General features: G+C 34.4%; 1 protein-coding gene across 1 annotated transcript; it reads right to left on the bottom strand.

The window, feature by feature from the left end:
* Positions 1–6,729: 6,729 nt before the first annotated feature.
* On the bottom strand, positions 6,730–35,773 carry LOC142337286 (uncharacterized). The gene is made up of 2 exons (XM_075386472.1): positions 35,259–35,773; positions 6,730–7,296 (listed from the first exon to the last, which is right to left on the bottom strand). The coding sequence occupies exons 1-2, from the start codon at positions 35,261–35,263 to the stop codon at positions 6,897–6,899; spliced, it is 405 nt and encodes a 134-aa protein (XP_075242587.1). The 5' UTR covers positions 35,264–35,773; the 3' UTR covers positions 6,730–6,896.
* Between the last annotated feature and the right edge of the window lie 36,316 nt (positions 35,774–72,089).

Consider the following 72,089-nt stretch of genomic DNA (forward strand, 5'->3'; position numbering starts at 1 on the left):
TCTTTTTCCTTGAATTTCATAACAAGAGTGCCATAGCAGCTCACTCAAAGCTGACTAGGCTATAAATGAGAAATGAAATGCAAAATCACCATTAATTTAGACTGAAGCCTCTACTTATCACCAATTTCGTGAGACACATCCCTAAATGGTTAAATTTTTACGGCCGGTAATAAATTGCAGTTCAAATACAAGCAATTGAATTTTTACGAGCCCAATTCCCTTGAGAACATTTTTGTTAATTTGGGTAATAAAAAACTTTTAACTTGGCCAATTTTTAAATTATAGTTGGAGCCTGTAAGCTGTCTCTTCTACATTTCCGGCTTTTCCTGGAGTAAAATTCAATTCGTTGTCGGTTTATACATGTCGGACAGGAACATAAAATATGAAGAAAATGGAGCGACACTGAAGCCCGCATACTGATAGCTACACAACTTAGTAAAGGAACGGGAACCTCAAAACAAAATGAGTTGATGCGCGTTAAGATTGCAGAAAATTCTCTCATACATGTTAGTAGATAGCATGAATTAACGAAACAACAAAAACAGCAATAAAAATGTCAAAACTCAAAAATTCATTCTTTTGAAAAAAGTTTCAATCAACAAAAGCATTGCATAGTTATCTCACGATTGGCTGACTTTTATTTTAAGATTGAAATGACAAAAGAAATCAAAACACAAAAAAAGACGATTTGAAAAAAAGAGGCAGGAAATTTAAGAAATCATCTTGTTTGAAGACAACGAACATACCTACATACTTTGTTTGAATACCGACAAACTTAGGAGCGTCAGTTAAGCTCAAGAAAAAAATACTTTAATCCAACGCTCCCTGAAATAAACAGTTTATTTTATTTCAAAAGTGAGATTGCTCTCGATTATTTAGAAAGACGGAGGACCAATTACAATCTTTTTCCTTGAATTTCATAACAAGAGTGCCATAGCAGCTCACTCAAAGCTGACTAGGCTATAAATGAGAAATGAAATGCAAAATCACCATTAATTTAGACTGAAGCCTCTACTTATCACCAATTTCGTGAGACACATCCCTAAAAAATTCACAGCACAAAAAAGGGCATCATAGTTTTAGTTTCCATGTTAAATAGGGTGCAAAAAAATCAGTTGCAAAAACTTAGCTGAAAAAAACTTTAAAATATTTACAGAATTGTTCCCGATACATGATAGTATACGTATTAATGAAAGCTGAGAAACTGGAAAAAAGCAAGAGCCAAAAGTTTGAGAATATGTCCTTCTGCTAAGAAAGTCCTTCTGCCAGTTCCGTAGATTATACAGGGAAAAATTTCCCCTTTTCGGGGATAATTCGTTAGTTAAATTTCTAATTTTTGTCTACGCATCGTTGAGAAAAAAAACAAACATCATTTTGTAGCCCTTAGAGACTAGTTTTGATTTTTCTTAAAAAAAGCTAATAATTTCATTGCTGGTTGGGAAAAGGCAGCTGTTTAAAATTGTAAGGAAAACAAGAAAAGGAAAAATTTTTGAGGGCCTAGAGGAGGAAACTAAATTACTTTGGAACAGTTGCTAGAAAAATTGTCATGAAAATATGAAAAACAATTATATTAGATTATACAAATTCGTTTAATAACGGAACAAAGACACGTTATCCATATAATGCTTTACGTGTGTGCGCCCAGCACGTATTGCAACCCCAGTTACATAGCACCCGCCATTACACCGGAAATCACAATGTGAAAATATGACATTTGCGTCTGTGGGGTGCAAATAATAAACACCCGCTAAGCTGGGGTGGGTTCCCAAACGGAAAACATCCAAATTAAGTATTCGAAAAATAATAAAGTAAAAAAACAACAGCGTTTTTTACTTTTCTCGAGCAATTTCGAATCTTCTTAGTACCCAATTCAGACCTTAACTTTCTTTTCTTTAAACAGACATTTGAGTTAACCAAAACAGAAAACGTTACAGGAATTGTGAATCCAAAAGATACAGACGATAAATTTTAATCACTAAAAAGAAAAAGATCAACTACTTTCCTTTTTCTTCGAAGCCATAAACGACTCTTACTAACTTTTTATTGCTTTATGAAAAAAAATTTGTTTTATTTGCTCTAAGCCGTGCCTAAAGGAACACAGGTGATACTACTTATATACAAAAAAAAACAGAAATCTGATTTTCAAGAGAAAAAAGAAAATTTTTGTTTTTCTCGATGTTGGTTTCTCTGGCCACTCGAACAAAATAATTTGTATCAAAATATTGTCTTCTATATCAAAGACTATTGATTTCAACGGTAAAAGTATGGTAAAATTATTAACTCTTTTTAGTTAAGAGAAAGTTAAAGTTTTTATCACTTTAGAGAAATTAACTTATTTTACTAAATTCTTTGGGCCCCTAACCTAAACCTCAAAACTAACTTCCTTGTTTCACTTGAACATTGATTTGTTGAAATTGTTAGCGAATTAGGCAAACATGCGATATTTGAGACGACAACATCAAAGACTGCGGTGCGAAAGAAAGAAAAATTGTCTGTTTATTTTAGTTTCTAATGAGTGCCCGTGATGCTTCATAACACTTAAGCATTTTAGCACTCCATTGAATTACAATTGATCAGCCATGTAAGCCAACATAAAATGTGGAAAAACGTAAAAGATTACCACTCTATTTTCGCTTTAAAGAAAAAAATTGGGAAACTTAAGCCAAAATAATTTTTGGAAACGTAAAAATCATATTCTTCTAGTAAACTTTTGCACAAATATACGCTATGCAACGTAAACCTTTTTCATTGTAACACTTTATCAATTTATTTGTTAATACAAAAAATCACACAACTAGTTCTCACATAATGTTCAAAAACATCACAACGGGAAAGGCAACTAGTTGTGGAAATGGCAATAAAAATGTTATTTCAACCTCCTGACTTCAGACTTAAATCGACTCCGAAGTTTGTGCTGCTCATTTCAATTAGGAGACCTATTTAATGGGATTTCAACAAGAAGCATTTATTTTTTCAATTCATATAAAAGAAACAAGTAAAGTTTTTATTGGGGTAGAAAATGTTTTTTTTTCTAAATAGCGGCAACAATCAAATCAACCAAATAAATAAGGGTTCCATGCAACTATGTTCAACCGAATCGATCATATATGGAAAAATTGTTGCGAAAAACTGAACAAGTAGCCATTTGAGACAAAAACAAAACAAAGAACTTTATTTTTGCCAACATCGCAAACGTCCTCTCATCTTTTGCTTGGTTGACTTTAGAACTTCTTCTCTTCATTTAACTGACAGTTTAATGAATTATGAAACAAAAAGAGACCACATGCGCAAGGTCAACATACAATAACACTTCAGCATTTCAGTAAGAAAGTTTTTTAATTTTATCTTCATACTAACTCTTCGATTTGTCACATAACAATTGAACGTTTTGTTGTCTTTGATCTAAACTTTTCACGAACAGAAATTGTACGTATATATGAGAAATCATCGATATATGACAAAAACAACTTTCAATAGAGTTCTAACAAAAAAAAAACAGAACTTGACACGATCAACAACCCGAACTTTTGATGATTGCTTGATATTCGGTGATAATTTTTGCGAGCGGTTTTTTAGAAGATCACAAGTCCAACTATCCGGTGAATATTTTGTCAGTAGAAAACATTCTCAATGAAATAAATTAGATGATACAAATTAGTTGTTTGTTACTTCTAGCCTGGAAAATGATTGCTTCACCTTTATTTTGCAAATTACTGTCTGTGTTTGTTAAAGCTAATTTTTCTTTGCGACTGACTGCTCTTGCTAAAATTCATTTTCATTTAACTGCATTATGCTGTAAAGTAATTAAAAATGGGTGTCATTTGATATTGGTTAAAATCATATCGTAATAGGGGTTGAGATTTTTTTAGTTTTCATACTAAGGTAGGATGTAATCATGGTTGCTTCAAAGAATTGCTTCCATTTGAGTTCTGCAAAACTGATAGTCAGAAGAGCTCTTCCAAAGAAAAAATTTTCAAAAACATGGGACGTATGTTGGAACATTCTGTGCAACGCACGGTCTCACATGAGCCGTCTTGTTTTTGAATTTATCGCAGATTTTAACTACAAGGAACAGAGCTTGAATACCTTCATTATTAAAACTAAAGTTTGTGGTCTGTGAGTACATAATCCTGAAATAACATAAATTCAGCTAAAATAAAGTTTACCAAAACATTCATACTTTTATGAGAGAACATTTTCTGATACTTACTTGATTCAAATCGATGTCTATGACCAGGAAACTCTTTTTAGCATATAATAATATTATCTGTAAAGTGTTTCCTCTTACAAAGCCCAAAAAATAAATTTTTCATGCTCACAAACCCCAGTTTTGATATCTGTTTGCTCAGGAGTGCATTAATTATTGGAAAATAACTCTACACTAAGTCCGAAAATAACAGAAAATAAAACCGGAAAGAAATCAGAAAATACCCAACGTATTGTCTTTATCAAAGCTTTTCAAACCCCCTATATGCTACTACGAAATCAAAAACATCGATTATATAATATTGCAAAATACGCCTGCACAAACTTTTTGAACAGAAGACAAAAGTACTCCTCTTGAGCTCTCCTGAAAAAATTCTGGGATACAATTTTTTATCATACGAGACTGAATAAACCTGTCCGAAATAGTACAAAGATTTGAAACGCTTTCATCAATAGTAGACACAAAAATCAAATGAAAGCAAATTAAACTGATTGAAATAGTGGAATTCGAAAAGATTTTTGTTACACAAGAGGTCAAAAAAATGACTGATAGGCGAAAGCTGCGCAAAGTAAAAACGCAAGTAACAAATTTCCTCTTGATATTAGAAGGGAAATTATATCTCAGCAGTTTGCTTTTGTACAACTGCTTCAGTTCGCACTTCTACGGCGAAATCGACAGACCTGCTTCCGGAATATGAAAACCCAAGAAAAATGTCAAATATAAACACTGAGTCCATTTCATTAGCCATAAGAAATGTGGCGGCACAAAAAAGACAATTCTAGAAATACATGAACTACCAAACATGCACTTCGGCATCAATCAGAACAAATTAACGTGATATGTAATCCATCAGAAAATTGCATGAGATTGAACAATGAACAAAGATAATCAAATTCAGTTCAGGAAAAACTCATCGCGAAAAACATTAGCAAACCAGAATCAAGGTAGAGATGGAAAATAAAGTTATTATTTTGCGATAATTACTTTTAACATCAAATTTGTCTAAATTCAATTAATTCAGAGGAAATCTTGCTGTTTTCGTACTTTGGCTACCTGAGAGACATTATCAATGACTCTGATACTCTTTGAAAATTGTTTTTTTTTTCAAAAATTTTTGATGAATTTTTGTGTTTTACACGCATTTGCGATCTTTCCTGTTGTCTCGTCATTTAAGTGTCATTAATGACAGGTCCCATTGGGCTTATAATAAAGCAAAAGTGAAACTATTTGAGGTATTTTGCTGATAGCTAATTGTTTCTACGATAGTGACACTGTTTTGATAAAATATTAATGTTCTTTTAGTCTTGCCCGCATTTGTTGTTGTTTTTGTTGTCTTAACAATTAATCTCAAAAATAACAGATTTCTTCAGCTTTCTATTGCAACAAAACTTTAACCACTCAAATTTTTTAGTTTGCAGCTAATAGTTTCAATGCGTGGACGCTTTTTTCCGAAGTTGCCGAAAAGTTTTTTTTATAATTGATTCGTTAAATCGAATTTTTGTCTCTATCCCTTAGCTTTATTAATATGTTTTTTATTGTGACATAGTATAGTGTGAAATAGCATCGTGAGATAGTGAGGATTTCAGCACAAAACGACGTGTTTCAATGATTTCGACTTAATGAAAAATGGAAAAAAGTTATTCTTAAAATGTTCTTTTTTCTGTTTTTGTTTCATGTGTTTTGTTGACTATCAAAGGCTGTTTACCGTACAAATTTTAATAGTCAAGTTATTAGGTTTATCTCTAACTTGATAACTGTTGTTCTCATTTGGAAGGCGTATGTTCAAGAATAGAGCCTCACACAAATAAAGCCGCAATTAAAACTTTTACACAAACAGCTAAGGAAAATGCAACATGAATTGTTTTTCAATGAAAAAAAATACTCCAAGAAAATCAAATTTACCAAAACACATTGGGCCGTTTTTATTTCTTAATTTTCATTTTCTTCGTTCGCTAAAATTAAATTGTGTGGTTTATTTCTTCATTCAAATGCTAAAAACTATAATAAATGACATATTTTGTTTGAAATGTAGTAACGTTTGCTGATTTTATTGTTAACCCACAATCAGGGCGTGAAAACAGCTTAACAAATTAATAATGATCGGCTATCAGATAAGAGAACCACTGAAATTTTGATGTCAAAACAAGATTAGTCATAATAAAAGAAAAGCATTTATTTCAAAAGAATTAAACGGTCACAATTTGACGTGAGTTAAGGTTATTTTTCACGCTAAGACGGTCTAGCGTCCGATTCTATTTAACGTTACAATCAACTTTCCCCTCAAAGGTTCTAACCACCTATAGAAAATGAGGAAAAGAAAAGCAGACTTAAAACCACGACAACCGGAAATGTCATTTGAGTACAGGAAGTAATCTGAGAATAGAGACATTCGAATTTCTGGCGTGAAACAAGCCTTGACCATGTTTCGGTTATCTTCACTGTGACACTAAATTAAGTATGGCAAATGTCGAGAAAAGGAACGCTTCACAAAACTGTCTCGGAGTTTCTTACGGACACGCAAGCAAGTAAGAATTGGATTAAATTACTTCAAAATTATACGTCATTATGATTGTCAGAAACATGAAAGAAAGGCGAAACTATTAATTGGCACGTAATTTAATGTTTCCAAGAAAAATGTGTAAAGTCTAAGGTCGTTATCTGAAATCTGAACAAGTTTTAAGCTTTCTAATCAAGCAAGAGCAGCTTTTGCCATAGCTTCAGGTAGTTTATGCTTCCCTATGTAATGTTTCTTCATGTTTTCCTTCAGCCTGGTTGTATGATCACAAATTGTACACGCAATTGCTTCTGTATTCGAGGAAATATGTTTCAAGTTTATATGTCGCACCAAATTCGACCTCGACAATACTTCAAACCCACACAATTTGCATGAGAAAGATTTCTTGCCCGTGTCTAGGGATTGGGAAGTTGCTATGAAGTCGTTTGGATCTTGTTGAAAATTGTTAGTGACTTGAATTGGCGATGGTGGTTGACTGTTCATTTTCTTGATTTTTGGAACCACTGTTGGTTTAACTTCACGATTAAATTCTCGTTTCACATCACTTTTTCCCAATCCACTCTGCGTATGCTTCCTAGATGAAATAGATGGAAAAATTTCGCATGAACTTGATTCTGCTTGAAAAAAAGTTATTTCACCAAGACTTTCGTCCTTTTTCGACAAGAAGAAAGTAGATGATGAACTTTGCATTAAACCAGTGCACATTGTTTGGGGTATTTGAATGTATATACTGACCGCCATCAAAATTGACAACTGAAATTCTCATACTTATTAAAGAAGAAGGCCCGTTTAAGTTTTCATTTTCGACTGAGCTGCCGAGCTTAACTCTATGATCACTTCACCGCTTCCAAGAAAGTTAATTTGCAATTGTAATTTTTTTTTGAAAAAAAATGCAAAACACTAAGTAAAATGGGATTGGTGTACAACATGACATTGTATGTAAAAATGCATAATTTTATAACCGCTAACAAGAAGATAAATATCTATTTAATAACAACTTAAACATCAATTGTTTCAAATTATAGATCAAATGTAATTTCCCTGCGCAAAACGTTATCGCACGGCATCTGATTTGTTTTGGAACAATCATCAATTTCATCAATTTTAAGAGTTTTCCTTTAGCAAATTTAGCAAAAGGGAATATTCTATAAAATTGTGTACATGATTGAGAAATAGAAAAATCTTCAGACTAATTCTTGCTTAATTTTGTATTCCTTTTAATAGCAAAAATAGTTTCTATTCCACTAGCCACTTTTGTAAGAAAACTTATGGTATCCTCTTTGTAATTATGATGATTACTATTTTGGCCTAATAATAATTCCAGATATTTCAGCCTGAATTTCAACTGCAAAAACAATTAATTCACCAATATTTTAACCAGATGTTCACGACAACAAATTATGAAGTGAACTGCTAGGAATTTAGGACTAAAAAATGCCAACTTTAAAAGCTTTGCCACTTTAACAAATGCAATTTTTAACATTCTGGAGCCTATTTGAGATTTTGATCGCATCGAAGAAATATTGCATCATCTACACCTTCTTTAAGGTCATAATTTGTTTTTTTTGCCTATATTAAAAAGCAAATAAAAGATACCAGTTTCTTGAGATACAATTTACGGCTAAATAAAATCTAAACCAACATCGTGTTTAATATGTTTCTGCATTCAGTTAATAAAATGTTTTTACCTGCGTTGTGTTTGAAAACAAAACTTTTCAGTTTGGAACATGAAAGTTAGTAGCTGATAGCATGGAATGCGATGTAAGGTCTACAACAGCGGTTGAAACAGTTTAATATTACAAAAATCAGCTAAACATCGTAAATTCACTATACAAGTTTACTTTTAGCACATTCTAGCCTCTATTTGGTTATAAAATTTGATCTTAAATTCTCTTCATTTACACTTTTTATAAAGTGGTGGTACAATTTGTTCTTAAAAGATGAACCTATATAACAAAAAGTTAAAAAGATTATGAAGTCTAAAAAACCATCGTGCAGTGCCCAGGGAAGTATGTTATTCGCTCTCAAACGTTTCATAACTGGCGTTAGCTCCAATAATGACTCCAATATGAAGTAAACTGCTCCGAATTTAGGACTAAAAAATGTTGATTTTACAAGCTTTGCCACTTTAACAAATTCAATTTTTAACATTCTGGAGCCTATTTGAGATTTTGATCGCATTGAAGAAATATTGCTTCATCTACACCTTCTTTAAGTTCATAATAGTTTGTTTTTTTTGCCTATATTACAAAGCAAATAAAAGAAATCAGTTGCTTGAGATACAATTTACGGCTAAATAAAATCTAAATCAACATCGTGTTTTATATTTTTCTGCATTGAGTTAATAAAATGTTTTTACCTGCGTTGTCTTTGAAAACAAAACTTTTCAGTTTGGAACATGAAAGTTAGTAGCTGATAGCATGGAATGCGATGTAAGGTCTACAAAAGCGGTTGAAACAGTTTAATATTACAAAAATCAGTTTAACATGGTAAAATCACTATAGAAGTTTACTTTTAGCACATTCTAGCCTCTATTTGGTTCTAAAAATTGATCTTTAATTATCTTCATTTACACTTTTTAAAAAGTGGGGGTACAATTTGATCTAAAAAGATGAACCTATATAACAAAAAGTTAAAAAGATTATGTAGTCCATAAAAAAACCATCGTGTACTGCCCATGGAGGTATGTTATTCGCTCTCAAACGTTTCATAACTGGCGTTAGCTCCAATAATGACTCCAATATGAAGTAAACTGCTCCGAATTTAGGACTAAAAATGTTGATTTTAAAAGCTTTGCCACTTTAACAAATTCAGTTTTTAACATTCTGGAGCCCATTTCAGATTTTGATCGCATTGAAGAAATATTGCTTCATCTACACCTTCTTTAAGGTCGTAATATATTGTTTTTTTTGCCTATATTACAAAGCAAATAAAAGAAACCAGTTGCTTGAGACACAATTTAAGGCTAAATAAAATCCAAAATCAACATCGTGTTTTATATTTTTCTGCATTCAGTTAATAAAATGTTTTTACCTGCGTTGTGTTTGAAAACAAAACTTTTCAGTATGGAACATGAAAGTTAGTAGCTGATAGCATGGAATGCGATGTAAGGTCTACAAAAGCGGTTGAAACAGTTTAATATTACAAAAATCAGTTTAACATCATAAAATCACTATACAAGTTTACTTTTAGCACATTCTAGCCTCTATTTGGTTCTAAAATTTGACCTTTAATTATCTTCATTTACAATTTTTATAAAGTGGGGGTACAATTTGCTTTAAAAAGATGAACCTATCTAACAAAAAGTTAAAAAGATTATGAAGTCTATAAAAAACCATCGTGTAGTGCCCAGGGAGGTATGTTATTCGCTCTCACACCTTTCATAACTGGCGTTAGCTCCAATAATGACTCCAATATTAAGTAAACTACTCCGAATTAAGGACTAAAAATGTTATTTTAAAAGCTTTGCCACTTTAACAAATTCAATTTTTAACATTCTGGAGCCTATTTGAGATTTTGATCACATTGAAGAAATATTGCTTCATATACACCTTCTTTAAGGTCATAATATTTTGTTTTTTTTTGCCTATATTTTAAAGCAAATAAAAGAAATCAGTTGCTTGAGATACAATTTACGGCTAAATAAAATCTAAATCAACATCGTGTTTTATATTTTTCTGCATTCAGTTAATAAAATGTTTTTACCTGCGTTGTCTTTGAAAACAAAACTTTTCAGTTTGGAACATGAAAGTTAGTAGCTGATAGCATGGAATGCGATGTAAGGTCTACAAAAGCGGTTGAAACAGTTTAATATTACAAAAATCAGTTTAACATCGTAAAATCACTATACAAGTTTACTTTTAGCACATTCTAGCCTCTATTTGGTTCTAAAATTTGATCTTTAATTATCTTCATTTACAATTTTTATAAAGTGGGGGTACAATTTGCTTTAAAAAGATGAACCTATCTAACAAAAAGTTAAAAAGATTATGAAGTCTATAAAAAACCATCGTGTAGTGCCCAGGGAGGTATGTTATTCGCTCTCACGCCCTTCATAATTGGCGTTAGCTCCAATAATGACTCCAATATTAAGTAAACTACTCCGAATTAAGGACTAAAATTGTTATTTTAAAAGCTTTACCACTTTAACAAATTCAATTTTTAATATTCTGGAGCCTATTTGAGATTTTGGTCGCATTGAAGAAATATTGCTTCATATACACCTTCTTTAAGGTCATAATATTTTGTTTTTTTTTGCCAATATTTTAAAGCAAATAAAAGAAACCAGTTGCTTGAGATACAATTTACGGCTAAATAAAATCTAAATCAACATCGTGTTTAATATGTTTCTGCATTCAGTTAATAAAATGTTTTTACCTGCGTTGTCTTTGAAAACAAAACTTTTCAGTTTGGAACATGAAAGTTAGTAGCTGATAGCATGGAATGCGATGTAAGGTCTACAAAAGCGGTTGAAACAGTTTAATATTTCAAAAATCAGTTTAACATCGTAAATTCACTATACAAGTTTACTTTTAGCACATTCTAGCCTCTATTTGGTTATAAAAATTGATCTTAAATTCTCTTCATTTACACTTTTTATAAAGTGGTGGTACAATTTGTTCTTATAAGATGAACCTATATAACAAAAAGTTAAAAAGATTATGAAGTCTAAAAAAAACCATCGTGTAGTGCCCAGGGAGGTAAGTTATTCGCTCTCAAAAGTTTCATAACTGGCGTTAGCTCCAATAATGACTCCAATATAAAGTAAACTGCTCCGAATTTAGGACTAAAAAATGTTGATTTTAAAAGCTTTGCCACTTTAACAAATTCAATTTTTAACATTCTGGAGCCTATTTGAGATTTTGATCGCATTGAAGAAATATTGCTTCATATACACCTTCTTTAAGGTCATAATATTTTGTTTTTTTTTTGCCTATATTTTAAAGCAAATAAAAGAAACCAGTTGCTTGAGATACAATTTACGGCTAAATAAAATCTAAATCAACATCGTGTTTTATATTTTTCTGCATTCAGTTAATAAAATGTTTTTACCTGCGTTGTCTTTGAAAACAAAACTTTTCAGTTTGGAACATGAAAGTTAGTAGCTGATAGCATGGAATGCGATGTAAGGTCTACAAAAGCGGTTGAAACAGTTTAATATTACAAAAATCAGTTTAACATCGTAAAATCACTATACAAGTTTACTTTTAGCACATTCTAGCCTCTATTTGGTTCTAAAATTTGATCTTTAATTATCTTCATTTACAATTTTTATAAAGTGGGGGTACAATTTGCTTTAAAAAGATGAACCTATCTAACAAAAAGTTAAAAAGATTATGAAGTCTATAAAAAACCATCGTGTAGTGCCCAGGGAGGTATGTTATTCGCTCTCACACCCTTCATAATTGGCGTTAGCTCCAATAATGACTCCAATATTAAGTAAACTGCTCCCAATTTAAGGACTAAAAAATGTTATTTTAAAAGCTTTACCACTTTAACAAATTCAATTTTTAATATTCTGGAGCCTATGTGAGATTTTGGTCGCATTGAAGAAATATTGCTTCATATACACCTTCTTTAAGGTCATAATATTTTGTTTTTTTTTGCCAATATTTTAAAGCAAATAAAAGAAACCAGTTGCTTGAGATACAATTTACGGCTAAATAAAATCTAAATCAACATCGTGTTTAATATGTTTCTGCATTCAGTTAATAAAATGTTTTTACCTGCGTTGTCTTTGAAAACAAAACTTTTCAGTTTGGAACATGAAAGTTAGTAGCTGATAGCATGGAATGCGATGTAAGGTCTACAAAAGCGGTTGAAACAGTTTAATATTTCAAAAATCAGTTTAACATCGTAAATTCACTATACAAGTTTACTTTTAGCACATTCTAGCCTCTATTTGGTTATAAAAATTGATCTTAAATTCTCTTCATTTACACTTTTTATAAAGTGGTGGTACAATTTGTTCTTATAAGATGAACCTATATAACAAAAAGTTAAAAAGATTATGAAGTCTAAAAAAAACCATCGTGTAGTGCCCAGGGAGGTAAGTTATTCGCTCTCAAAAGTTTCATAACTGGCGTTAGCTCCAATAATGACTCCAATATAAAGTAAACTGCTCCGAATTTAGGACTAAAAAATGTTGATTTTAAAAGCTTTGCCACTTTAACAAATTCAATTTTTAACATTCTGGAGCCTATTTGAGATTTTGATCGCATTGAAGAAATATTGCTTCATATACACCTTCTTTAAGGTCATAATATTTTGTTTTTTTTTTGCCTATATTTTAAAGCAAATAAAAGAAACCAGTTGCTTGAGATACAATTTACGGCTAAATAAAATCTAAATCAACATCGTGTTTTATATTTTTCTGCATTCAGTTAATAAAATGTTTTTACCTGCGTTGTCTTTGAAAACAAAACTTTTCAGTTTGGAACATGAAAGTTAGTAGCTGATAGCATGGAATGCGATGTAAGGTCTACAAAAGCGGTTGAAACAGTTTAATATTACAAAAATCAGTTTAACATCGTAAAATCACTATACAAGTTTACTTTTAGCACATTCTAGCCTCTATTTGGTTCTAAAATTTGATCTTTAATTATCTTCATTTACAATTTTTATAAAGTGGGGGTACAATTTGCTTTAAAAAGATGAACCTATCTAACAAAAAGTTAAAAAGATTATGAAGTCTATAAAAAACCATCGTGTAGTGCCCAGGGAGGTATGTTATTCGCTCTCACACCCTTCATAATTGGCGTTAGCTCCAATAATGACTCCAATATTAAGTAAACTGCTCCCAATTTAAGGACTAAAAAATGTTATTTTAAAAGCTTTACCACTTTAACAAATTCAATTTTTAATATTCTGGAGCCTATTTGAGATTTTGGTCGCATTGAAGAAATATTGCTTCATATACACCTTCTTTAAGGTCATAATATTTTGTTTTTTTTTGCCAATATTTTAAAGCAAATAAAAGAAACCAGTTGCTTGAGATACAATTTACGGCTAAATAAAATCTAAATCAACATCGTGTTTAATATGTTTCTGCATTCAGTTAAAAAAATGTTTTTACCTGCGTTGTCTTTGAAAACAAAACTTTTCAGTTTGGAACATGAAAGTTAGTAGCTGATAGCATGGAATGCGATGTAAGGTCTACAAAAGCGGTTGAAACAGTTTAATATTTCAAAAATCAGTTTAACATCGTAAATTCACTATACAAGTTTACTTTTAGCACATTCTAGCCTCTATTTGGTTATAAAAATTGATCTTAAATTCTCTTCATTTACACTTTTTATAAAGTGGTGGTACAATTTGTTCTTATAAGATGAACCTATATAACAAAAAGTTAAAAAGATTATGAAGTCTAAAAAAAACCATCGTGTAGTGCCCAGGGAGGTATGTTATTCGCTCTCAAACGTTTCATAACTGGCGTTAGCTCCAATAATGACTCCAATATGAAGTAAACTGCTCCGAATTTAGGACTAAAAAATGTTGATTTTAAAAGCTTTGCCACTTTAACAAATTCAATTTTTAACATTCTGGAGCCTATTTGAGTTTTTGATCGCATTGAAGAAATATTGCTTCTTCTACACCTTCTTTAAGGTCATAATAGTTTGTTTTTTTTTCCTATATTACAAAGCAAATAAAAGAAACCAGTTGCTTGAGATACAATTTACGGCTAAATAAAATCTAAATCAACATCGTGTTTTATATTTTTCTGCATTGAGTTAATAAAATGTTTTTACCTGCGTTGTCTTTGAAAACAAAACTTTTCAGTTTGGAACATGAAAGTTAGTAGCTGATAGCATGGAATGCGATGTAAGGTCTACAAAAGCGGTTGAAACAGTTTAATATTACAAAAATCAGTTTAACATCGTAAATTCACTATACAAGTTTACTTTTAGCACATTCTAGCCTCTATTTGGTTATAAAATTTGATCTTAAATTCTCTTCATTTACACTTTTTATAAAGTGGTGGTACAATTTGTTCTTATAAGATGAACCTATATAACAAAAAGTTAAAAAGATTATGAAGTCTAAAAAAACCATCGTGTAGTGCCCAGGGAGGTATGTTATTCGCTCTCAAACGTTTCATAACTGGCGTTAGCTCCAATAATGACTCCAATATGAAGTAAACTGCTCCGAATTTAGGACTAAAAAATGTTGATTTTAAAAGCTTTGCCACTTTAACAAATTCAATTTTTAACATTCTGGAGCCTATTTGAGTTTTTGATCGCATTGAAGAAATATTGCTTCATCTACACCTTCTTTAAGGTCATAATAGTTTGTTTTTTTTCCTATATTACAAAGCAAATAAAAGAAACCAGTTGCTTGAGATACAATTTACGGCTAAATAAAATCTAAATCAACATCGTGTTTTATATTTTTCTGCATTGAGTTAATAAAATGTTTTTACCTGCGTTGTCTTTGAAAACAAAACTTTTCAGTTTGGAACAAGAAAGTTAGTAGCTGATAGCATGGAATGCAATGTAAGGTCTACAAAAGCGGTTGAAACAGTTTAATATTACAAAAATCAGTTTAACATCGTAAATTCACTATACAAGTTTACTTTTAGCACATTCTAGCCTCTATTTGGTTCTAAAAATGGATCTTTAATTATATTCATTTACACTTTTTAAAAAGTGGGGGTACAATTTGTTCTAATAAGATGAACCTATATAACAAAAAGTTAAAAAGATTATGTAGTCCATAAAAAAATCATCGTGTACTGCCCATGGAGGTATGTTATTCGGTCTCAAACGTTTCATAACTGGCGTTAGCTCCAATAATGACTCCAATATGAAGTAAACTGCTCCGAATTTAGGACTAAAAAATGTTGATTTGAAAAGCTTTGCCACTTTAACAAATTCAATTTTTAACATTCTGGAGCCCATTTGAGATTTTGATCGCATTGAAGAAATATTGCTTCATCTACACCTTCTTTAAGGTCATAATATTTTGTTTTTTTTGCCTATATTACAAAGCAAATAAAAGAAACCAGTTGCTTGAGATACAATTTAAGGCTAAATAAAATCCAAAATCAACATCTTGTTTTATATTTTTCTGCATTCAGTTAATAAAATGTTTTTACCTGCGTTGTGTTTGAAAACAAAACTTTTCAGTATGGAACATGAAAGTTAGTAGCTGATAGCATGGAATGCGATGTAAGGTCTACAAAAGCGGTTGAAACAGTTTAATATTACAAAAATCAGTTTAACATCGTAAAATCACTATACAAGTTTACTTTTAGCACATTCTAGCCTCTATTTGGTTCTAAAATTTGATCTTTAATTATCTTCATTTACAATTTTTATAAAGTGGGGGTACAATTTGCTTTAAAAAGATGAACCTATCTAACAAAAAGTTAAAAAGATTATGAAGTCTATAAAAAACCATCGTGTAGTGCCCAGGGAGGTATGTTATTCGGTCTCAAACGTTTCATAACTGGCGTTAGCTCCAATAATGACTCCAATATGAAGTAAACTGCTCCCAATTTAAGGACTAAAAAATGTTATTTTAAAAGCTTTACCACTTTAACAAATTCAATTTTTAATATTCTGGAGCCTATTTGAGATTTTGGTCGCATTGAAGAAATATTGCTTCATATACACCTTCTTTAAGGTCATAATATTTTGTTTTTTTTTTGCCAATATTTTAAAGCAAATAAAAGAAACCAGTTGCTTGAGATACAATTTACGGCTAAATAAAATCTAAATCAACATCGTGTTTAATATGTTTCTGCATTCAGTTAATAAAATGTTTTTACCTGCGTTGTCTTTGAAAACAAAACTTTTCAGTTTGGAACATGAAAGTTAGTAGCTGATAGCATGGAATGCGATGTAAGGTCTACAAAAGCGGTTGAAACAGTTTAATATTTCAAAAATCAGTTTAACATCGTAAATTCACTATACAAGTTTACTTTTAGCACATTCTAGCCTCTATTTGGTTATAAAAATTGATCTTAAATTCTCTTCATTTACACTTTTTATAAAGTGGTGGTACAATTTGTTCTTATAAGATGAACCTATATAACAAAAAGTTAAAAAGATTATGAAGTCTAAAAAAAAACCATCGTGTAGTGCCCAGGGAGGTATGTTATTCGCTCTCATACGTTTCATAACTGGCGTTAGCTCCAATAATGACTCCTCGTTTTTGTGCGTTTTTAGGCTGTTTGAACTCTCAAGTTACATTTAACAAATCCTTAAAAATTAAAGGAAAGCGTTATCTTGAAAGTTAACAAAATCTAGTTTTGTAGTATCCCATAGTACTTCTTTCTAGATGAAAGCGTCCTCATATTCATTTAGCTCTTCTCTTTTAGATAGAAAAATATCTCACAGAGCTCTGCCGCTGATACTAGTTCAATATTTGAGAATGATAATTTGTTCCTAACCTACTACGAAAGGATTTAAAGCAATAGACGAAAATTTCAAAGTTGTGTTTTATCTTTTAAAGGTCACTCAAAGTTAAAAAGACTTTAAAATCAGCATTTTTTAATATGCTGTGTTTAACTGATCCAGAAAAGATCAAAGGCAGTTGATTTCATGAATGATATCACGTGTCGTCTATAACTCAAAGATATGTTAACTCAGTAATGCAAAATGCAGACAAAGGCAACAAAAAACACAAAATTTTGTCTATGGGCACAAAAAACAGAGTAGGGATGGCTTCGAACCCAGAAATCCGGCGTTCTGCATATATAGATCTTTACAGAGCATCAGCAATGTAGGCAGAGTGTAACAATGTAGGGACTTCAGCAATGTAACGAATTATTTCAAAAATTTCATATGAAAAATTTATTTCATAGGAAAAGTTGCCGTTTCTTCGAATAATTTTTTTTGTTTAGTATTTTCATCGGGTCAGGGATTTGTTTGAAGTAAACCAAATGGCATGGAGTATCAAGTCTATGTGCAGTGAGGAAGCTAGAGTTTTCATGCCGGCTTGCCAACGAAAAATGTTGTTTTTAATACGAATAGTTCAGAATTCACTATATCATTTTTTTATTAAAATTGAATTTTATCGGGAAAAGGAGTTATTTAACTCCCATATATGTTTGAGTCAAAACTCCTCTGCGCATAATGATCATAGATTTGACACTAAGGTATTGGTAATTGCTAAAGATTTAGTTGAGCTTCCGAATGGCATCTGCCAGAGTGAAGTCAGATAATCGGCAGTTGACGGTTGTTCAGGAAAAGATAGGCCAAACCTGGGGCTTTCTTTTTTATTAAATGTTGAACCAATTTGAACAAGCGGTGTTCCGTTTTTTGTTTTATTAAATCATTTGTTTAACTGGCTTTTCTTGTTATTAGCCTAAATCGTCGTTCACTTCAAGTTAACCCAACATTTTCCCTTACATACAATGTTTTATCTATTTCAGGCTTTGACAATGTCCCATTATAAATCGTTGCCCAGTAGTCACGAGAAAAACGACGCTCAAATTATTGACAACGACTCTCTAAAATGCCGGAAGACTTGAGCTATTAGAAAAAGATTAAAGGAACAAGAGGCAACCAAACAATGCTTATATAATATGGGAGATTGCGTTGATACATGGTTTTGAAGCAGGCGTTAAGAGTCCTCCAAATATCCTCAGGAGCAGAAAAATCAAATTAAGTGGCCTGAAAATGGTGCCACTGATCTCAGAAAAGAATGTGACCAAGCGGTCCCAATTGCATCAAAAGTAAGTTGTTTTGATATGCAATCCTCTTCCAAAAGTTGCTAAGGGAACCATGTTCTTGGTGTATTCAGATCTACGAAAAAAAGATTTGTAAATTATATAGAAATCTTAAATCCTTTAGTGTAAAATTTCCGCAAGCTTTATTATGGTTTAAGGCTGTGAAGAACATAAAGGAATAGCGAAGATGCTGCTAGAGAACTAAAATTACGGTTGACAGTCACACTTCTGCAAGGCTCTATTAGTCAGTCTGCAGACAAATTGAACAGCGTCAAAATCCAAACTCATTTTTTTTGTTCCTTTTTTATTTATTTGGTTTTGTTTTGTATCTAAAACAGTAAAGAAGGAAAACAGTCTCCAGAAGAAGACGGGGATGCCGCTGATGTACAGCAAGACCAAGATCCATAAGAACATTATATACCGGCCTGATGAGAAAAAGCCTCCGATCCAATTTCCTCTAACAAGAAATAATGAGATCTAGTATTCAGTGGACACAAACCTACCGACTAGGGTAGAGCGCTACCAAACAGATTTAGTGCAATGACCTTCTTGCGTATGTAATAATTTTGCCATCGAAGATTTTGACAGATGGGCGAAGATGTGCCACGAGGGAAAGACTGCTAAAGCATTTCCGTGAATTTTAGCGTTAGTTTTTAATATGACTTTAAACTTGTTTAAATATGATTTTCTACAGGGTTTAATTCTGTGGGAAAAGTTCTGATTAAACATGAATAAATTTAGGTTGTTGAAAGGAAAATTCCCTGTTTATCCTTCCCCAGATGCCAAGCAAAGAAAGCAAAAAAAGGCTGGATAGCACGCCAAGCAACTGACAGAAAGCGATGGAAAACACACAGCGCAAGCAACGGAATTGAAGCAATATTAACATTAGAAACGTAGCCAGAAAATTGAAAGAAAATAGCCGCGTCAACTTTGCAGATCTCTAGTCTTGAAAAACAGATAAAAAGCTTCTTTCTGTTAAATGCTGATACGCTATATTTTGATAAAGATTCTATATGACTCATTACTGCTTCTATTAGCTGCTCGTAAATATACTTGGGTTAGTTAGAGTGGAACACGCTAAATTCACCTCATCTTTTGGCACCAAGTTAACAAAAAGTCAATTTTGAGTGAAGTCACACTTGACCAAAAACTAGAGTCTCGACAAAGAATGAAAAATTCCGTCACGCACGGAATTCATTTGAGTTCGCAAGAACCAATAACCAAAAAGCGCATTTAAGGCAATGGTGACGTCATATGGTCGTAACAGAAATCGTGACGACTAAATAAAAAAACAAAGAAGGGCCAATAATAGCCACAACAATCACTTCGCGGCTATAAACAAGAACCTCGCAAGAAAAATGCAACAAAGGAAATTGCATTTACTCAGATCCAAATGTGCTTAATGTACTCTACTCCTTTCATGCAGTGTGTTAATTTTTGCGGTGCTTAGCTAAATATCAGTCCCCAAGTGTTGAAAATTTATTTAAATCTTTTGGACTGTAGCGTATAAAAGTTTTATGAAAATTGTCACCATTTTGTTTGCAACAATTGTCTGTTTTCCCCTAACTTTGAGCAGCTAACAACACTCTTAAAATGAAATGAGTAGACTAACAGCAAAAGCAAAACCCACGAAAAAAATACGTGTCTGACCTTGAGGAATTTTTTGCATTGTAGTACCTTCCAGATTAAGGGCGAAACAAGAGAAACGATCCTAAAGTTGATACAAAACTAAAAGTTTCGAGAAAAACTGAGGAACTCACAAAATATCCGTTGAGAACACAGGAATAAAGTTTTTTCTTACATCAATGAAAAAAGCTCGTGTTTCGACAAACTGAAACAATTGTTTTTGCCCTCGATGATAGTCTTGATGCAAAGTTAGAGCTCAAAACAGAACAGCAAAATTTTAACACTAACAACGTACTCCATAGAATAATGTACGTGGGAAGAGCGTCAGTTGAGAAGGCGAGAGAGCACAACAAGCTGGCGTCCGAATTTTATGAAAAAAGACAACATCATTATACCTGGCACGGACCAAAACGCTATTTTTGTCTTTAGCAAACCCACACCTATGCAACGCAACTAGCCAAAGTTGTCCCGGATTCAACCCATTTGATTTTTGAGTTCCGTGAACCGGTAAACAAGAAAAAAAGGTGCAAAAGCTTCCACAATTAATACAACAATACAACCATTTCTGCTAAACAATTTCAGCAACATTAGCAGCAATGGAGGATTTTTATTAGGTTTGAATTTTTTAAAGGACTTCATTGCTTTTCTGTCGGAGTTTTTTTTAATATGTATGCTGTCTCTTCTATGTGTAGCGCTTTCAAAGCGTTTCCAGGAAAAAATGCGTCTAGCTGGTGAAGTTGGAGTTAAAATCACAGCGAAGCATGAGAAAAATCGAAGGAAGCTATTAGGGGAAGTGAAGATGACGGTATGCTTTCTCTATTTTCCAGTAGATCTTATATGAAATCTTCTATTTCATTTTTTTGTGAATTTATATAGGAGATATTGGTTTTAACTATGTAAAGTAATTGAGGTAGTTTCACGGCGTTGATTAGGATAAGAGTCTTTTGCAGGCATATCCGATTCATTCAGCTGAGTTCGCGGTTGATGATTTGATGAAAAGGCATTTGTGACAATGTCCGGATATAAATGGTTGACAATGAGTCTAGAGAAAAATGACGCTCAATTTATTGATAACGATTCTAAGTTGCGGAACAACTTGAGCTATTAGAAAATGATAACAACAACAGGCACCCAAATAAGGCTTATAAAGTGCCGGAGCTGGTGTTGATACATGGTGGAGATTTGACGAAAAGGCAGCAAGCCAATTCTTATCAATATCAACTTGGCCGTACTTTGAACACAACACTTGATCGAGTTTGATTGACAGAGGCTAGGAAGTGAAGGCTTGCTCATCCGGAGTGAGCCACATGGATAAAAAACTTTATATCAATTTATGTTCTGTGAAACTCGGTAAGAATTCGGTTTTGATTTTTGTAGATGAATTTAATGACGTGTCGTTCTTCCATTGCTCCAAGGGTCCCAAATTCAAACTGTGGATGAGGATAGGAGCTGTCTGAGGCATAACTTTTTTGTTCACAGGTAACAGTTTTCGAAAACTACACAAAATCAGCTTCATATTAAACCTAAATTTAAATAAAAAAGTAAATAACATTTAACAAAAGTGCTTTTCTTTGAGAGCAGATTTACCGGGTTCAAATTTAAAAAAATAGTTCGTAATTTCGTTAGTGCTTAGTTGTTGTAAAACGGAAATGACCACTCACACCTCGCCTGGCATCAAAAAAGGCAACGGACTCAGCCGACCGAGCTGGGAGAGAAAATCAAAATTAGCTGAGAACTCCAGAGAACATAGAGCAGAGTGTCAAACAACAACCTCTACCCCTCCTACTACTACTAATCGGCTTGATTAAATGTTTTTCAGTCCCTATTTTCGCGTTATTGAGCAAATTTGAAAAACAAACAGTTGAATTGCAGAGATTAATACAGAACTTGTTACATAATGTTACATTTGATATTAAACTTTTAATACTTCATTCAAAACTATCTGAACAAATTATCAAATTATGATCTTTTCTGTTGGTACCAGTTCGTTCCATATTGATCTAGCAGTTTTGATTGGATTGGATTAACTTGAGACATTGTGTTTGTATTTGATGCAGTTCCTCTAGTAATCAATGTTAGTTTTAAAACTCTTGCAATTTAAAAAAAAACTGAAGTTTTGTCATAGCTTTTTGATTTCTTGTCTATCAGCATATCGTTTTAAAGATCCAACGTGGCTCAAGCACTTAATTTAAATCAGCTTTTCAGTCAATTCATTGTTTCAAGGTAAAATGGAGGTGTGAGAAGATTGCTCAACTTGAAGGCTTTTTGGTAGAGCATTTTGCTAAAAGATCATGAATTACACCAGCTTGTTAAACAGAATTTGACAGACTACTACATGGAACTGATTAACTAACTTTTCAAAAATTTCGTCAAGCTTTAGAGGAAAGTTATGAGAGGTCAGTTAATGCGGGATTTCGGGTTGAATCTGACAGCATTAGCGGTTTTTAATTGAACAATCTTAGCTGGAAAAACAAAAAATGTGGTAAAACTAAGGATCGCAAAAGAAATGAAAGATCGTTAGACAGACCAGGGAAGGAGAAAAGTCAAAAATGGGAGGAGACAAGTTAGTCGGTGTCACAAGATGGTCGAATCAATCATGTACACCGAACTGCGACTACATGTGTTGAGGAGGCAAAAGGGGAAAGTGCACACGACTTCGATTATCACAGGAAATCAAGGATGGCGAACATGGATCCAAACACGAATCAGAAGAAAAATAGCCAGGGAGACCGATGTACTTGTTTAGCCCTCAAAAATGAAATGCTATCCCACCAAAAATGAAAACAGCTAGTGACGTGCGGTGTTCGTTACTGTCGGCCCTTATCAAGTTCTACAGCGAGGACTCAAATGTCGTTTAACTTCAGAAACAAGATACATTCCCTTTACAATTAGAAGTTTCAGAGATGATCAAATCACTGATGCAGAACAAAAGAAAAAGGGGAGTAATTGCTCTGATTTTTCGAATGTATTTATTACTACACGGCGAGGCTATCCTTTCGACCAACAACAAAGTAATTTTGGACTTGATTTGTTTGACAACCAATTTCCACTCGAGAGCAATTCCGAAAATGACGAAAAAGATGATAATCATAATTACCCCCACCCCCCTGATTTTACCTGTAAGTACCAGTTGCCTCAAACGGCAATCTTCTTTTTTAGCCATACGATTCTGATCGATGCGCTTTTTAACGATCTTCTAATTCGTGATCACTTGCTGTCCGGTAGTAAACTGTTTCGTGTCCCGAAAAGTTTAAACAATTGTGATTGCTCCCGATGATAGTGCTGAAGCAAAGGTATCGCACAGAACAGAAAGAAAATTATTACACTTGAACATACTCAAAAGAACACTGTACGTTTGAGCAGCGTCAGTTGTAAAACGGAAATGACCACTCGCACCTCGCCTGGCATCAAAAAAGGCAACGGATTCAGCCTACCGAGCTGGGAGAAAATCAAAATTAGCTGAGAACTCCAGAGAACATAGAGCAGAGTGTCAAACAACAACCTTTACCCCTCCTACTACTACTAATCGGCTTGATTAAATGAAAGTTTTTCAGTCCCTATTTTTCGCGTTATTGAGCAAATTTGAAAAACAAACAGTTGAATTGCAGAGATTAATACCGAACTTGTTACATAATGTTACATTTGATATTAAACTTTTAATACTTCATTCAAACCTATCTGAATAAATTATCAAATTATGATCTTTTCTGATGGTACCAGTTCGTTCCATATTGATATAGCAGTTTTGATTGGATTGGATTAACTTGAGACATTGTGTTTGTATTTGATGCAGTTCCTCTAGTAATCAATGTTAGTTTTAAAACTCTTGCAATTTCAAAAAACTGAAGTTTTGTCATAGCTTTTTGATTTCTTGTCTATCAGCATATCTTTTTAAGGATCCAACGTGGCTCAAGCACTTAATTTAAATCAGCTTTTCAGTCAATTCATTGTTTCAAGGTAAAATGGAGGTGTGAGAAGATTGCTCAACTTGAAGGCTTTTTGGTAGAGCATTTTGCTAAAAGATCATGAATTACACCAGATTGTTAAACAGAATTCGACAGACTACTACATGGAACTGATTAACTAACTTTTCAAAAATTTTGTCAAGCTTTAGAGGAAAGTTACGAGAGGTCAGTTAATGCGGGATTTCGGGTTGAATCTGACAGCATTAGCGGTTTTTTATTGAACAATCTTAGCTGGAAAAACAAAAAATGTGGTAAAACTAAGGATCGCAAAAGAAGCGAAAGATCGTTAGACAGACGAGGGAAGGAGAAAAGTCAAAAATGGGAGGAGACAAGTTAGTCGGCGTCACAAGATGGTCAAATCAATCATGTATACCGAACTGCGGCTACTACATGTGTTGAGGAGACAATAGGAGAAAGTGCACACGACTTAGATCATCACAGGAAATCAAGGATGGCGAACATGGATCCAAACACGAATCAGAAGAAAAATAGCAAGGGAGACCGATGTACTTGTTTAGCCCTCAAAAATGAAATGCTATCCCACCAAAAATGAAAACAGCTAGTGATGTGCGGTGTTCATTACTGTCGGCCCTTATCAAGTTCTACAGCGAGGACTCAAATGTCGTTTAACTTCAGAAACAAGTTACATTCCCTTTACCATTAGAAGTTTCAGAGATGATCAAATCACTGATGCAGAACAAAAGAAAAAGGGGAGTATTTGCTCTGATTTTTCTAATGTATTTATTACTACACGGAGAGGCTATCCTTTCGACCAACATGAAAGTCATTTTGGACTTGATTTTTTTGACAACCACTTTCCACTCGAGAGCAATTCCGAAAATTACGAAAAAGATGATAATCATAATTACCCCCCCCCCACCCCCCTGATTTTACATGAAAGTACCAGTTGCCTCAATCGGCAATCTTCTTTTTTAGCCATACGATTCTGATCGATGCGCTTTTTAACAATCTTCTAATTCGTGATCAGTTGCTGTCCGGTAGTAAACTGTTTCGTGTCCCGATAAGTTTAAACAATTGTGATTGCTCCCGATGATAGTGCTGAAGCAAAGGTATCGCACAGAACATAAAGAAAATTATTACACTTGAACGTACTCAAAAGAACACTGTACGTTTGAGCAGCGTCAGTTGAGAAGGCGATAGAGCCCCTATTTTGGCCGTTATTGAGTAATTGAGTCGTTGTAAAACGGAAATGACCACTCACGCCTCGCCTGGCATCAAAAAAGGGCAACGGACTCAGCCGATCGAGCTGGGAGAGAAAATCAAAATTAGCTGAGAAATCCAGAGAACATACAGCAGAGTGTCAAACAACAATCTCTACCCCTCCTAGTACTACTAATCGGTTTGATTAAATGTTTTTCAGTCCCTATTTTGCACGTTATTGAGCAAATTTGAAAAACAAACAGTTTAAATGCAGAGATTAATACAGAACTTGCTACATAATGTTACATTTGAAATTAAACTTTCAATTATTCATTCAAACCTATCTGAACAAATTATGATCTTTTCTGTTGGTACCAGTTCGTACCATATTGATATAGCAGTTTTGATTGGATTGGGTTAACTTGTGACATTGTGTTTGTTTGATGCAGTTCTTCTAGTAATCAATGTTTGTTTTAAAACTCTTGCAATTTCAAAAAACTGAAGTTTTGTTATAGTTTTTTAATTTCGTGTTTGTCAGCATATCCCTTTAAAAATCCAACGTGGCTCAAGCACTTAATTTTTATCAGCTTTTCAGTCAATTCATTGTTTCAAGGTAAAATGGAGGTGCGAGAAGATTGCTCAACTTTAAGGCTGATTGGTAGAGCATTTTGCTAAAAGATTATGAATTACACCAGCTTGTTAAACAGAATTCGACAGACTACTTCATGGAACTGATTAACTAACTTTTCAAAAATTTCGTCAAGCTTTAGAGGAAAGTTACGAGAGGTCAGTTAATGCGGGATTTCGGGTTGAACCTGACAGCATTAGCGGTTTTTAATTGAACAATCTTAGCTGGAAAAACAAAAAATGTGGTAAAACTAAGGATCGCAAAAGAAATGAAAGATCGTTAGACAGACCAGGGAAGGAGAAAAGTCAAAAATGGGAGGAGACAAGTTAGTCGGTGTCACAAGATGGTCGAATCAATCATGTACACCGAACTGCGACTACATGTGTTGAGGAGGCAAAAGGGGAAAGTGCACACGACTTCGATTATCACAGGAAATCAAGGATGGCGAACATGGATCCAAACACGAATCAGAAGAAAAATAGCAAGGGAGACCGATGTACTTGTTTAGCCCTCAAAAATGAAATGCTAACCCACCAAAAATGAAAACAGCTAGTGACGTGCGGTGTTCGTTACTGTCGGCCCTTATCAAGTTCTACAGCGAGGACTCAAATGTCGTTTAACTTCAGAAACAAGTTACATTCCCTTTACCATTAGAAGTTTCAGAGATGATCAAATCACTGATGCAGAACAAAAGAAAAAGGGGAGTATTTGCTCTGATTTTTCTAATGTATTTATTACTACACGGAGAGGCTATCCTTTCGACCAACATGAAAGTCATTTTGGACTTGATTTTTTGACAACCAATTTCCACTCGAGAGCAATTCCGAAAATTACGAAAAAGATGATAATCATAATTACCCCCCCCCACCCCCCTGATTTTACATGTAAGTACCAGTTGCCTCAATCGGCAATCTTCTTTTTTAGCCATACGATTCTGATCGATGCGCTTTTTAACAATCTTCTAATTCGTGATCAGTTGCTGTCCGGTAGTAAACTGTTTCGTGTCCCGATAAGTTTAAACAATTGTGATTGCTCCCGATGATAGTGCTGAAGCAAAGGTATCGCACAGAACATAAAGAAAATTATTACACTTGAACGTACTCAAAAGAACACTGTACGTTTGAGCAGCGTCAGTTGAGAAGGCGATAGAGCCCCTATTTTGGCCGTTATTGAGTAATTGAGTCGTTGTAAAACGGAAATGACCACTCACGCCTCGCCTGGCATCAAAAAGGGCAACGGACTCAGCCGATCGAGCTGGGAGAGAAAATCAAAATTAGCTGAGAAATCCAGAGAACATACAGCAGAGTGTCAAACAACAATCTCTACCCCTCCTAGTACTACTAATCGGTTTGATTAAATGTTTTTCAGTCCCTATTTTGCGCGTTATTGAGCAAATTTGAAAAACAAACAGTTTAAATGCAGAGATTAATACAGAACTTGCTACATAATGTTACATTTGAAATTAAACTTTCAATTATTCATTCAAACCTATCTGAACAAATTATGATCTTTTCTGTTGGTACCAGTTCGTACCATATTGATACAGCAGTTTTGATTGGATTGGGTTAACTTGTGACATTGTGTTTGTTTGATGCAGTTCTTCTAGTAATCAATGTTTGTTTTAAAACACTTGCAATTTCAATAAACTGAAGTTTTGTTATAGTTTTTTGATTTCTTGTTTGTCAGCATATCCCTTTAAAAATCCAACGTGGCTCAAGCACTTAATTTTTATCAGCTTTTCAGTCAATTCATTGTTTCAAGGTAAAATGGAGGTGCGAGAAGATTGCTCAACTTTAAGGCTTATTGGTAGAGCATTTTGCTAAAAGATTATGAATTACACCAGCTTCAGCTTGTTAAACAGAATTCGACAGACTAATACATGAACTGATTAACTAACTTCTCGAAAATTTCGTCAAGCTTTAGAGGAAAGTTACCAGAGGTCAGTTATTGCGGGATTTCGGGTTGAACCTGACAGCTTTAGCGGTTTTTTATTGATCAATCTTAGCTGGAAAAACAAAAAATGTGATAAAACAAAGGTTCGCAAAAACGAAAGACCGTGAGATAGACAATGGAAGGCGATAATTCCTATATGGAAGGAGACATGTTGTTAGTCGGCGTCGAAAGATGGTCAAGTCAATTATGTATACCGAACTGCGACTACAACAGGTGTTGAGGAGACAATAGGAGAAAGTGCACACGACTTAGATTATAACAGGAAATCAGGGATAGCGAACATGGATCCAAATACGAATCCGAAGAAAAATAGCAAGGGAGACCAATGTACTTGTTTAGCCCTCAAAAATGAAATGCTATCCCACCAAAAATGAAAACAGCTAGTGACGTGCGGTGTTCGTTACTGTCGGCCCTTATCAAGTTCTACAGCGAGGACTCAAATGTCGTTTAACTTCAGAAAAAAGTTACATTCCCATTACAATTAGAAGTTTCAGAGATGATCAAATCACTGATGCAGAACAAAAGAAAAAGGGGAGTAATTGCTCTGATTTTTCTATTATATATATTACTACACGGAGAGGCTATCCCTTCGACCAACATGAAAGTCATTTTGGACTTGATTTTTTTGACAACCAATTTCCACTCGAGAGCGATTCCGAAAGTGATGAAAAAGATGATAATCATAATTACCGCCAACCCCCCTGATTTTACCTGTAAATACCAGTTGGCTCAATCACAATCTTCTTTTTTAGCCATACGATTCTGATCGATGCGCTTTTCAACGATCTGCTAATTCGTGATCAGTTGCTGTTCGGCAGCAAACTGTTTCGTAACCCGACAAGTTTAAACAATTGTGATTACTCCCGATGATGGTCTTGAAGCAAAGGCATCGCTCAGAACAGCAACAAATTTATAGCACATACACGTACACGATAGAATATTGTACCTATAAAGAGCGTTAGTTGAGAAGGCGAGAGAGCAAAAGAGGTATTTTTTATTTAAAATAACAACATCCGTATATCTAGCTTGGACCAAAACCCAACCATTGTTTACAGCAAGCCCACACCTACTAGCAACAAAACTAGCAAACTGTGTTATCCCGGAATCAACCGATATGCTTTTTGGGTAGCCTGAACCTAAGAGCAAAAAAATGACGCAAAACTTCAGCTATTAGAGAAAGATAACAACAACAGGAACCCAAATAATGCTTATAAAGTACGGGAGCTTGCGTTGATACATGGTGGTGATCAGATAAAAGGCAGCAAGCCAATTCCTATCAATATCAACTTGGCCGTACTTCGCACACATCACTTGATCGACTATTTGATTGACAAGAGGCAGGGAAGTGAAGGCGCGCTCAGTCGGAGTAGCACAGAAAAAACTGCATATCAATTTGTATTTTGTGAAACTCGGTAAGAATTTGGTTTTGATTTTAGCTAGTCGAGTTTATCGACGTCTCGTTGTCCAATGGTCCAAGGGTCTCAAAGTCAAACTGTTGATGGGGATAAAAGCCGTTTTTAGGCATAACTGTTTTCTTTACTTTTAAATGTTTTCGAAAACTACACAAAATCAACTTCATAGTAACACTCAATTTAATTAAAAAGTTAATCACAATTAACAAAAGTGCTTTGCTTTGATAGCAGATTTACTGGGTTTAGTTTTTTTAAATAGGTTTTTCGTTAGTGCTTAGATGTTGTAAAACGGAAATATCCACTTAAACCTCGCCTGGCATCGGAGAAGGCAAAGGACTCAGCCGACCGAGCTGGGAGAGAAAATCGAAGTTAAGTTAAAAATCCAGAGAATAGAGATCATAGTGTCAAACAACAATCTCTAACCCTCCTACTAGCGCTACTACCACTAATGAGCTTGATTAAATGTTTTTCAGCGCCTATGTTGCGCGTTATTACCTGATGTTACATTTGATATTTAACTTTTAATACTTCGTTCAAACCTATGTGAACAAATTATGATCTTTATTGTTGGTACAAGTTTGTTCCATACTGATATAGCAGTTGCCATTGGATTGGATTAATTTGTGACATTGTGTTTGTATTTGTTGCAGTTCTTCTAGTAATCAATGTTAGTTTTAAAACTAGTTTCTTATAAATATAAGTTATTCTTTTTCTTGCAATTTCAAAAACTGAAGTTTTGTCATAGCTTTTTGATTTCTTGTTTATCAGCATAGCCCTTCAAGAGATCCAACGTGGCTCAAGCTCTAAACTTTAATCCGCTTTTCAATGAATACCCCTCCTACTACTACTAATCGGCTTGATTAAATGTTTTTCAGTCCCTATTTTCGCGTTATTGAGCAAATTTGAAAAACAAACAGTTGAATTGCAGAGATTAATACAGAACTTGTTACATAATGTTACATTTGATATTAAACTTTTAATACTTCATTCAAAACTATCTGAACAAATTATCAAATTATGATCTTTTCTGTTGGTACCAGTTCGTTCCATATTGATCTAGCAGTTTTGATTGGATTGGATTAACTTGAGACATTGTGTTTGTATTTGATGCAGTTCCTCTAGTAATCAATGTTAGTTTTAAAACTCTTGCAATTTAAAAAAAAACTGAAGTTTTGTCATAGCTTTTTGATTTCTTGTCTATCAGCATATCGTTTTAAAGATCCAACGTGGCTCAAGCACTTAATTTAAATCAGCTTTTCAGTCAATTCATTGTTTCAAGGTAAAATGGAGTTGTGAGAAGATCGCTCAACTTGAAGGCTTTTTGGTAGGGCATTATATTAAAAGATTATGAATTACACCAGCTTGTTAAAATAAATTTGACAGACCACTACATGGAATCGATTAACTCAGTCTAACTTCTCAAAACTTTCAAAATTTAAGGGAATAATACGAGAGGTCATTTAAGGCGGGATTAAGGGCTGAGCCTGACAGCTGTAACGGTTATTGATTGATCAATCTCAGTGGTAAAAATTAAATGTGGTTGTTGTTGTCTAAGGTTGTTGTCTTATTCTAAGTTGTTGTCCTTTTCGCAAAAACCAAAAGATTGTGAGAAAGACGATCGAAGGAGACAAGTCATTATTTGAAGAAACAAGTTGTTAGTCCGTCTCGCAAGAAGGTGAAATCATTCCCAAACCGCGACTGCAAGTGAGAGTGATACATTGGGAGAAAGTGCGTACGACTAAGATTATTACGAGAAATCAAGGATGATGAACACGGATTCAAACACGAATGAGAAGAAAAATAGCAAGAGAAGACCAATGTACCTGTTTAGCACTCAAAAATAAAATTCTACTCCACCAAAAAGAAAACAGCTAGTGAAGTGCCGTGTTCGTTACTGTCGGACCTTATCAAATTCTACAGCGAGGCTTAAAACGTCAGTTCAACTTCAGACACAAGTTCTATTCCCTTCACAACTATTTAGTAGTACAGAGTAATCGCTCTGATTATTCTGTTGGTTTCATTACTACGCGGAGGGTCTATCCTTTCGACCAAATGTTTGAAGCTGATTTCTTTGGCAATTATTCTCCGTTAGAGAGCGATTTTGAAAACGACGAAAAAGATGATAAAGATCCCCCTCTTACCTGTAAACCTGTAAGTATCGGGTGCCTCAACCAACAACCTTCTCTTTTAGCCATATGACTTCGAACGATGCGCTTTTGAACGATCTTTTAAATTGTGATCAGTCCCTGATCGGCAGTAAACTTTTGCCATGGGAAGTCAAAAAGCCGTTTGAAGACTTTTCCATCCTTAACCAATTGAGTAAATTACCTGGGAACTGATTCTGTTGAAATTTCATCAATTGTTGATCGACAATCCTAAAAACTCACTCACTGAAATGCTATAAGTACTGTGAAGAAAAAGATGCTTCAAGTACAACTGAAAAACGACGAAAAATGTCATCAACAGTCAAAACAAACGTGGCTACTACATACAAGCTACCGATAACTCAAGCGGGGCCGTGTTTCCTGGCAGTTGCAGATCTATCTATTCTTCGCCAACTTTTCAAAATTCTTGTTCATAGAGCGCTATTTGTTTGAAACGGTCAATAATGGTCCATGACGGTCAATTTGTTCGAAAAGGTCCGTCGGTGACGAAACGGTCAAATGCTAAATCAAAACTCACGGAGTTAAAGGAGAAGCCAAGCTTTTGATGTAATTTCAAAAGAGCCGATCCCGCCAATTGACCATATACATCAGCTATTGCTTGGTGTCGCAAAAAACATTCTGTTGTCGCCCTCCAATGGGGCATGAAGAAACAAGAAGTCAGCGAAGCAGTCGAAAAGCAGATTTATTTGATCAACTACTAATTGAACTCTGTGAGATTGGTCCAAAAGCTAATAAAAGTAGTCAATAAAATTTCCTCTTTTGAGACATCTACGTGAGGAAGAAAAAATATTGCACCACTTTACGACAGCTGCTGCTATGTTTGAGTCTATTAACAGATTGCTTATTACACCACTTAATGGTACTGTGAATAAAAGTCAAATGATGGTTACAAGTTTCATAGGGCAACAATGATAGCAAACGTGAGCTTTGAAGACAACTATCTGCCAAATGCTGACAAATTTTTCACGCGACAGGATAGTTACATGAACGTTAGGTTATGGTTTCGTGGAAAGAGAAGCTAAACAAGAAAATTTCACTAATAGCGGCAGGAAATAAGCTGTTCTGTCGCAACGTTCATTTTGGTTGCCTATCAGTGGCGGCATATAGACGGAGATGTGCTGCTGATAAAAAATATTGCCGCCTATAATGATGATTGATTTCCGGAACATTTCTGTTCTTTTTTCGCGGAATTCGTAACAGTCGTGTGCCGCAAAAAACCAGAATTATCAGAAAACTGAAATTTGTTAAACCGCAGGCCCAAAAAATTTTCACCGATGGATTTGTTCAGGAGGATACAGAACATAAAACGCAAGTTTCTTTAAGGGGCATCAAACAAAAACTCTTCTATATTCGATTCTGAGAAGTGTCGTATCTAACTGACAATTCAAGGTCATGGGCACAAATATCCTGCAATCAATTACTCTATTCTCCGAAGGGAAAAATCCTGTCTGAGTCTTTTTGTATATGTCCTCATGTTGAACTTTTATTTCTTTAACAACGACTTCCTGTATTTTGCCAAAAGGTTATACTTTGTTAAAGAGTTTTGTCAGTTTTTCTGTATCAACTTGTTTCTCTATGAAAATTGATCAGACTGACAACAATTGATATGGGCAATGTTTAGTGTAGGTATAATTTGAACCAACGAGAGCTAGTGGTGTGAAATACCACTAGCTGTTTTCCTTGTTTAAATCAATTATAACGTTTATGAGCGAATGACTAAAAAATTTAAGCTTTTTCATTCGGGTGGAGTAGTAATAGAAATGCAACCAAATGGGCAATGGAAGATGCCCACTGTAATTGAAGTCCGATATAAACGAATTTATTTTAGTTGTTCAAAAAATATTACGCAACTTTTGCTTGCATTTCAAAAATGGAGAATTTTACCGGGTGTAGGATTTTTGTCTTCAACCAGGTCATTGAATTGTTTGAAATCGGCCAAAATGGCACATAGTGTGCCAGGTGTTTAGACATGCGGCTACAACTTGTCTAGAAAATAGTTACCTTCGCTATATTTTTATGCAATTTTTGAGTGAATTTAAAAAAGGAGATCTTTACCATGTGCATGTGTTGTCTTATTCAATCAGGTAGTCGATTTGTTTGAATGGGGACAGAATGGCACATAGTGTGCCCGTGTGCCCGGTTTTCAAAGATATTTGTCTTCAACTTGTCTAGAAAAAAGTAAGCCTATCAAAGGGATTTCTTCGGAGTTTCTTCGCATAAAGTATTTTGAAATTAAATATATTTGTAATCGAGCCAAAGAGTTCCTCAAATCAAACCAAACTTGATATGGACTGTCCCCGGTGTAAACATAGTGTAAAACGAAAAGAAAAATTTGCTATGACTGGTCTATAAAAAAGTTACCACTTCTTACGGAGATTTGCAATTTCTTCGAACAACTAAAATAAGATGTTTTTTTTATCTTTTCAAGGAGTTATTTAAATTGAACAAAACTCTGTATGAGGTGTCCTCAGTGTCAGTAAAGTATTAAAACAATTGTAGTAGCCAGTCTATGTGCAGAATTCATGCGTTCTAAGTCTCGCTTGCTTTTTTTAAAGAAAGGCAAAAAGACTCAATTGAAATTGATAACGACGCCTTTCGGGCTTCTGAGATTTTCCAGTGTTCTCATTCCTCTCGCTCACGCGCTCTTTTTCAATTGCTCGCTCGTCTATCGCACGTCCCTCGCAATCTCTTACTCAGTCGCATTTTGTTTGAGTCTTTTTGTGTGATTGATAAGATCTTATCAGTTTATCTTCAATTCGGCCATCTTGAACGATCTAGAAGAAATAGTCTTATTCTAGATTTTATTCTCCACTTACTTTGAAAATTTTTAGGGTTGAAATCAAAAATTTGCTCATGTAGCAAAAAAGGTGTTGCCTAAAAGTCTGAAAATATATGGTTTTGCGGAATTGTGGAACCCTCTGGTCTTCATCTTCAACGGATCTTCGTGTCTCACAAGGTAATTTTATTTCGTCTGTAGAATGCGCAAAAGTCTTGCCATACAGGAGTTTGAACGCACAAATTCGCGGAAATTTGCGGAAATTTGCGAAGCACGATAGCCTGATCAGGAACGCCAGAAAGTTTGTTGTGCATTCATGATCATCCAAATTGCCTATGTTCAGACTTGACCTTCGTGTGGTCAGAACGGCCTATGTCCAGACTTTTTGCGTTCAAAGTTGCCTAGGACCAGACTTTCGTCCATTCACAATTTCCTAGGTCCACACAATCGAGCGTTCAATAATAGCCATGTTCGGACTTTCGTGAGTTCATTTTTCTCTCCAGATTGTGTAATTTTAAACTCATTTAAACCCTTGGCGCGTTCATTTCGGTCTGGACATAGCCTGGTTCCTCCAACAAAGTTCGTACGATGTCAACAGCAACCTTTTCAAATTCACTTTTAGAGCTTCACTTGGGTATGATTTCTGAGAGAAGTTACAAATTTTTTTGCATAAAACCATGAAAACAAAATTTGCAAGCAGAAGCAAAAAAGATATCGTCCCTAAGAGAGTACTGATTATTCCTAATGAATTTTTGACTCAATTGTCCACATATAAACAATTATTGAAGCACCAAAAGAAAAATAATTCACTCACTGGTTGCTTAAGCCAGCCTAAAGATTATATTGCAAATGATTCTATTCCATGTCAGTTCATACTCTGACTAAAATGATACTCGATCAGAAAACGTTTCTATCTACCTCTCCTCTACAGGTAATCTTACTTTTAACAATTTCTAACACTCCCCAGAGCCATAATTTGACCCTAGCACCACACACGTCGAATAAAACTGTCCTCGAAGAAATTTAGCTGACTGCCGCATTGGCCATAGCTTCTGGTAGTTGATGTTTCTTAATGTAATGTTTCTTCATATCTGCTTTCAACTTAGTTGAGTATTCGCACAAGTTGCAATTGAAAACGGTTCCGCCATTGATGTGTTTAAGATTAACATGTCTCACCACATTGGCTTTGTTGGCGGTTGAGAAGCCACAGAACTTACATGAAAACGTCTTGTCACCAGTAACGAGATCCTGAGAAGCTCCAACAAAGTCGTTCGGATTTTGAAGAAAACTACTGCTTTCCGTTGCTTGAACAGGGGAAGCTGGCATAACACTTCGAGCTTTCGGCTTTATAGGACTTCGGGTTGGAAGTGCAGCGGGTCTTTTTTGCTTATATTTGTCAACGCCAGGATTGCTGATGGCAAGTTTGCGCTCGAAAGTTTCAGGTTGTTCGAAGCAATTGAAGGTCAATTTGCCCAACCCTTCGTCACTGTCAGAGAGATATAAATGAAAATTCGGTTCGGCTTCTAATTTTGACAAACTATGGCAGCTTAGGTGTACGGATACATTATAAAGAGACGCTCCAACCATTTCGAAAAACGTCTGAAAACGGAAGTAAAAACTGTATCATATAAAAGATGATTAACTGCCAAATAAGGAAGTGAAATTTCTTCACACTGTCAATTCAGATGTCGCATAAACTGATGAAGTATAGCAGATATCGACATGGTATATAATAAACCATTGAAAAGCAACAAAAGCACAACGCAATGCGAACAATAAAAAAGCAGCAATTTTTGTAAATTCATGATCATGAAACATTTCAAACCTTAAAATTTGCGTTTAAATTTTTCAAGATTTCACATTTCAAACAATATCTCAAGATTCAAAACAACCCAAATATTTTAATGCACCAAAATTTTTTTGGAAACCAAAAAGCTAAACCAGGAAGCAATTCTGCTGAGCATCCAATAAACATTGAGCAATAAAAAATACTCAACAGAATTGGTAGATTACAGAAAAAAAACTTTAGAACAAAAGTTTCTTCAAAGATAATTATCAAATGTTTGTCGAAGAAGTTTAGGTCTAGTAACGAAAACTGGGATGCTTCATGTCCATTTTCACCTCAAGCCCGAGATTCACTTGCAGTCATTCTATTTTTTCCTTGATTCAATTAAATAAACAAACACAAAACATTTTTCCAAAGCCAAAAAATTGCTTGAAAAACTAGAGCTATCTTTGGTGAACCTTAAATTTTAGAGACTCTCTAGAACGGACGTTTCGATACGCCACAAATACTTCGAAGGACAACACTCTAATCATCCACTCACATTGCACCCAGGGAGAGATAGTGATCAAATGGATTTGGATCAAATGAGGCAGGTCTCTATCGTCCTTAATTCGCATTTGATCGAAATGCAATTGGACCCTGCTCTTGCTAAACTTCGAGAAAAACAAATGTTGACGCATCGCCCAACCTGTCGTAAAGTCATATAGAGTCAGCTGTCGAAAACAGAAACTAGAGGACAGTAGAAAAATGAAATGACAGCAGCTATTGTTCTGAGTTCATCAAACTTGAAAATTTTCTTTGAATAGTCACAACGCATTTTAGTTCTACAAGATCATCAGAACCAAATAAATAAACCCGTCAAAGAGAAGGCCTTGAGCATTTTTTCACGTAAAAACAATTCACATGAGAAACATGTAGTTTAAGCCATAACACACCAAGATAAAATTCTCAAACACTAGGAGGAACATAAAGCAAGGCATCAAAAAGCTGCGTAAACACTTGAATTACAATAAATACACAACAATTTAAAGAACGAAAAAAAAATCATATACCAAATGATAAGGTTGATGAGGTCCAACCGATTGTTGACCCCTTATTTTTTTTCAACGACTCTTAGAGGGTTTATATACTTTTTCATATAAATATGTAACAAAGTTTCCTAACTTCAAATAGTTTACCAAAAAATTGCGTGTCTTCGCATCGGCTGCTTTAAAATGTCCCACTAATTTTCAACCGTGAACAGATAGGGCACATATGCTTGCAACTCAAGTGCCTTCCACTAACTGTTTGGATTTGATTGGTAATGGTCTTCTACTTATCCAGCGGAGCGTTATTGGGGCAATGGTCTTCTACTTATCCAGCTGGGCGTTATTGGGGCAATGGTCTTCTACTTATCCAGCGGGGCGTTACGGGGCAATGGTCTTCTATTTATCCAGCGGGGCGTTATCGGGGCAATGGTCTTCTATTTATCCAGCGGGCGTTGTCGGGGCAATGGTCTTCTACTTATCCAGCGGGGCGTCATCGGGGCAATGGTCTTCTATTTATCCAGCGGGGCGTCATCGGGGCAATGGTCTTCTATTTATCCAGCGGGGCGTCATCGGGGCAATGGTCTTCTAATTATCCAGCTGGGCGTTATTGGGGCAATGATCTTCTACTTATCCAGCGGGGCGTTATCAAGGCAATGGTCTTCTACTTATCCAGGGGGCGTTATCAGGGGCAATGGTCTTCTACTTATCCAGCGGGGCGTTATTGGGGCAATGGTCTTCTACTTATCCAGCGGGGTGTTATCGGGGCTAGGGTCTTTTACTTATCCAGCGGGGCGTTATCAAGGCAATGGTCTTCTACTTATCCAGCGGGGCCTTATCAGGGGCAAGGGTCTTCAACTTATCCAGTGGGGCGTTACGGGGCAATGGTCTTCTACTTATCCAGCGGGGCGTTATCGGGGCAATCGTCTTCTATTTATTCAGCGAGGCGTTATCGGGGCAATGGTCTTCTACTTATCCAGCGGGGCGTCATCGGGGCAATGATCTTCTATTTATCCAGCGGGGCGTCATCGGGGCAATGGTCTTCTATTTATCCAGCGGGGCGCAATCGGTGCAATGGTCTTCTACTTATCAAGCTGGGCGCTATTGGGGCAATGATCTTCTACTTATCCAGCGGGGCGTTATCAGGGCAATGGTCTGCTACTTATCCAGCAGCGCGCAATCAGGGGCAATGGTCTTCTACTTATCCAGCGAGTTGTTATCGGGGCAATGGTAATCTACTTATCCAGCGGGGCGTTATCAGGGCAATGGTCTTCTATTTATCCAGCGGGGCGTCATCGGTGCAAAGGTCTTCTACTTATCCAGCTGGGCGTTATTGGGTCAATGATCTTCAACTTATCCAGCGGGGCATTATCAGGGGCAATGGTCTTCTACTTATCCAGCGGAGCGTTATCGGGACAATGGTCTTCTACTTATCCAGCGGGGCGTTATTAAGGCAATGGTCTTCTACTTAACCAGCGGGGCGTCATCGGGGCAAAGATCTTCTATTTGTCCAGCGGGGCGCCATCGGGGCAATGGTCTTCTATTTATCCAGCGGGGCGTCATCGGGGCAATGGTCTTCTACTTATCAAGCTGGGCGCTATTGGGGCAATGATCTTCCACTTATCCAGCGGGGCTTTATCAGGGCAATGGTCTTCTACTTATCCAGCGGAGCGTTATCAGGGGGCAATGGTCTTCTACTTATCCAGCTGGGCGTTATTGGGGCAATGATCTTCTACTTATCCAGCGGGGCATTATCAGGGGCAATGGTCTTCTACTTATCCAGCGGGGCGTTATCGGGACAATGGTCTTCTACTTATCCAAAAGGGCGTTATCAAGGCAATGGTCTTTTACTTCTCCAGCGCGGCGTTATCGGGGCAATGGTCTTCTATTTATCCAGCGGGGCGTCATCGGGGGGCAATGGTCTTCTACTTATCCAGCTGGGCGTTATTGGGGCAATGATCTTCTACTTATCCAGCGGGGCGTTATCGTGCCGTTGGACAATAGGTTTTTGGAAACACTTTATTTCTTTATTTTCTTCCTCAAACTTACTTTTGTAGCTGCATGTCCTAGCAGAACTTCATATTATTTCAAAGTCAATGACTTTACTTCTGGAAAATGTATGGTAACCGGAAAACAAAGGTCTACTGAATTTTTTCTCATCCTTTCGCCAAATTTGGTCTTAACCCCTTTTTTCGGCGTTTGAATTTAAAACCACTCTTTTTCTAAAACCTTATATGTTGCTGTTAACTAGATACAGTTAAACCATCTTCTGTTTATGCCATAAATAAACGAGCACATCCAGCACATTTTCAAGACTATCGAAAAAAACACAGCTCACTTAGCTCAATTTATGTTTGTTGAGCACAACTTATGTGGCAAGTAGCTTTTTGGTAGCTTGACACCATAAGGGAAGCCAGCAACTCCTAGCAGTGACAAAAAAACCAAGATACAGCTCGGGTGCAAACAATTTTAAAACGGAAAGCACCATGTTAGTGATGTTGTTGTACTCCCTATCAGATGTTTTCGATAATTGAATCTAATAGCAAACACACAATCTACTCCACCTAGGTGTATAAAATTCGAAGCAAAATCTTGAAGATAAAACAGACCGCTTCGAGAATTATGATTGGTAGCGTAAAATATCGAATATTAAAGATAAACATTGCTAAGGTGTGCAACGAAAGGTCAATTGGCAGGTTTCCTAATGGTAGTTAACAATTCATTGCCTCAAACAGCATACAAGCCATCTCAATTAGACGTCTACGGAGATAGATCTCAAATCACGCTTATAGGGATATACCTAAAGTAAGGAGCAATTAAATCACAGAGATAAAATTATACGATACGCTCAAAAGATATTCTCGAAGACAACTAAAAAGCAGTTAATTCAAGATAGAAAAACATGCAACAAACACAAATAATGGGACAGTTAAAAAACTGGCATTAGTCTGCATCAGAACGGACAGAATTTCAAATGATTCAAGGTGTTAGAAAATTTCTAAGTTGATTTCTCGCTGAAAACCAGCGTTTCTTAAACCTACCCAAACTATTTAAAACTTCCATTTACAAAAAAGCTTCCATTTAAAACTAATTTACAAAAAAGCTACTTCCGTTTGCAAAAAAAAGCAAAAATACTTCCAAAACGAAGGAAAATGACAAATAGCAAAACAAACGTTCAAACTTGCTGGCATACCATAATTTTTGTAATTCATTAGGGGTAACAAATAATTTTTTTCTTTATGACTGCAAAATTTAAAACTCCAAACCACGTTTTACAAAGCACATTCAGCAAAATTTCTGCAGGGAATTAATACTTCTTTATTAATGAGAACAGCAATGCTTCAAGTAAAAAAAAATTACAAAAACAAATTCTAGAAGCAGAGAAATTGACCTTGAACCCGACCACAATATTTCTGAATTGCGCAGAAGAAAAACTCTATTATAGGGCGGCAATTAATTTGGATCAGTTTATACTGTAATCAGGTAGCACAAAAACTTCGAACATTGTATCTTTCTTTCAAACAAACACGGTCAATTCTGAAATCCCGATTTTCAAAAAGCGGATTTCCAACTTATATTTCAAAATATTACCCAATTGAGCAAAAATGAATAGCTCCAACCATCGAGGTATTCATAAAACCAACCCTTCAAGGAAATTGGAGAGTTATTGACAAACGTTGTTCTGTTTCTTAATCACTGTCGACAATTTAAACAAGAATAGTCCTGATATCCCTAAAACGAACAAAAAAGTCTGAAAAAAATTGATCAAAAACGATCCTTTGGGATAAAATTTACAAATTTTTGTAAAAACACTAACGGTGATAAAATCTACCTACAGCTGGCCAAGTTGCTCTTGGACGTTTTTCAAAACAGTTTCTGTGACAATAATGCTGCCAGAATTACAAGTAAATAATTACTCTAAAAATTGCTTGATAAAAGTCTAGGGAAAATAACATGCAAATCAATGTTCTCCACGTTCTTTTTTCGCAATTTTAAGCGCTTGTCCAATAATGTAGAACCTGGCCACAATTTGTGAGGAATAGTAAAACTTGGTGGGCAATTAATTCGGATGAGTTCAAATTTTGCCTTAATTGTTATTTTTTCTCCTGAACAAGCACAGAGAATGCCTATTGTTATGTTCCCGATATTTCGAGATATCACGCTACTGCGCAAAAATAATTAAGCTGCAACCGTCAGGCATCGGGATAACAAAAACCACCTTTTCAGCAATTTGGCGGGATCAAGATTTTACAGGATTTGCGTAAAAAAAACAACTTCGAATAATATCTAGCGTTTGCTGGTAAGACTGCTCATGGATATTATTATTGCTATCAAATTTCTCTGTCAAAGCATTTTATACAAATACTGAGCAAATGTTCTGCAAAGTTAGTAACTTCTCTGTTTTCATGATCAATTGCTTCGTCTAGAGAAACATACGTTGACTAGAATAAACGTGTAAATCTCAACAAAAGCGAAATTTTTCTGCGCTCTTTTTATGAGTAGGATCAGCTTCACAAATCAAAAAATATTTACTAATACTTTGGAAGTGATGCGTTGCCTTAATCTATGGCATAACTTTTCAAAAAGTGTTTGAATTCGAAGGCAACGAAGCACCTTTTAATTTTATCTGAAAACCGACATGAGACTCCTGTTCAAAAATTCTTTTCTAAAAAATTGTCCAACAACGCACTTCTGTGAGGCTCTAGGCTAATTGAAACGTTCTAGAAGCTCGCTTGTCAAAAATGTCGCTGCAAAATCAATAGTTTTCGAATCTAATACAAACCCATTTATTTAAACACAACAAGAGAATAAAATATTTAGGTGCAAAATCCGAATAGGATCTTTTCCGTTTGTGCCTCCCCACAGCTTAAGGGGTTGCATAATATTTGATAGTTATTTAAAATGACACAGTAACTGGGGTGCTCTGTAACTGGGAGATGCATAACATACTGAGTTGAGGCACAGACGCACATGCATAACGTACTGGTGGGGACACAAACGGAACAGATCCTCTTAATCAGCTCTGGAGCTTTCATTCGTTGCTTTCGAAATAAAAAAGAATCATATCTCCATGTCCTACTCTGGTACAATATCAGAGATTTAATTGAGATAACAAAAAAAAACAGAAAAACCTGGCAAAGCGTTCTTTCCGTCATTAGAAAAGGCCGTAAAACAATTCGGGGAACGTGTAAATAACATTCTTACAACTTAGTTCGCCCTGTCAAACGGAAAACGAAGATAACTTTTAAAAGCTCTCTATGTAAAACAAGAAAACTGATGCAAATTCAAAATTTCAAAAAGGACAATTCTATTGCGTACAATCTGATATCATCTGGTGTAAAATGTGATTTACAACCTTGGAGTATCCCAAGTGTCTTATAACCTATGCGCTATAAATGTTAGTGGTGAAAAAATCAATACAAAAAATGCATTGAATACTTAGGAGATGTTCTTGGTACCAATCTAAACTACCAAGCTGAAGTGAAAAACGTATTCGGAAAATGGCGTGTGGATTAAGAGCAGTTTATGCAATCAGGAGCTCTTTCCCAGTTCATACAAGAATTAAACTTATCAATTCACTAGATGTCAGTCTTTTCCACGATAGTGCTGTCTTATTGAGTGACATAAAGCGTTTTCTTCTAATTTCACTTTTGAGAAACAGCTAAAATGGGCAAAAGTCTTGCTTCAACAGATAAAAATATGACATCTCATGAATAGAAGTTACAATATCAAAATATTTTCAATTGAATACGAATACCCTTTGAGGATCAAAGAATTCATTACTTGCACATAGTTTTGTCGAACAGAGCTCCAGTGTTCCGAGAACTAGTGGTTCTTGCAATGCAGTACCAACAAATACGGACAAACTTCCTCCATTTTGACGTCAAATTCAAATCACATTATTTTGAGAACTGTTTGTTTGCCAGATTTATAGAATCTTGGAATGACTTGGTCATATCCAATCTAATTAGTAATAATTTTAAATTTCACATTGAAAAACATAAGGGCCATTTCTTTAAGAAATTTCAAACTTCTCACAACCTATGTTAAGGGAGCCTATCATGGAAAGACTTTAAAATCGGCTTATGTTAACTAACTTGAATACAATAAATGCCATAATTGATATATTTTTCACAAACTCATAGTTAATTAATTTATACATTTACACTACAATCTCATTGGCATGATAACGATGTCTTTGGAATTCAAGTGTTCTTGTTTTTAAACCTGTACAGTAGTAAATTTTTAGATCTACACAATCCCGTGAAACAGCTAAAAGACAAGAAACAGCTATAATCAAACAAACAAAAAAACAACACGGCTACAAATGCCTCAGAGATCAATTCGCGGCAATTTGGTGAACAAGGTTGACGTTGATTGAAAAATTGAGTCAACGCCAAAAAATTTAAATCAGCACCGCTTTAGTTCAAGGCAGCTTTCGCCATTACTTCTGGTAACTGGTGTCTCCGAGTGTAATGATTCTTCATGTGATGTTTCAGCCTTGTCGAATAATCACAAATTGTGCACTTTATCTCAGGACCTCCTGTTATATGTTTAAGTGACACATGTCTAACTACTTTCGACCTTTCCTGGTAATCGTATCCGCAAAATTTGCACTGAAACGACTTCTTACCACTGTCCAAAATCTGAGTAGCTGTTACAAAGTCTGCAGGATTTTGTTGGAAATCGGTAGTTTGCGAGGCATTTAAATTTTGGGTTTCGATTTTGGGTTTGACAAATTTCTGAATGACAGTTGATTTTGACTGTACATTAATCGGCCGTTTTCTGCTGACAACTTTGTTGGGGGTTGAAGATTTCACAGGTTCAGCTGCGCCTGACTTATCCTGGTTCTTGTTCACTATACAAGCAGTGATTTCTCCAATTCCAGAATCGTATGTGGATAGGAAAAAACGGATCTGTTTCTCACATTCCAATAAGCTCATTAAACCATATGAACTGAGCCAAAGTGAAAAGTGATAAGCGGGTTCTGCTAGAGACATTTCAAGAAGGTCTGAAAACCAAAGAATACACCATCTCTTGAAGTAACCATTAATGATATCGACGGGTCTAGGATACAAACTCCCACGGAAATAAACCCCCATTTTCAATTTTGGTCGAGATAATTTGTTCGGTTGCAATAGTTTCATGTCAAGTCCCACGGGTCGCAAAGATATTGCCATGGCCCGCGAGGCATGGCCTATCGCGCTAAATGTCCAGGTCTTTAATAGTCAAGTGGGGGCTCTTTCCTATCTAAAATTAAGTGTTTTTTTTTCAGAAACCAGATTGGAATCGCCAAAAGCCAAATTGCTTGGTATGACAGACGTAGCAGCCAAAATTGATTTTTTAATCGTATCAATTTTGTGTAAAACGAGCAACACATCCAGAATAAAAATTCAGGTGTGACCAAAAGGCCAGATACCTAAAAGAGCAGATCCGATCAAAATGATAATCGCAACTGACCCGTGACGTCAATTCACAACTTCGCTCCACTCAATTGCTATTTTTGTCAAAATAAATGAGTAGTACAGAGTAAACATAACTGACTACCGTCGCACGAGTTTCTCTCGAACAACAGGCGGGAGGGGGGGGTTGGCCTTGTTTGTAATTAGCTTAAGCGTAGGCGGCTAGCCTCAGTGGACAAAAGCAAGGATAAAAGCTGTGCGGGATGAGGGGCGGGGGGTTAGTAAAGCTCTAAGAGAGCTGCTCAGCATCTTAATGCCCTCGAGCTCAACCAGTTTATCCGGTTTCTTTTGACGAAAAGTCAAATCACCCAAGCCAGCTGAAAAAATATTCTAGTACAAACAATCAAGCAAAAGGCGGTGAAGCTGACGGCTATAAGTGAGAAACGAAGAGCATGCTATAGTCTCTTTCCGATCAATGACCAGCTATATTGTTTACCCCCCCCCCCACAATTTCAGTTCAAAAGCTAAAATTGGCTCAAAAACTATTTGAAATTAACAAAAATAAAATCAAACTTTAAGAAATTGATGAAATTGGCTAATTTTTGTCAATTTTGCGTAATACTTCTCATCAAAAATCTGCCTTATACCAAGTAAAGTGTAATCAATTTGTCACCAGAAATGCATATGAAGAATAGTCGATTCTCAGTAAAAATTTAAAAAAGAAGAAATCTTTATTATCGACAAAAAACTTTTCTATAAAAACAATTTTTGTTCTGACCTTTCTCAAGGGGGGGAGGAACTAGATACTCAACTGGGTTTTTTTGTTCAGACAAATTTGGCCGATCGATATATTAACCGTAGAGAGTCGTGAGTAGTGTCAATAAAAAGCACGTCCATCGTAGAAAACGGAATTAAAAATATTTTTTTTAATTTCGTTTTCTAGAGCGAGTTATCGTGGATTAAATTTTTGTGAATATTAGACCGATTTGCATTACTTTTATTGACATTTTCCAGAATTTTTCCTAAAATTTCGACAATTTTGCTAAAACTTGCAAAGATTGTTAACAATAAGAACTGTAGATTTTTTTAAAAGACAAAAAAGTTTTGATAAATTTTTTGGAATTATTTTTTTTGGCTAAAATTTTGCTCCACTTTGACCAAGTTTGCCGGAAGTACTCACCCGAAAACAACTAATAAAATCTTTATAAACTACAAAGGGAGCTAGTCCTACTTCTACTTGCATTGAGAGTAGTCTGGAATGAAAATTTGGCCGTTTTTTGCTAACTTTATGATTATTAAAAACGCAGCATTTTTTTCAAATCTCTTAACTTACAAACTATCTAGATCTATAACACCCGAAGCAAAAGAAAGTTCTTAATGGACAAACAGCAATATCACGGCTGGTTTTGGTCCAATCTTGGACTGTTACAATCCAAAAATAATTCGGATTGTAATCAGTCGGTCTTTTTTTTTAACAAAATTCGATATATTTTAAGTTAATTAAAGAACAGAACCATTAAAATCAAAACTCACTGTAGACAGGTCCAAATGGTTTCCTAAGCAAATCCAAAACAATGTATCTAGTTTCTTAACTCGAAAGATTAGGGTCGTTCTGACTTTTAAAAATGTTTGATTTTTAAATAAACAATGGCTTATTGAACTTTGCCACTATTCTTAATTTAGTCAACTTGTAGCTTAGTGTCGGCAAGAGAGACTGTTTCTTATTCCTCGTTTTTTACGGAACTAAATTTTAATCTTTTGTGTGGTTTAAAGCGTTACATTTTGTTTTTCTGGCTTTGATACTACTAGATTTTACATTTTTTTTTTTAATTTTAAGGCATTGGCTAATTTTTCACGTTTATATTCGTTTTGTCAAATTATCAGATTATCAAAAGTTCAAAAGTTGCATTATTGGCATTTAAAATCAAACACAATTGAACATATATAGGTATTGGAAGGCACGGATTTTGGTTTCAACTGCTTCGACACCCCTTTCTCGAAGAATTTTTATTGAACTTTTTACAGTTGCCTTTAGCTGTCGTTTTTACTTTGTCTTTCGGTCCTATGAATTTTCCTGTATAATGGCTGGTCTCATGTGGTTTTCATGGAGGAATTAATAAGCATATTTTTTTCTGATTTGAGAAGATAGCCGATGAGTTCCATGACTTTGAAAACAATAATTTTCAAAAATAAAAAAGAACTTCTTAACTTCAATTTTTTTTGTGTTTTTTGTTTATTAGTTGCCTAGTCCCAGTGATTAAAGGTCACATATGACTTTATTGTCGAGGCAAGGTGCAAGTGTATTAAAGCTAATGTTTTTTTCAAGAATTCGTTATGAATTTACAGGCTTCGACACGGGTTTTTCGCAAAAAAAAGTGAACTAATTTTTTATTGTTGTCTATATTTGTGGTTCCTTTTGTAGACGTAAGACAAATTCCGAACAAATACACGTCTCAAGCGCTTCCTTTGGACGCACAAGCTAGCTTATTTAATTATTTCATTTCAAATGGCTTTCATGAAAATAATTTGAAAATAAATAATGGCTTCGAAAATAATTGTTTCCGAAAATACCAAAATATTACATAATTTTCCCTTTTTAAATCTTTTTGTCTACTTGTTACCCATTCTCATTAATGAGAGGTCGCATAGCACATTATTTGCGTTCGAGAAACGCTCAACTGAACATATTTTGAGGTCAAAATATGGCTTTACGGCTTCGACAGCGCTTTCTCGCAAGTTTTAATTGAATTTTGTCTCTGTGTTGTATATAAGAATGACAAATGTTGTCTCTATTTGTTATTTTTATTGTAATCACATAAAAAATGAATAATGACAGGTCTTAATGCGCTCCGATAGAGGCGTATGTCATCATAAACGTGTTTGATATTTTCTATTGCTATCTAATTGTTTTCATTACATTTCAAATAATTGTTTTCAAAATTTTCAGCCAATTTTTTTTTAACTTAGCTGTTTTTTTGTTCCTTTTTGTCAACATTTTACGACCCTTTTTATGGAGTGGTCCCATATCTTTTACAGTGAGGTACATGTTGTTTTGTTTAGTTTCAGCATTATCCGACGCTATTTCGACCTTGGATGTAACTAAAGTTTGTTGTTATTGTTGTTTGATTTTGTTGTTCGTCTTGACTTGTATTCTTAAAAAAGCTGATCTAATCGATCTAATGCGGCATTTTTTACTCCACTGAGTTGTTTGCTTTGGATGCGGTCTTTTTGTTCAAACACATATTTTTTTGAAAAATACTTGAATTTTTTTGGGGTTTTCTATCTGTTCCTCATTTGGCAGACATTAATGCCAAAAATGTGGATGAGCGGTGTCGGAACTTTATGTGCAAACGCACATTACCAAGCCTCCTTGTTAATATCATTTTTAGTTTACTTAAAACTTGAATATAAAAAAGTCTCAATTTTTCGCTCTCTCAAAACTAGCAGTATGAATAAAATCCACACTTTTCGCTGCACAATTTGATTTATCGTTAAATCGCTTTTTCAGGCGCTTTGCTTCCGGGTTCAATTTCAACCCAGAAAATAAATGATTTAAAGAAGACTTCTGCATACTTCTTTAGGAGTCGCAAAAAGACGGCGCCTTAATACAGATCAAATTCTTTTGAATTGTTAAAAACTACGATGAGATCGGTGACAAGACAAAACAGTCCCGGGCAAAATAGTCCGAACTAAATATAGAGTTAAACATGCACACCAATTAACAAATCCTTAAGTTATTTATATGATTGTATTTTATTAAACAATTTTTAAGCTGATGACAACATAGGTTTTGCCACATAATTTATTATGAAACAAGTTTTTGGCTTAATCTAATATCTTTCATATTAATTAGAAAAAGAATTCAAAAAACATAGATTATTTTTGTTAATTGTTTGCAGATTAAATTTACAATTGTTTCAATATAAATTTGGGAATATTTTGTCTGATTTTATTGAAATCTTTGTCTGAGAATATTTTGCAATTTGGAACTGTTTTGCCCGGACACGGATGAGATCAATAATAGCCTCGCTATCGCTTCGCAGCTATTAATGAACAAATATACAATATACACCTTTTCTATCTATTCAATTCTACAAATTCAAATTGCAACTCAAAAACAAATAACAACTGGAAAACTTTACCTTAAACATGAATTAAGCTGGGCAATGCATCAGTTCTAATCCTTTTCATTTCATTGTTTTAAAAACGTTTCAGCAACTTTTAACGACTATTATCAGTCGAATAACTACGATTATTTTGTTCATACGGGTTCAGCACGATTATATAATCCCCGAAATGAATGACTGAACAGATGTAAAAACTGCATGATCAATCGTTCAATAAAGAGCGCCGTTTGCCATCGATTCCGGCAGCTGGTGTTTTCCCATGTAATGTTTCTTCATCACAAATTTCAGCTTAGCTGTATACTCACATAAATTGCACTTGATCACAGGACCCCCAGTTATATGTTTCAAGGACACGTGACGAGTGACCTTTGACCTCTCGTGATATTCATATCCACAAAATTTGCATTTGAAGGACTTTTTACCAGTGTCTAAATTCTGCGTTGATGTCACAAAATCTGCCGGATTCTGTTCAAAACCATCAACCGCAACTTGCCTTTGGTTCGACGTAACAACATTGCTCTGGATTTTAGGTTTTGGAGTTTTCGGAACATGCGAAATCACGTTTGTTCTTTTCCTGGAAACGGAGGTAGAATTGATCGAGTTTGACGGTTTCTTAAGGGTTACTGGCCTAGGAGGTTCCGAGAATTCAAATAATTTCAGCGAAACATTGCCATACCCCACGTCTACGGGACTGAGAAAAAGGCGAATGACGTCACTGTAATTTGGGATATAACTTTCAAGGATGTTGAGGGTTAGATTGACATGAGTTTCTGTATTCATTTTAAACTCGAGCAGGCACAAGAATTCTGGAAAATTTTCATGGAGAGATCGGCACTAGATAAATAATACTTATCCAGAAAGTGAAACAAAACTAGCACTTTTGCCCCAATAACCGTAGACACACTCGATTCTCCGAGTTTAAAATACTGAGAAAAAATAACGTAAAATGTTATTTTCAGCCAAAAGAAAATATTTTGAACAGAATTTTGATGTTATTTTGAACACAATTTTGATGAGATTTTTATTTTGAACAAAAAAGACTCTATTTTGAACAGAATTTGGATGTATTTTATGTCGAAAAAAAAGACAGTCCTTTGAGCTGGATTTACATAGTTTTTATTTTATATCAAGAACTTCTTCTGGTCATTAGAGAATGGGAACAGATCACGTCTCGATCTGTCAAAAAACATTTTGTTGCAGTAGATAAAATCTTTTTCCATACTTCCAATGTTACTTCCAATGTTATAATGAACCCCTTATAAGATGAAAAAATAGTTTTTCCGATAGCTCAAAATCTTTTACATCCAAAAATCGATCAATAACACAGTTCGGCAACTTAATTGATATGATAGAAGCATGACTTTAAAAAGAAGTCTGTGTAATCAGAACCTCTAAATGTTAAGTCGTATCAAAGAGCTCTCAACAGCTTTAAAAGTTGAGCCATATACAGTTCTGATTTGACTGATACCAATTGATAATACAAGTATGAAAAACCCAATAGAGAAAAATAAACGCGCAATAGAATACCCAGTCCTCATCGGGAAAGTGCTTCGGGGTATTTGAAATTCAGAAACTACCCAATGAGAAAAAATCTACCTGTCATTGATCACAAGAAATCAATCAAAAATACCGTGCACACAAAATAAACAACGAAAACCAAGGTTTTACAGGTGGATTGATTATGACTGCTAAAAGTACAAAACGTTAAGGTTGCACACTCAACGCAACGGGCAGCGCAGCTCTATTAACTAGGTCTCTTAAAAACTGACCCAAAAAAGTCAATCATAACTGATTGTACCCAGAGCGATTTTGACTAACACAAACAAAAACCAAAGGGAACTTTTTCAAATTTCGCAAATTGTAAACATGTATGATAATCCTTATGGTTATTTAGACCGATTTACGAAAGTTAGTCTCAATGACCCGATGAAGAATTCGAAATGGGCTGTGAATCGATGAAAAATGGCTATTTCTATAAAAAACTAAAACTTCATTTTGTCGAAGAACAAAGCAGACAAAAAGCAAATGAATAGCCTAGACAACTATTTGCTTGGATGGCTTCTATGACTATGCCTGCACAATTGGAGATGAACAAAAGAAAACCATCGGAACAGCTTTGTAGAAACGTCGCAATTGTTTGAATCGAATGAGCACCAGTAGTAGGTAGTCTGCAAGATTGGGGGGGGGGGGGGGGGGGTAAGAGGATGTAAATATGTATTAACATTAAGTATAGCCTATTTTCATCATTTTTTGAAAGATGCAACGATATTTTATTCGCTTGAGTGAACATATGCCAGATGTTACCAATTACATATACTCTTTTTTCATCTATGTTCCAAAGATGTACCTATATTCGCTTGAGTGATAAAAAACAAGATGTTAGATGTTACCAATTACATAGTCTATTTTCATCAGTTTTTCAATGATGCACCTATATCCGCTTGAGTGAAGACACTCCGAATTTTGAGAAAAATACCCATTTTTTTTAAATTACAATCTTTACTAAAAATAACCATTTTTACCAAAAAAAATACACCTTACTTGCCAAATATACCAAACTGATGCTAAGAAATACCCAATTCTTACCAAAAGATACCAAATTGCTGTCCAAAATTACCCAATTCAGCTACAAAAGACCCAATTTCTGCCTGAAAAATACCCAATTTTCGCCATGAATAACCCCATTTAAAACTCAATTAAAAAAATATATAATTATCAAAAATTTCCCAACGCTCAACCAATGTAACAAATTTTAAACTCAAATAGAGCCAATTATAGAGCAAATAACGAATTTTAACCCAATTTTTTGCACAAAATAACCAAAATTACCTCAGTTATTACCACAAAAAAATTGAAAATCTCATCAAAATTGTATACATTTAAAAAAAATTGTTTAACGATTAAGGATAGACTTTTTCCGGCAAAAGACTTACCAATGCACTAACCGCTTGTAAGAATAATTGCAAAATGTTACAAAAAAGTTCCAATTCATTGGTATTATTTTTCTACAGTTCAGTTCCCCCTCAATGCACAATCAGCACCGTTTGTCAGACCAACTTCCTGCCAACTCACAGGACTAAAAAGGCAATTTTTGGATTCATCTCCTTTTTCCATTTTTTTTCAAATCCCATCAGAGCACAATTAGCCTTGATTTCAGCCAGATGTATCAAACTGTACCAGTTCTTCAACGTTTTCGATTCAATTTATTTAATAGCTTTACCTTTACTACTCATACAACTTACAAATTACTCATACAATTGAGAAATTACCCAAATAAACAATTCACATAAATTTTACAAAACTACCTAATCATTTCCAATTTTGCCAATGTTTCCGAGACTTTACAAGCTTGAATTTTTTATCAGCTAAATTATAACAAGTAAACGTTTCGGGTGGTCCCATTGAGTGCATTACGTGAAAAACCCGATAAGAGTAATTTAATACAAAAAAGCAAAAACTTCTGTTCGACCAATTGATTAAATTTTTGTTCATACTAAACAATTATACTATATATTTCTCCGAATTATTTGAATTGAAATTGATGAAAGCCTTATTTACACTTAAAAACAAGCCTGAAATGTTAGTTTTATTTATTAGCATAAAATCCTCCCGTGATCGAACTGTTATTCACTAAATTGTCGCAACTACATCATAATAGTGTCTCAATCACCTCATATTATAGGCGTCAAAAAGCATAATTTTATTAAAATAAGTTCAATTAATTAGTGGACTTAACCTTTGTAGGGTTCATAGAACTCATGTAGACAAAGTATAATCCATATAATGCTTAAGAAAGGTCTATCACAATTATGAAAATTGTCCAGATCTCATTCATGTGATTGAAATTCACCAATTATTATCTAAATTATTACATTGCAATTTGGGCATAAAGAACTGATTTCCATCATTGCACACATACAAAAGTCAATTGTATTGTTCTACTTTCTCTTCTTTCTATTCAGCTAACAAACAATAACTAGAAATTGTTCCCTTCAGGAGACATCTTTAATTTTATAAAACAAACCTAATTATTCAACTCTAAAGTCAACAGTGAAGATTCTTCACATCGTGGACTTCTTCCATGGGTCAAAATTGAATTCTAGTATAGATGGACAAAAAACGGATAAAAACTAAAAAAGGGACAACAAAAATCATTGCTTTGGTGCGCAATAGCATTTGAATGTTCAGATAATAAATATCTGCAGAATGTTCGAAGCGCGCAAGTTTTTTGTTTTGTTTAAGTTTTCTTTGCGTTCAGCTGAAAATAACTTTGAATAAAGAATATCAAAGTTGCGAAATTATATGCGAACCTCAAGGCCCACTTCTTTCAAGCGATGAATGATGATGTAGCAACTGTAAAAGAGAAAAACACTAAGTATAACTTGAACCATGGAAATTTGAGAAATAAAAACTTTAGCTTAATTTTCAGCGGAAAAAAGCTTTTTTTTATTAAATCTAATTCGTAAAAAGATGCCGCTTTTCATTAAAATGATTTTATTTAAAAGCTTTTTCCGTAAAATTTTCAATGAAAATATTTCATTTTTTAAAAATTTCCCCAAAAAGTTTACATATGTTAAAACAGACTTTTAACAAAGGCGTTCTTCCGTTCTTCCGTCATGAATACATAAAAGAATACATATTTGTAAGAAATCGACCATTTTTCATGAACAACAGTATTTTACTGAAATATATCAAGGACTGAAATATATCAAGGAAGTGTATTTGCTGAAATATATCAAGGAAGTGTAAAATGTAGAAAATCAAGGACTGAAATATGCAAACAAAAGAAGGATTTGATACACAAATTTGTAGGAAGTACATTTCACTATCTGCACACTTTTTCTCATTGATTATTTACGTTCGTTTATATCAAAGTTCTTGCTTACCCACCGTACATCTATCTTGTCTTGATATTCGGAACTCCGAGATTTTTGGGCAGCCAGAGCGCGCCTCGCGGCAATGACTGTATCAACGATCTGTTAGTTCCGAACAATAATCAAAAATTGATTAATAAAACAATGAAATTTGCAAAGATTTTGTACCAGTTCTTCAACGTTTTCGATTCAATTTATTTATTAGCTTTACCTTTACTACTCATACAACTTACAAATTACTCATACAATTGAGAAATTACCCAAATAAACAATTCACATAAATTTTACAAAATCTATTTTACAAAATCTATTTACAAGATCTATTTCTTACAAATATGTATTCTTTTATGCAAATTTGACAAAAACTTTGATGAAAACCATCGGAAATAACCATTGAGAAGAATTGAGGAGACAGCGAATTGTACTTCCTACAAATTTGTGTATCAAAACATTCTATTGTTTGCATATTTCAATTCTTTAATTTTATATTTTACACATACATTTCTGCAAAACATTATTCGATTTACTTTATGTCGATTTACTTTATGTCTGATCACAGAAAAGCTCTGGAAAAATCAGATCGTTGATTGCAAATAAAGATCCATGTTGATAGTCTAATATAGTTCATGTACAAAGAACAATTTGTGAATAAAAAAAATTCTTTTGTTTACAAATATTTTTTCAGTATATTTATTTTTTGAAAAAAAATTGTCGAATTAAGTATTGTCAGATCAAAAACGAAACCAGAGTTAACCAACAGGATGCAATTTTCGCGTGGAGACGATTGCTTCCATTCTATCTTTGCCACCAGAAATCTTGTGTTAATGTTCGGAACTAACAGATCGTTGATTTCGTCTTGGACCAGACATAAAATAAATCGACCATTTTTCATGAACAACAGTATTTTACTGAAATATATCAAGGACTGAAATATATCAAGGAAGTGTATTTGCTGAAATATATCAAGGAAGTGTAAAATGTAGAAAATCAAGGACTGAAATATGCAAACAAAAGAAGGATTTGATACACAAATTTGTAGGAAGTACATTTCACTATCTGCGCACTTTTTCTCATTGATTATTTACGTTCGTTTATATCAAAGTTCTTGCTTACCCACCGTACAACTATCTTGTCTTGATATTCGGAACTCCGAGATTTTTGGGCAGCCAGAGCGCGCCTCGCGGCAATGACTGTATCAACGATCTGTTAGTTCCGAACAATAATCAAAAATTGATTAATAAAACAATGAAATTTGCAAAGAGAAGCACTTTTTGATAAACAATTTTGTAAGAATTAGAATTAAATATCTCCTCGCTTCATCTCAATCGTTAATTACAGCTTGCGATCTCTTAGAGAAATTCGGTGAAAAAGTTTTCATCACATTTACATTGTAGAAAGTTCAAAACATAATTGTTACCTTTTTCATATGACGCTGTCAACCAAAGAACGCATCTTTCCCAGTTTTCAATTATCAAATTCGCATAAAAAAGGCTACATTTCTGTACGAACTAGATATTAGAAGGAAAGCATTTTTCTACAGAAAACTTTTTAAACATTTTTTCAATTGTATAAGGTTTTCCAGAAAATTATTTTTTTTACAAATTTAGAGAAAAATATGACATTTTTGTAAAAACTTATAAAAGAAAAAGCTGTTTTGTAAAATTTAGAAATTTTAAAGAAAGCATTTTTTACCAAAAAATAAATGTTCAAAAACAACTTGAACGATGTTTATAAGAAACGCATATATTAAAAATAATTTTTCTAAAATAAAACTTTTTTGTATCAGCATTTTTGCAGAAAAAGAATTTTTTGAAATCAAATTTCCATAAAAAACCATTTTTTGTAAAATTTAGATATCAAAAAAGCATTTTATAACAGAAGTTGTTGCTTTCAAGAAAAATTGTTAAAACACGATAATGTAAAAATTGAAATTCCGTTAATTACAAAAGCAGCATACCATTGATTACTAAAGCATCAATTCAAAAAAACATCAATTTACATTAATGTATTACATTGGTTGAAAGTTGGGAATTTTTTGATAAAGTATATAAAATTTTTATTAAAAGATGGAGTTCTTCGGGTATTACAAATTCGGGTATTCTTGGCAAGAGTTGGGTATTTATTGGTATGAATTTAGAATTTTTCGGCTGAATTGGTTATATATTGGCAAATATTGGGTATTTTCTGTTAAAAATTGGGTATTGCTTGTAAGAATGATGGTTTCTGGTAAAAATTGCGTCCTTTTGCTAAAATTGGATTTTTTAAAACTGGAATTGATTGTTGATCATTTTTTGCTAAATTATGACAAAAACAGACAATGCGTTTGTGAACAATTTAGTGAATAACACTTCAATCACGTGAGAAATTTAAGCTCATAATTAAAGATAACACTTCAGGCTTGCTTTCAATAGCAAATAAGATTTTCATCAAATGAGCTAATTTCATTCAAACAGTTAAGATAGGCTTACAGGTTAACAATTTACAATGAACAATACTTATATCACATATAGATCGAACAGAAATTTTTGATCTAAAATTATCACGACGTTATTGCTTTTATTGGTTTTTACACGCATTACACTTGAATATGAGATCACCTGAGACGTTTCTTTGTCATAATCCAGATATTAAAAAGTTCAAGTTTGTGAAATCCAGGAAGTATTGGGCAAAACGTTTAGAGTTTGGGTAAGTTTTATTAAAGTTTGTTAAAATCATTTTCATTCCGGTAAACTTTCAAATTTTGACAAACTATATATATTTCTTAAAAATTGGGTTTTCAGTTAAAAACAGTTATTTTTGATAAAAATTGGATATTCTTGCCAAGAATTGTTTTTTTTGCCAAGATGAGTATTTTCCGGCTGGCATTGGGTGTCGCTGGCAACAATTGTGAAATTTCGACAAGAATTAATTATTTCTTCTTGGGAGAAATTGGGTATTTTTGTCAGGAATGGGGTGTTTTTTTGTTGAAATTGAGTGTTTTCGGGCAGAATTGGTTATTTTTTTTGGGAAGAATTGGTTTTTGCGCAAAAAGCAGTTAACAATTGGCAGGAATTGTACATTTTTGGCAGGAATTGTGTATTTTTTGAGAAAAGAATCGCCTATTTTCAGCAATTATTGTTTTTTTTTTGCAAGAATTTGCATTTTTGGACAAGAATTTATTTTTTGGCATACAATAGGTATTTTGGGGTAAATTAATTTGGCTATATTTAAGTTAAAAGTGTATTACACTGGTTGAAAGTTGGGAATTTTTTGATAAAGTATATATTATTTTTATTATAAGATGGAGTTCTTCGGGTATTACAAATTCGGGTATTCTTGGCAAGAGTTGGGTATTTATTGGTATGAATTTAGAATTTTTCGGCTGAATTGGTTATATATTGGCAAATATTGGGTATTTTCTGTTAAAAACTGGGTATTGCTGGTAAGAATGATGATTTCTGGTAAAAATTGCGTCCTTTTTGCTAAAATTGGAATTATTTAAAACTGGAATTGTTTGTTGGTCAATTTTTGCTAAAATATGACAAAAACAAACTATGCGTTTGGTAACATCTGGAATGCGGTCACTCAAGCCGGTATAGGTACATCTTTGAAAAGTTGATGAAAAACACTTTAATTTTTAACATCTGGTATGAGTTCACTCGGGCGGATAAAGGTACATCTTTGAGGAACTGATGAAAATAGACTGTAATTGGTAACATCTGGTATGAGTTTACTCAAGCGATTAAAATATCGGTATATCCTTCAAAAATTGATGAAAATAAGATATAACTAATGTTAATACACATGTAGATCCTTTCACCCCCCCCCCCCTCTTGCTCACTACATACTACTAGTGCCAATACGCGAATCTCAAACGATCGGCGAGCGGTTGGCTTCTTCAGTCGCTAGCTCGAAGAGATAATGCCCTTCGGACTTTTACCTGTTTATCCCATTTTTGAGGGTAAAAGTCAAATGGTCAGGCGAAAAAAACGATCAGAAAAAACGAAAGTTGGTGGTAAGACAAAATGATCAAAAAGACCACAAGACTAATAAAATTGTTACAAACTTTGTTTGAGAGCAATTAAACAGCTGTGTCATAATTTTGATTGAAAAATTCTTGGTGATTCTATTTGTAAACTCCTTTTCCGACAATACCTTTATTGATTCTAGTCACATTTCAGAAAACTATAGCCCATTTGCACATGACGATGACATCTCACATGCAAAACATGAACAAGAAAAAATATTTCAAAATAGCACATCAAATTTACTTGTACGTTGGCTGTCAAAGGAATAAGAACTCAGCCAGGTCAACAATGTAATAATCTACTCAATAAAAATACTTCAAGGCAAATAAAACTAACGAAGACAATGGAAGCAAAAATGTGGGAACAACAAGAAACTAAAAAGCTAAATGTAGCATAACCGAGTTCATTGATGGTTAGAAATAATAGCCATCGTGTTTACAATGTTTGTCGTTTGATTAACTTGATCACCTGGATTAGTTGAGCGCAGCATTGGCCATAGCTTCTGGCAAATGGTGCTTATTCATGTAATGTTTCTTCATATCTGCTTTTAACTTAGTCGTATGTTCGCAAATTGTACAATTGAAAACTGGCCCCCCAGTAATATGCTTCAGAGAAATATGACGAACAGCCTTTGATCTCTGATCGCTTTGGTACCCGCAGAACTTGCACGCGAACATCTTTCTGCCCGTTTCTAAATTTTGGGTCGGCGTGACGAAATCAGCTGATTCTGTTGAAATCCGGGAATTGAATTGGAATGGGCTACCGTCTGAGTCGGTGTCTGAGGTGGTAATTTGTTAGATTTCGAACTCATAGGAGCTGGACGTGATACTTGTGGTCGTTTCCTCGAGACGCCCAAAGCTGGCTGTGCATTGCTGTATATGCTCTCCTTGTCACGCTGAACAGACCTGAAACTTACAGAACCAAAGCCTTGGTCGTCTTGTGCCAGAAACAGATTCATAATCTGGTTTTCGGTAGGAATAAAGGACGCGTCAGGAAGGCATATAGAAACACTGATACAAGTTTCCATAACACTCATTGTCTTCAAACTTTCTGAAAATCTAGCGACATAATGAAGAAACGTTCAACATGCTAATCAAAGTATCTAAATTATATGACGCTCAGACACCAAAAATGGCCGAATGCAATTTTTAAAGTTAAATTGTAATCTTCCTCATTATGCTATACAATAAAACAACAAGGAGGCTCGTTAATGTGCGTTCGCACATGATGTTCCGACCCGAGCTTATCTACATTTTTGACTTAAATGTCTTTTGGCTTACATGACAAAGAGATAATCAAAAATAGATGTTTGAGTTTAAAAAAATCGTTGCACAACCAAACTAATAATTGAATTGAATAATGCCATGCCTCATTACAACGAGATCTGCATTGAAAAGACTACTAGAAAAACAACAAAAACAAAACAAAAAAGCAAAAAACAAAATATTCAGACAAAACCCTAACTAAACAAATTTATTTTTTCCTAACTACACGGCAGATGGAATTTTTCTTTAATGAGACTAGGAAACGCGAAATTCGAAAATCAATCAACCATTTTTAAACCAAATAATTTCAAGTCTTAAAAAACATTAGCTTTTAACAAAATAATTCTTGACAAAACTACTAAAAAGTCATAGAGAAACCAATATGACCAGTCCAAGGTTAGACTAAGCCATAGGAACGGACTATAAATGCAGAAAAGCTCAAAAAAAACGAACAAAAAATTAAAAAACATTGCAAAAACACAAATTAGTGAAGCCATTAAAATCATTGCCTATTATCTGAATATTATGTATTTTTATTTCAATTTCTATTCATACCAATCCAGCTGAAGGTACATTGAATGAATAAATAGGTTCAATTGAGCCACATTTGAAAATCATTGTGATCTCTTGTTACGCGATTGTACTAAAGCAGGAGAAAAAGAACACAAATACACAACTCACATAACTTTTTATGAAAAAGCATATTTTCCAACAAACAAAACATCAGTTACAACATAATATCGGAAAACATGTTAAATTTTAAATTACAGGGAATTGTATGGGACCTCTCAATGATGAGACAAAGTTACAAGTTGACGATATTAACAACAAGAACTGAAAAAATTGAATAATGCTTAAAATCTTAAAAATGTATAATATTATAAACTTTAAGACTATTCGCTCTAAAATGACTGCTTCGGGTAACATTATTCAATCAATCCGCAATTACAAGCTTATAACACCGGTCAGCATTTTAAGGCTACCTAAAGAATAAAAAAAGCAGACTTACACAAAAAACTCAAAAAAAATGAGCGAGAAAAAAAGCCCAAGCTGTTAAATGGTTTTTTCAGTAAAAAATTTTCATCTTTCAACTAATTTTTAGCACCAATGGTATTCTCCTTTTTAACAATTTGCCTCCAATGAATAAAAACATAATTTTATTACGTTAAAACAATATAATACATTAAAGCAAAATTTTTTAAGAAAACCCGTAGTATCAACGCCAATAAATTCAATAACTTTCAACGGAAGCTAATAATTATGCTGATAATGCCTCGATGAGATAACGAGGATGTTTTTCACTCATAACTCATCAAAAAGACACTAAAAAAGAGATTGACAATGAAAACAACAACAAACAGGCAAAATCCAAAAATTAAGAAAAAAGCGAAAAAAAAAGCGTCGAAGCCATTCAATAATTTGCTTTTCTCTGGAAACTTTATATATGATCCATTGAACGTCTGCTCTAAGCCAATACAACTATTAATATTAGCATAATGTGTTAGCAGTCCAAAAGGAACCAAAATTACTACAAAAAATATCCAAGAAATTAAAAAAAATTTGTGAAAACTCGTGCAACGAAGTCATAACACCAATAGTTAAAACATAAACTGCCAACTAGATTAATTTTTGCTGAAGTAGAACGAAATTGTCCGGTTATTACTGAGACTGAGTTACAAATCACGAAACAAGGGTTAAGATTGTTTAATGATAAAAAAAAATTTCTCAAAAAATCATTTCTTAAGTCTTAACAGCCATTACATTCATAGGCATACAACGAAAGTCAATAAATACGCTCAGCTATCCCTCGATTGGTCGACAAGGATATTTCGCATACATAAGTAATCAATAAGACAGCACAATAAGTCTTATGACAAGGGAAACAAGAGCAAATACAGCAAAAAGTCGGTGGAAAAGTGCGCGAAGAAAGTGTCGAAGCCCTTTAAACAAAAAGATTCTCTCCGAAAAAATTATCCATGATCCATTGAACAACTCCTCCAAGCCAATGGGAGATATGAATATCAGGCTTATGTGATAAGATTTCAAGAGGGACCACTAAAAAGGAAATATCCAAAAAACTTTTTTAAGAAAATTTTGAAATCTTGTGGCATTGAAGTCATATAACAAATAGTAAGACGATAAAACCGCAAAACAGATCAATTTTGTTTGCAGTAGATAGGAGGGGGTTCCTGCCATTACTGAGACGGACTTACAGTTGACGAAATAAGGGTTAAGATTGTTTAATGTTAAAAAAATTTATCGAAAAATCACTTCTAAAGTATTAACAGCCATTAAATTCAATAGCATACAACAAAAGTCAATAAGAACGCTCAGTTATCCCTCGATCGGTCGACAAGGATTTTTCGCATGCATAGGTAATCAGTAAGATATCACAATAAATCTTATGACTATGGAAACAACAACAATTATAGGCAAAAATTCGGTGGACAAGTGCGCGAAGAAAGTATCGAAGGCCTTTAAACCATAAGCTTTTCTCCAAAAACTTTATCTATGATCAACTAAAGATATGCTCTCAGCCAATATCAATATCAGGAAAATGTGATAAGATTTCAAGAGGGACCACTAATAAGGAAATATCCAAAAAACTTTTTGAAGAAAATTTTGAAATCTTGTGGCATTGAAGTCATATAACAAATAGTAAGATGATAAAACCGCTAACCAGATTAATTCTGGTTGCAGTAGATCGAAAGGGGGTCCTGCAATTACTGAGGCTGACATACAATTCACGAAAATAAGTTTATGATCGGTTAATGTTTAAAAAATTTAAGTTTTAACAACCATTAGCTGTCCAGTCAAAGCTCTAAATAGGTTCACTTAATGCTTATTACGAAACCTAATGCGCTTCTAGTCAACGAGTCTAAGCCATAGAACTCCCAAAATTTAGTAAAACCTCAAAAAAAATAAAATTTCATTTAAAATTACGAAAACTCAAGAGTCGAAGCCAAAAAAACACGAGCGATTCCTTGAAAACGAATTCTTTGTTCATTGGGCTTCATTAGACTGTAATCAGGTTTGTCATTAACGCAACCTCAGTTATTAGTCTCTAGGTGACTTCAGAAAACAAACAAAAATATGAAAAGTTTTCTAAAAAAAGAGCTCTCAAATAGAATTCTAATTTATTTGATAGTAAACTTCCCTATGAGACAAGAACTAGTCTTTTTTATCGCCTTTCGTCTATAAGGAACTCAAAATTGATTCTTTTTGGGGCGTGAAATGTAATTTTGAATCAATATTTTCATAAAAAATGTCCTGATTTGAAGAAAAATTACACTAAAAGTGAACAAAATCATGTCAAATATCACATGTTCTCACAAAACTTCTATCCACGATAACTCGAAAAAAATGAAAGTTTTGAATTCTACGCTGGACGAGCTTGTCTGAACTTGTCTGCCAAAATTGTCTGAACAAAAAAACCCATTTGAGTAAATAGTTCCTCCCCCCCACAAGTGGGGTCGGAACAAAAAGTTAGCAAATGAGTTAAACAAACAGCTACCATACGTGAAATAGGTTCAGTTGCCGAACGAAAAAAAATCGCGAAGTGCTGTAAAACTAAAATCAACAATTTTGTATTCGATCCTTTTTTCAAGGTAGAGCTGCGTTGGCCATTGCTTCAGGCAGCGAATGTTTTCTCATATAATGCCGTTTCATATCAGCCTTCAACTTCGAAGAATGATCACACAAATTGCACTTGATCACAGTCCCACCCGCAATGTGCTTCAATGAGACATGGCGAACAACTTTAGACCTTTCATGGAAAGAGTATCCACAAACCTTGCACGAATATGATTTCTTGCCGTTGTCCAACGATTGAATTGCAGCTACAAAATCAGCAGCATCTTGTTTAAAAGCATTTATGTCATTCGATGTAAGTTCTATCTTTGTTGAAGAAAAAGGCTCCTCAGTGGTCTTGGAAAAGTTTTTAACAGGGTTGAACATTGCAGGTCGTTTTCGTGTAATAGCTTTCGAAAAATCCTTAGCTTGATTGTGGTGAAAAATTTGGCGAGAAGGTTGTGCATTTTGAAGGAGAACAGACCCAATCCCAGTACTCTCGGTGCAAAAGAAAAGTTCAAGCGTCTCCTTTTTGAGAGGAAGCAAGCATTCACGAATTGCGAAAGTGAAACTGATGCATGTGTCAGCTGTTGCTATCATTCCAATCTGGGAACAAGCAAAAAGAACTGTTATACCTCACGCCTGTTTTTATGTCGTAGTTTAAATACTAAAATGGTCAGAAGGGCACCTTAAGCTCGTCTAACTGTCTAAGAGACGGAACTTGCATCAATTACAAAAGCGATAGCATGATATTGAAAGCGACAGACTGCGAATAATAACGAAACGCAGCATTTCACGTAATATCTGTAAACGTTCAGGCATTTCAAAAGTTCACAGAGGTCGGAAGTGTAGAAAATCAATTAATTATAAAAAAGAGCGATAAATATGGCATTCATATTTACGAAAAGGGAAATTACGGATAATGTGGTGGAGAAAGAGTAGTATAATTAATTCAGAGAAGCAAGATTTATTATCAATTGAACTTTCTAGGTGATTGCATCGTATTGGTTTGAAAACCAAGTTCGACTTTAGATGCGAGGATGAGTTAGCTTTTGCTTATGAAAACAAACTTTGACGGCCAATTTCAGTTGCTTTTCTAAGGTTGCAATAAGACTCTGATTAACAGTTGGAAGGAGAGCAGAAGAAAATTGAACAAGACTGAAAACAAAAGCGTTCACAATGACCTTGTTACATACAGTAAACGCCCATTACATTTAATGCCTTGTCCCTTTTGATAAATTTAACCTGCTGTCGATATTGGAGCTCATTGTTACTACTAAAACCGAAAGAATTAATTTCTGCCTTTGAACTTATTTACTGGTCTTCAAATTTTAACGTTTCGTATTAGGATTTTGAGATACCAAAAACAACTTCAGCGTTTCCCGGACTGATTTTCAGCTGATGTAACTTGAAAAGCAGTATGGAATTTTCCATGTCATTCGCATGCTCGTCCTTGCACGTGAAAACGTCATCGTGAGAGCTCAGTACGACTGTGTCATCTGCGTATTGAAGTGCTTCAGAGGACGCTGAAATCCTGCTGAAATACTTAACATCAAGAATGAAGAAGAGATGACCTAAAATCATTCCCAGCGCAACGTCTTGAGCTATTTTCGCCCAGCTTGATTTAACACTCTTGGTGTTCTGATTGAAAGATAGCTTGACACTAGTTTTTGAACTGATATCAAAAATTCAAGAACGGATAGCTTTCGGATCATTCGTTCATGATTGCTCCAAAGCCTCTGACAGAGCTAAATTCGCTGCTGCGGTAATATTCTCTTTTCGTTTTATTTAATTTTTGCAGTTAAATTGAATAGCGTATATATTGCAGAGATCTTTTGTCGGAAATTAAAGTGTTTTTGAAAACAAAGCGTTCCCACTGACAAATTTGGGGTTTGATAAGTGATTCACAAACTTTTGATAGAGCTGGAAGGCAAATTGTTCGATAGTTGATAGGATTATCAAAGTCTCCCTCTTAAAAAAAGACCGATGTCACCAACTTTGAGTTCAGCAGGGAATCTTTCTACTTTTATTATCCTTTGACTATGAAACAACCAGGTTAGCTGATTCATGAGCTGTCTCGAAATACCTATGATGTAATGGTATTTGGACCAAATCGTTCCAATTATCGACGAACAAGACGCGATTGTTTAACAAAATCAACTTTAGTAACAAATCTAAAAGAAAAGTTGTTTTTGTGCGCAGCTTGGTCGCAACTATAGCATGATTTATACTTTCAAATTATCATAGATTATTTCACGGATTGAATTCCATTTCTCCCACTTTCAGGTTGAGCTTTCGATTAATTGATAATAGATTTCCCAAAATCGTTCTCATACCCAGCGCGTACTTCCGAATTAAGAGAACTCGTGGAGTGATACCGAAATGAGCAGGTCTTTGTACAGTTTTTACAATGAACCGAATATCAAGGGAGAATCTTTGTTTCGTATAAAATGTTTGAAAAGCTCCCGGGAATAGTTCATATGCATGTTACAACTCAGAACTATAAACATTTTGCTAATCTTTATTTTTGATGGATTCTTTGAAATCTTTTGGGCGGTACTTTCAATTATCATAAATTTGTTTTTTGAGTATTTGGGTCTCGCTCAGTTTTGTCGCAAGAAAAATTAACTGGGCTAGGCGATCTATTTTTTGGTGAAACCAAAACTGCACTGTAATGACGGGATTTGTGTCCATCAATAATATGGTAACCAATACGGGAGCTCGCGTATACTTAATTCTAATTGCTTGCTGTTTATGAGTCACATTTAGATCGTAAAGTTGAATGATGCCTCTAAATTTTAGTTTTTGCAACTATTTGATATTATAGTCGCCCAATAAAATTATTGTTTTGCTATCAGTAACTGCTTTATCAGTAGATTAGCTGATTGCTTTAGAAAGTCCTCATGACAATTATGTATTTAAAAAAAAAATTGGACAAATTATTCCAACAAACAGTATCAATAAGAGAGTTCTTTGAAAACAAGAGCTCTCCGTAGCTTTGGGTTAAATTTTCGAGGAACAATTGACGTTCCACCGCCACCTTCGATCCCTCTGTCATTGCCAAACCCAACATATAGGTTGTCTTGTTGGTGTTTATCAAGTCAGTGTCGATAGTCGTATCCAGCCATGCATCAGAAGGACCGTAAACGCCATTAGTGCCATCACCATTTGTTAGACATTTTCAATGAAGCTAAGTTCAAATTATGCTCAAGGCGTTTATATTAAAACTTTGAATTATCAAACTAAGTAATTCAGACAAGAAATACGTCTCTCATTGGTTTAATTGGCCAAAGATTGCTTTCAATATCTCAAGACCTCTACAAAAAGCCAGATACTGCAGTTGTACATCCAAGTTAATTTGAATATTACGCAGACAAACTATGTCATCTTCTATCTCTGCTGTTCTTTTATAATCTTCAAAAATTATTTAATCCGTCTTGCAGAATTAAAGTTTTTTTTTCGTATTTTTCTCAACTTTTATTTTCTCTTTGGCAGTTAAACCACGGTAGGCATGATTAGCAGCGACCAGTGGTATTGCTCCATCAGATTCTACTTTAACAATGATGCTGCTACCAGGAACCAAATTTGATTGCTCTTGTTTGAGGGGGATTAAATCAAATTCTCCAACCTTCTCAGCAAAAAAGACGTTTTCTCAAGATTTCGATTCATTGTGGGTTGTGCTTCGGTGAGGTGTGCACTTCGGTGGAAAAAGTGTTCTGACGCTTTGATCTGACGTTGTCATTTATAGGTAATAAAGACGATGTTAATTCATTTATTTTTTCATCTTTCATGTAAATCCAGATGTAATTTGTCTGAAATTTCTTTTTTTTAGTTAAACCTATTCAGTTAAGGAGAGCAATGACGAATCATGTCGTTCACTTATGCAGACGTTTCTTTGACTTTCTAGTTGAATATGATTAGAGTTCATGCATTTGTATTAGACATTGCAATTTCTGTTTTTTGAGTGAAATCGATCATTGTTTAGTGTTGCTGTGTTCGCAAAAGTTCAAAATCGATCGAAAATTCAAAAGAAGCAAGGTCTACATTATCGTCTAAACGTGTATTGCTTTCTGAAAAACGTTTAATCGCTCACTGAGAAAACCACTTCTTATGCACCACTGGCTACTGTATACCTGTGCACCACTCACTACTGCATAGGAAAACCTGCCTTCGTTATCAGATCAAGAGCAAGCATCAAGAACCTTGTCCCTGTGCAGTTCGTATGCAATCACCTAGCTGCGCGCCATCACGGATACGTCTCAAGTTTGATGCGACTATGTGCCTAGATAAAAGCCTTTATCTGGTGAAAAGAAACAAACCCTCTCCTGAATGGGTTTGTGGTCCAGTTGGCTGGCTTAAGATCCAGTTGGATGTTGCGATAATATGTGCACTAAATCGAGACCACTGTACCCTCGACGACAAAGAAATGCCCGACTTAAAATCCATTGGTTCTTAGTCTAAGAGTCTGGACGAGGGCGGAGTGGCCTTGGACTATGTAACAGGAGGCACGTGCTAAAAAGACTAACTTTGCAACACCAAATAACAATGTTGATTTTATAGGTGTGATTTAATGGTTGCGAAAAGGATGGCCTTTTCACGGTAACAAAAGAAGATTTTCGAAGCCAATCTCACGAACGCTTTAGCTGCTGTCAACAAACAACAGTGGGCAAAGGGTAGCCTAGTCATATCGTGCCAAAGGAAATATAACTCAAGGATCTTTTTTGAAATACCAACAACACTGGCCTCTGTGAAGCAACCTGATTCACTAAAAAGTCGAACATTGCTCTTCGTTCATTTGAAACTGAAACAAATGGCATTAATTTGGAAAACTTTTGACGGCCCAGGTGAGCAAAAAGCTAAAAAAACATACATTTCTTTAAAAACTGACTTGCAAAAACTGACATTTCTTTTAAAAAAATTGCTTGGGTCTCTGACGTCTGACGCACAACCTAGGTGCACAAATGCGAAAATCATCTTTCGAAGCTTCTCCCCGGAAAAACAACCTGTTACAGGTTTCTATATCAGGAGCATCGGATCCTTTTTTGGAGTCACGGATCAATATCTAAGTACACTCATCTCATAAGATCCCGATAACATTCCAGAACAAGTCTTCAAGCGCTCTTGAACCAGTGTAGACGGTCCGTAAAAAGTTCACATTTAAGAGTCATCACAACAAAACTTCTGAATCACGCGGTCGCAAATATTATTCGTAACAAAAATTTAAAAATTACAAAAATTGCTTAAAATATCAATAATTTACTAAGATAAAACAAAAATGCAAATTTTATATTTTATGCCATAAAGAACTCCAAAATCCTGAAAAACCACTGCTGAGAAACATATGGGCCAAAAACAGACGATATATTTGATAATATCAAGGAAAAATGATGAAAAATTGAGCTTTATGAATGAAAAAGCCATTAAGCGTCGCCAGAGTCTTCACGTAGAAAAATGTCTGATATAAGAACGTAAAAACAATAAATAACGATTTCTGGATTAAAGTAGGAAAATTGAGAACCAGTTGCTGCCAAACTTCAAAGCAGTGACAGCAGCAGATTAATTCTCAGTTGCTCACAGATTGTGGAATGGGTATAAGTTTTTATTTTCGATGCATGGGTACATAAACTTGAAAGAAACAGCGTTTTCAATAATTTGGCGCTGCAAAAAATTTAACGTCAATAGCTCTTAGGCTAGATGTGCTAAAATAAGTTGGCATAATTGTATAAAATATTTAATCGTTCGTTGAAGAGTGCTTCTTCATCTTTCTTTCTTACTGAGCTGAAAAAAACTGCATAAAAGTCGAACATGGCTCTTCGTTCATTTGAAACTCAAAAAAACGGCATTAATTTGGAAAACTGTTGACGGCCCAGGTGAGCAAAAAGCTAAAAAAAAAACTTGCAAAAACTGACATTTCTTTAATCTATATTTAAGTTCTTTAGCATGGATAGAAAACTTAAACAGATTTCAAACAACACCTTTAAAGATTCCGGTTCTAAAAGCAAAACCAGAAAAATTTATACCCTTGATTACACCCTAAAACAAGAGAGTATTCAAAGCACACTTCTGAGATAATAGAAACGGAAAAAAAGTAGACTCGATTCGTACAAAAGTCTTTCAAATTTTTTCGAATGAGACCAACTTTCCTTATTTCCGCATCTTGTTACCTCAAGCCGCCCTCATTTTACGCAAACTCAAATGAACTACTTTTTTTATCGCAAATTTTTATGAAACCGCATGAAAATTAATCTTCAATGGCTCAATAATTTATATAGAAGCAAATTTTACTGTTTATACTGAAAAGAACTTGAATACTGAAAAAAAACATAGCAGAGAAACAAAATGGATCAATACAATAGATGATATAGTCGGTGATATCAAGAAAAAATGGTATTAAATTCAGCTCTAAGAACGAAGATGCCCAGAAGCAATAAAAAGCAAAACGATAAAAAGGAAAACTAGAAAGCTGAGCTTAGAAAGTTATAAAGTATACAACTAAAAGAACGTTTTGATCTTCTGTAACACGTAAGAAATCGCCGAAAAACTTGTATTTGTGAAGAATAAAGATACTTGATATTGAGATTGAGCTTTTCAACAACTGTCACAGCAGTGTTAACAATAAAAATCAATGTATAAAAACCAAACAAACTAATATGAAATGGAACCCAAAAATAGATTAAATTAAATGAAACCTTTTCAGAATTAAAGCATGGAACTCAAATAGGCAAAACTTTTTCAATTCAATAAACGTTTGAAATTTAGCTTTGAGTAGTCTGTTTTCTATTGTGCCATTATGAAAATAATTTTAGTAAAAAGCATAGTGGCTTCAATTCCTATTGTTTCTGAGTTGAAACCCAGATGGCCCCAACTCACATGGCGTATTTAATTATAACAAGATTTAAAATAGGCTCTAAAATAAGTTAAGGAATAAGAAAATAAATAAAAACCATAAGACTTCAGTTTTTTCCGCGGTTGCTACTTTGATTGTAACATTTGTGTTAGCCTTCTGGCATTATTCGTTACCGAAAAATGTAAACTTCAAACACTGTTTGGATGGATAAATTTACACGGAAAATAGAAATCTATTTTCTTTTTGATTCCGTCTCGAAAAATGAGCTAAATACTGTCAGCGAAATCTCCAGAAATGAGAGATTCTTTTAGCAATTCAGTTTTCACGCTATCCATTTAAACTAAAGGATAGCTAATACAAAGCTTTACATCAAATGTGGGTTCAGACGTCTGATTGAAAGCAGCACTTTTAAAAAGATAATAATCAAGTTTGGCTATCTTTTCTCAAACCCTCAACAATTTCTCGATTCAAATTGGTTGAAAAAAAAACATAGCAGGACAAGTCAAATGAAAAATGCCAAAACACAAAGAAAATCATCTAAAAAAATTACTAAAAGAATCAAAACTAAACAAAAATATACTCACTGCTAAAACTCCTCTTGAAGCTTTTAAACCTAAGGCAAAATTTTTGCACTTTAAAAAAAACCTATTTCAAAAATACGTTCCAAACCAATTTTTGTTTCTGAAATCGGTTCAGTATTATATCTGCAAAAATTGAAAAATATTCATTGGCCCTTGAAGATCGATTAACTCGAAAATAAACCAAAAATTTAGAAGAAATCAATTGCAAGTTATAAGCAAATATTGCTGAAAATCGTTACATAAATACCTTCAGAATCATTTCTGTGTCTCTAGAGGCTATCCAGTAACCCAATTCCAAGCTTTAAAAAACACATTGGCACCAAAATCGATAGGCAATAATTTTTAGAAAAATTTCAAACTTCACAAAATAGAAATTCGTTCTATTAAAATGTTGAAAGCCATTCAATTGCCCCCTAGCAACTATTTAATAACATTTGAAAACAGAAAATGACAGAAAAATTTACAACAAAAGGATTCAATTGCAAATTAAAAAATGTTGCTGAAAATCGTTATATTAAAATCTTAAAAATCATTTCTGTGTCTCTAGAGGCTCTCCAGCAAACCAATTACAAGAAAATTCATTGGCTCACAAAGATCGATAGGCAAAAATTTTTAGAAAAGTTTAAAATTTCAATAAATAGAAATTCATTTTATTAAAATGTTGACCGTTTCATTCTATTAAAACCATTCCATTGCCGCCTAGTTACTATGTAATAACATTCTATCAAACCCTGGATGAGGTTACCTGGCTAATGAGGCAAGAAAAAATAAATAAAATAAAAATGTTTTGAAAAAACTTGAAAAAAATTGCAAATTTTATCAAAAAGCTTCTAAAAGTCGAAAGGTTAAATTGTTGAAAACAATTCCACTGAAACTAAAAACTATGCAGTAACTTTTTATCAGAACGCGGAATATGTTTTCTCGCACTTGAGAATGGAAGATTATCAAAAACTGACAAAAACTTTAGGAAGCCTTAAAAAAATTGAAGATTTTATCAAAAAAAATGCTAAAATTCGAGACATTAAAATGTTAAAAACCATTCCATTGTTACTAAAAAATATGCAGTGCCCTATTAACAAACCTTAAAGGAGATTGTGTGGTCCCTGAAGCTGGAAAAACTGAAAAAATGACGAAAAATTTCAAAAACATGAAAAAATGCAAATTTTGGCCCCTGGGACTCAAACAACTTGAATAAAATTTTGTCAAAAAATGCTAAAATTCATGATGGCAAAAAGTTGAAAACCATTCCATTACCACTAGAAACTATGCAGTAATCTATCATCAAACCCTTTATCAAACCCTAGAGGAGGTTTCTTGACACCTGGGGCTAAAAAACTCAAAAAATGACAAAAATTTTCAAGAAACCTGAAAAGAATTGCAAAAATTAGTAGAGTTTTCTAACTTGCCGACAGAGGCGGGAATCGAACCACCTTGATATCCCTTTGGGTGAATTTTAGGTCCGTTTCTCTTTTGATTAATTGACGGACGTTTCCTATTGACAGCTGTGTTAGAATTAGAAATACTAACATCGCGTGAACATAATTTTTCATTTTCACTTGAGAGCAATTTTCCAGGCTTATCAGGAAGTACGTGAAGGGAAATGTCTCCCAAACCTGCGTCTTGATTAGTGAGGAAAAATTTGGATGTTTTACTTTCGGATGGTATAACAACTTCAGATAGTCTTAGGGTAAAGGAAACAATTACTTCATGAGGAGACATTTTAATCAAAACTGAAATAGAAATAATTGAAACATCCCGATGGTTTATTTGAGAATAAATGACGATGACAAGTTGACAACCACGGTTGGAATCACTGATCAAAAACTCATAACCAACGGTGTCCGCTTTTTCACCTCTACTGGTTTTGCCACACTATCATATCACCCCGATTTACTCTTAAACAAACGCCAAATGAGCCTGTCTGCGGAAGCGCCAGTGTGTCATCAATAAGACTGAGCCCCGGCAAATGCTCAAAATCTCTGTATGAAAAAAAGGATATCAATGATATGGCTGTTCCTCTACGCAATATCTTTTCGCCACAAAGTGCAACGGGTAGAAGAATTCTGTCCAACATTCAGCGAGTTATACCTGAATAATTATCGCAAACTGAAGAATTGGCATTCGTTATGTTAATCTTCTATTAACAAAAGGTCTCGCATGATTTGACAAGAGGTCTCGCATTAGTATTTCAGAACATTCAAATACTCACCAAAATTCTTTAAGAAGGCTACTGTAGAAACGTGTATCAGCTCAAAATTAGAAAGTGGCAGCAGAAAGTCAACTCTTTAAACAGTGAAATCGAAAATATGTTTTAAGAAGTATCAAAAAATTTTTATTGCAAGCGTCAATTTTCACTGAATTATTTTTTTGCGTGAACTCCTACCTTTACGTTTTACGACAGCAGGCAGAGGAAGTGATGCTACTTAACCACCGGACTTGAGTCTCAGAGCTTTTCAGCCGGAACCAGCATATTGCAAGAGTAAAAAATTAATTCAGTTCCAGAACATTGCATCTCCAGAATA

This window comes from Convolutriloba macropyga, chromosome 3 (genome assembly GCF_964194025.1).
Source record: "Convolutriloba macropyga chromosome 3, txConMacr16.3, whole genome shotgun sequence".
Taxonomy (NCBI): Eukaryota; Metazoa; Xenacoelomorpha; order Acoela; family Convolutidae; genus Convolutriloba; species Convolutriloba macropyga.